General features: G+C 47.5%; 3 protein-coding genes across 3 annotated transcripts; 1 reads left to right on the top strand and 2 right to left on the bottom strand.

Annotated features, from left to right (window-relative positions):
- Nucleotides 1-24,822: 24,822 nt before the first annotated feature.
- Nucleotides 24,823-26,786, top strand: LOC127348926 (uncharacterized). The gene is made up of 2 exons (XM_051374779.2): nucleotides 24,823-26,390; nucleotides 26,500-26,786. Exons 1-2 carry the CDS (start codon nucleotides 24,880-24,882, stop codon nucleotides 26,528-26,530), a joined length of 1,542 nt encoding a protein of 513 aa, XP_051230739.1. The 5' UTR covers nucleotides 24,823-24,879; the 3' UTR covers nucleotides 26,531-26,786.
- A 672-nt stretch (nucleotides 26,787-27,458) lies between these two features.
- Nucleotides 27,459-34,652, bottom strand: LOC127295388 (uncharacterized). The gene is made up of 8 exons (XM_051325326.2): nucleotides 34,130-34,652; nucleotides 30,584-31,303; nucleotides 30,278-30,373; nucleotides 30,114-30,197; nucleotides 29,146-29,380; nucleotides 28,909-29,069; nucleotides 28,372-28,653; nucleotides 27,459-27,996 (listed from the first exon to the last, which is right to left on the bottom strand). The coding sequence occupies exons 1-8, from the start codon at nucleotides 34,565-34,567 to the stop codon at nucleotides 27,964-27,966; spliced, it is 2,049 nt and encodes a 682-aa protein (XP_051181286.1). The 5' UTR covers nucleotides 34,568-34,652; the 3' UTR covers nucleotides 27,459-27,963.
- An 811-nt stretch (nucleotides 34,653-35,463) lies between these two features.
- LOC127295389 (guanylate kinase 1) lies at nucleotides 35,464-39,752 on the bottom strand. The gene is made up of 11 exons (XM_051325327.2): nucleotides 39,414-39,752; nucleotides 38,815-38,852; nucleotides 38,650-38,736; nucleotides 38,201-38,277; nucleotides 37,980-38,112; nucleotides 36,796-37,158; nucleotides 36,596-36,717; nucleotides 36,349-36,484; nucleotides 36,198-36,246; nucleotides 35,993-36,101; nucleotides 35,464-35,887 (listed from the first exon to the last, which is right to left on the bottom strand). The coding sequence occupies exons 2-11, from the start codon at nucleotides 38,815-38,817 to the stop codon at nucleotides 35,803-35,805; spliced, it is 1,164 nt and encodes a 387-aa protein (XP_051181287.1). The 5' UTR covers nucleotides 38,818-38,852; nucleotides 39,414-39,752; the 3' UTR covers nucleotides 35,464-35,802.
- Nucleotides 39,753-71,512: the final 31,760 nt, after the last annotated feature.

Genomic DNA, 71,512 nt, shown 5'->3' with positions numbered 1-71,512 from the left:
CATCCCGCCGCCATCAACCTTCAACGTGCTTCTTGACTCCTACTGGTTTGATTAAACCTTGGTTTCTTACTGAGGGAAACTTGCCGCTGTGCGCATCACACCTTCCTCTTGGGGTTCCCAACGGACGTGTCAACCACACGCATCAAGCAAATTTCTGGCGCCGTTGCCGGGGAACTGAAGAAAAGTTACACCACAGAGATCTCTAACTCCCACGTCAACTTTGCGCCAGCATAGAACGATAATCAACTTGACATAGTATTCCGTATTCATCGGATCCCAACAAACACAACATGTAGCATTACAAATAGATGATATTGATCATGATAGGCAGCTCACAAGATCTAAACATGATAGCACAAGAGGAGAAAACAACCATCTAGCTACTGCTATGGACCCATAGTCCAAGGATAAACTACTCACGCATCAGTCCGGAGGCGGGCATGGTGATGTAGAGTCCTCCGGGTGATGATTCCCCTCTCCGGCAGGATGCCGGAGGCGATCTCCTGAATCCCCCGAGATGGGATTGGCGGCGGCGGCGTCTCTCGAACTTTTCTCGTATCGTGGCTCTCGGTAATAGGATTTTCGCGACGGAGAGAATAAATAGGCGAAGGGGCAGAGTCGGGGGACGCTCGAGGGGCCCACCCAATAGGGCGGCGCCCCCCCCCCCCCCCTCTTGGCTGTGCTGCCAAGTGGTGTGGGGCCCCTCGGCTCCTCTTCGTTTCCTCTTCGGACTTCTGGAAGGCTCCGTGGAAAATAAGACGCTGGGCTTTTGTTTCGTCCAATTCCGAGAATATTTCCTATGTAGGATTTCTGAAACCAAAAACAGCAGAAAACAGGAACTGGCGCTTCGGCATCTTGTTAAGAGGTTAGTGCCGGAAAATGCATAAAAATGATATAAAGTGTATATAAAACATGTGAGTATTGTCATAAAGCTAGCATGGAAAATAAGAAATTATAGATACGTTTGAGACGTATCAAGCATCCCCAAGCTTAGTTCCTACTCGCCCTCGAGTAGGTAAATGATAACAAGGATAATTTCTGAAGTGACATGCTACTATCATAATCTTGATCAATACTATTGTAAAGCATATGAGATGAATGAAGTGATTCAAAGCAATGGTAAAGATGATGATTAAACAACTGAATCATATAGCAAAGACATTTCATGAATAGTCTTGATAGCCGCAAGTATACCTGCATGCCTGTCATGGAGCACACACACATTTTCGTGATCTTTCACTACCGATTTTTTTAACTGCCTGAAGAACCATAACCAGCTAGCAGTGTTCTCGCTCTCAACAAATGCAAATGCGAGAGGCACAATTCGATTGTTGCCATCCACTCCAATTGCTGTCAGAATCTATCCCTTGTACCTCCCAGTCAGAAAAGTTCCATCTACACACATCACCGGACGACAGTGCATGAAAGCCTCGATGCATATGCTGAATGCGAAAAACACCCTGTGCAGAACCCTGACATTAGGGAACTCTGGTATCATAAAGTCTTGTATGTCCACATGGGTGCCCGGATTCCGGTCCTTCAATGTCTGTAGGTGACATAGGCATCCCCAATGGGCCTGCCGAAGATAGTACCCGGGGTTTACTGAAGGCCCACTACCCGAAGAATAAGAAGATTCGGAAGCCCAAAATATTGTTAAGGAAAGCTAGAGTTGTAATAGGAAACATTATTTGTAATCTTGCGGGATGAGTTAGAAACCTTCCCGGACTCTGTAACTTGTACAATACGAATCCCTCGGCTCCGCCTCCTATATAAGGGGGAGTCGAGGGACAAAGAAGGCATCGAATCATTGTCTCTCAAACCCTAGTTTTCATAATCGTCGAGTACTTTTCGGCTGAAACCTTTGAGATCTACTTGCCCTCTACTTCCAACTAAACCCTAGTCTACAACCCGTAGGCATTGACAAGTTAATACCTTGGCGCCGTCTGTGGGAATTAGAGGCATCAAGGCTCTGATCTCGATGGCACGTTCAAGATCGTCGACTTCATTAACTGCAAGCAACGCGATGGATCAAGGTAAATAGATCGCAACTGGTCCTGTCGATTTTGTTCCTCACCCGCCCTCCCGTTTGGATGCATATGCGTATCTGGAGGAGCCTATGGAGATGACGTTCGGAAGATTTCACTTTCGCGTCGAGAAAGAGGGATCGTATCGTGTCGAAATTCCGATCTCGTCGGGATTTTCGGCGGTCGATTCCGATTTTTCAAGCTATACAACGTCAATCGAATCAGGAGAGGAAGAAACTTCGTCGTCACGCTTCATCAGCACCAGGGCAAGAGAAAAACTCGCCAAGATCTTCAGCGACATGTCGCTTGAGTCATCTGCGGACTCCTATATAAGCGATGATTCAAGCAGTGTCGACAGCTTCAACTTCATCGACAAATCCACTACAGTGGGCAAGGTCTTCGCCAATCTTCATGATGGTGTCACCAAACCTAACATAGATCCAAATACAAAGTATCATCAGATCTATGTCATCGGAGAGCCAAGTCGTGACCAGGAAGAAACATCCGAGGCTTTCGAGAATTTGGGAAATCCATATGTCGATCCCTCTGACTTGCGACGAGGCTTAGGCAACAAATACATCGGGTCACAGCCGCGAGATAGAGTTCAGCTTCGACAAGCAGTATGGGATAGAGCCGCAAGAGCTATGGATGGCTCAGAACCAATGGCCACCACAGCCATGCCAGAAGAGCTACAAGCATATCAATATAGGCTCGCACGAGCTGCAAGGGAATTGGAAAAACAGACAATTGCTCTAAACAGAAGAAGGGAGGCAGCCTCCGCATCAAGTAGGCGAAAGGCAGAGCTGAGTCGACAATCTAGAACTTCGGGTGATAGCCACAGGGAAGCTCGGAACAGAGCAAGATCAAGGTTACAAAACGTACCTGAAGGAGAAATAGAGCACTTGGTTCAAAACCTCGACATGTCTTTTATGTCGATAGACACGAGAGGGAACATCATCCCCAAGACACCAGAAGCTGGGTATATGGCGACACAGGCTTTCATCCTTGCATCCAGGCCACCCCCAGGAGATCCAAGGGAGGCACTGTATAACATGGCAATGGCAGGAGTTGGAGCCATGGGAACGGCATTTGCGTCAACACCTCCCGAAGGAGCAGCAAGGCAAAATAGTCCACGACCTGCGACAGCAACAGCAGCAGCTCCCGAAGGACCAAGTGGAGCAAGGGACACGGCAGCACAAGCAAGGGTCGACAGAGTGCGACAAAGCAGAAGGGAACATCGGCAGTCCCCAGAGCTAAACGACGAGGATATGTGTGGTTTGCCATGCTTCACAAGGAGAGTTCGAAAAACTCGAGTCACTTCGGGATTCAAGTTGCCTGATAACTTCAAGAAATTCGACGGCCTTCAAGATCCAGAGGATTGGCTAGTCGATTATCTCGAGACGGTGAAGCTCACAGGAGGAACCAGAGCAACAGCTATGCAAAGCATACAGGTGCATTTGAGTGGAGCCGCATGATCTTGGATAAAGAAACTTCCTCCAGGATCTATCGACAGCTGGGATAGCTTCGAGGACGTGTTCGTCAAGAACTTCCGGTCCACATGCAAAAAACCTGCATCATTAGAGGAACTGAGAGCGTGCCGACAAAAGCCAGACGAGCCAATGAGAAAGTATATCCAAAGGTGGAATATCATCAAAAATTCGGCAGAAAATATATCTGATGAGAGAGCAATAGATGCGTTTGTCGCAGGAATCAGACGTGGAGATATTGTCGAGGATTTGGGGAGGACCAATCCAAAGACAGTATCTGCATTAATGGAAATAGCAAACAGATGGGAAGATGGCGAAGATGTTGTTCACAACAAATGGCACAGGTCGCCAGAGGAAGACCGCGGTCGAAATTATCAACCAAGGCGACGATTTCCTCGGCAGTACTCGAGCTATGATGTTCCAGGACAAATCTCGGCTGGCTTCCGAGCAAACGCCGGAGGAAATAACAGAGATGATTACCAGAGAGGCAACGAGCAACGAGGTGACAATAGAGATGACTCTCGAAACAATAGGCAAAATAGCGGGCCACGGTTCCAGAGGCCTTTCGTGTCTCCTGAAGAGATGATGAACGGGCCGTGTCAGATGCATTTTTTCCTCGACAGCAACGGAAAAAGACAACAGACATCTGCAGAAGGATTGTCGAAATTTCCAGGCAATGCTAAGGTGGGCAGGGCATGCTAATGCTCAGGCAGCACAGAGAAATCCTCGAGAACCCAGGAGTGAGATTCACTTGCCACCTCCTCCCGCGATTACGGACGAAAATCGACATCAGCTCAGAATAGCGGCAGCACCTGCACCACCACCTTATGTTGATCCTAACTCTAATGGAGCGGTCTCAATGATTCAGAAAGGAAGGCCATCCAATAGAGCTCAGAAAGTAATCTCGCGACAGGTGTTCATGGCAGAAAAAATGCCTCCACCAACAGTCGAGTATCTTAATTGGTCAGGGCAAGACATCGGCTTCACCATAGCAGATCATCCACAGCAAGTTCCTCGACCAGGGCAGTCAGCACTCATACTACCGGCAGTCATCGCAGGGTTCGACGTATCTCGCGTGTTCATAGATGGCGGCAGCAGCTTAAACCTTATGTATGCAGATACATTAAGGAAGATGAACATATCCCTGGCAAACCTGAAACCAACAGACACGAGATTCCACGGTATCACACCGGAGAAGCCAAGCTATCCGCCGGGGAAGATTAATCTCGACGTTCAGTTTGGGACCCGAGAAAATTACAGAATCGAGAGGCTGGAGTTTGAAGTCGTAGATTTCCCGTCACAGTACCACGCTTTATTGGGACGACCAGCATACGCTAGGTTTATGGCGGTACCACACTACACGTACCTGTTGTGGAGGATGCCTGGACCTAAGGGACCAATTACGGTCAAAGGAAGCTTTGCCTTAGCCGATAAATGTGACAAGGATTTTCATCGAATATCAGAAACTTTCGGGATGCAAGCTGAGTATTTGGCGTCAAGTCTTATGACTGACTATGACGTGCTACCAGACGTTGGAAGGCCAAATAAAGAATCAACTTTCAATACTGAGAAAAATTCTAAGGAGGTCAGATTCACCCGACAGACCCGAAAAAGACGACGTCCATCGCAAACGACATGGACCTCGCATAGGAAAGCGCGCTCATCGAGTTCCTCCGTGAGAACTGGAAAATCTTCGCATGGTGTCCAGCTGACATGCCAGGAGTACCCAGGGAATTTGCCGAGCACCACCTAAACTTGGACCCACTAGCGAGACCAATCAAACAACCTTTGCGACGTTTTTCGGAACCAAACCGCAAGGCTATGCTGTCAGAAATTGATCGACTAAGAGAAGCTGGTTTTATCAAGGAGCTGCACACAGAGGCCACATGGGTAGCAAATCCAGTGTTGGTGCCGAAGAAAAACACTAAGGTCCTTCGCATGTGCGTCGACTTTACGTGTCTCAATAAACATTGTCCAAACGATCACTTTCCCCTCCCGAGGATCGACCAAATTATCGACTCCACGGCAGGATGTGAACATCTTTCCTTCTTGGACGCATATTCTGGTTATAACCAGATCAGATTAAAAGAAGAAGATGAAGTAAAAAACAGCGTTCATCACACCTTACGGCGTGTTTTGCTATAGAACGATGCCCTTTGGTCTGAAAAACGCGGGAGCAACATATCAGAGGATGATGCAGAAGTGTTTGGCGACACAGATTGGAAAAAATGTGCAAGTATACATCGACGATGTCGTCATAACGTCAAAAAAGGGGACGACGCTGATCGAGGATCTCAAGGAAACCTTCGACAACCTTGACAAATTCTACCTCAAGCTGAACCCGACGAAGTGCTCCTTCGGCGTCCCAGCAGGAGAACTTCTTGGGTTCCTAGTTTCAGCAAGAGAGATTGAAGCAAATCCCGACAAAATACAAGCCATCGTAACAATGAGGAAGCCAACAAAGTTGAAAGAAATACAGCAACTAACTGGGAGAATCGCAGCTTTAAGCAGATTCGTCGCCAGGCTGGGAGAAAAAGCGTTACCATTCTACGCTTTAATAAAGCAAGGGGAGAAATTCCAGTGGAACGAAGAAGCCGATAGAGCTTTCGAGGATCTGAAACGCACAATCTCGACACCACCAATCTTGGTGGCGCCGAAGGAAAAGGAACCTCTCCTGATGTACATCGCAGCCACACCCCAGGTGGTTAGCATGGTGCTAGTCGTCGAAAGAGAAGAAGAGGGAAAACTCCATGGAGTGCAAAGGCCGGTATATTTCATCAGTGAATTTTTATCGCCTTCCAAACAGCGGTACCCGCAGTACCAGAAACTAGCATATGGAGTGATTATAACGGCAAGAAAGTTGCGCCACTATTTTTCGGCACACCCGATAATAGTAGTCAATGAAGCACCTCTTTCAAATATACTGAACAATCCAGAAGCTACAGGGCGTGTCTCCCTTTGGGGAATAGAACTTTCCCCTCGGGACATCACGTATGAAAAAAAGAAAGGCAATCAAGTCGCAAGTTTTGCTAGATTTCATTGCAGAGTGGATGGAGCTGCAAAACACGGGACCCCCAGATTTGTCGAGAACTTGGACTATGAACTTTGATGGATCCAAGAGAGTAGAAGGAGCTGGCGCAGGAGTGATACTTATATCACCCGAAGGCGACAAGTTAAAGTATGTCCTACGGATGACATTCCCAAACGCATCCAACAATGAAGCAGAATACGAAGCCCTCATACACGGGATGAAGATGGCAAAAGCTTGCGGAGCAACTCGACTAAAAATCTTTGGCGACTCGCAATTGGTGGCTCAGCAAGTTATGAACCAATGTGATGCAGTCAATGATAGCATGATAGCATATAAGGAGGTGTACAATGAGCTTGAGAAGCTGTTTGATGGATGCGAGGTAAATCACATCAGTAGGTTAAGCAATGATGAAGCCGACGTTCTCGCAAACATCGGGTCGCAGTGTCTTCCAATCCCGCCAGGTGTATTTTGGGAAGAAATAGCGGAAAGATCCACAAAGCCGAAGAAGGCGCAGAAAAAAGCAAAGGAGGAAAAAACTTCGGCGCCCCTCAAAGAAGCCGTGGATGATGAGGAGGACCAAGAGCTTGTGATGATGGTAGAAGTTCCTTGGATGCAAGCGTACATATCGTATATCCTTAGGAAAGAAATACACGACGATCCAGTTGTGGCAAGGCGAATTATTCGACGATCCAAAGCTTTCACAGTGGTCAAAGGGGAGTTATACAAGCGAAGTATTTCAGGCGTCCTGCAAAGATGCGTCACACCCGAAGAAGGAAGGATAATCTTAAAAGATGTGCATGAAGGAATATGTGGTCACCACGCAAGTAGTCGAGCTATTGCGGCCAAGGTTTTTCGGGCAGGATTTTACTGGTTGACAGCAATCGAGGATGCAAAAGAGATAGTACGAACCTGCGATGCGTGCCAGAGATTCGCCGCAAAACCTCACTCTCCGGCGGCAGAGCTGATGCCAATACCATTGTCGTGGCCCTTTGCCCAATGGGGACTTGATATGGTGGGCAAGTTGCACAAAGCTTCGTCAGGAGGATATGAGTACCTGTTGGTTGTTGTCGACAAATTCACCAAGTGGGTAGAAGCGAAGCCAATAAACTCACCAGATGCAGCGTCGGCAATAAAGTTTGTGAAGGGCCTCGTTTTTCGGTTTGGAGTACCTCATAGCATTGTCACAGACAACGGTACTTACTTTACAGCTAAGGAGTTCAAGGCATACTGCGCAGAAGTAGGCATCAAATTGCACTTTGCGTCAGTTGGACACCCGCAAACCAATGACCAAGTCAAAAAAGCCAATGGTATCATCTGCAACGGCATTAAAAAGCGCCTACTAGGACCGCTTGAAAAGGCTCGACATACTTGGCCAGAAGAATTGCCAAGTGTTCTGTGGAGCATCCGAACAACACCAAATACGGCGACACAGGAAACTCCGTTTTTTCTCGTCCACAGGGCCGAAGCAGTACTACCAATTGAAATAGAGCACGATTCACCAAGAGTGACAGAGTACGACGAGGAAACATCACGAAAAGCTTGGGAGGACGATGTGGATGCACTCGATGAAGCTCGAGATGAAGTACTATCACGAGTTACCAAGTACCAGCAGGACCTGAAAAACTACCACAGTCGACGATTGCGGCCCAGATCTTTCTAGGTCGGCGATTTGGTCCTACGGCTCAACCAGCAAAGTACTGAAAAGCTCGAGTCACCATGGTTGGGACCTTACATCGTCACGGAAGTCATCGACGGAGGAGCATACAGGATCAAGGACAAGAAGACAGGGGTTCCTGAGAAAAACCCCTGGAACGTGGTGCAGCTCAGGCGGTTCTACGCTTAGAGTCGAAATATAGTCCTCCTTTGTAAAAATACAATGTACTGAAATGCCTGCGAGTTTTCAGACGCACTCTTTTCCTTTTCGGGGCACCGAGTGGGGCCGGAAAGGTTTTTAATGAGGCGGGCTCGCGGTGCTGCAATATAATAAAGATAGTGGAGATATACTTCTTATTCTTCGACACGCTCGGGGGCTCAATGCCTTCAAATTACGAAATATAAACAATACAGATGAACTAGACTTACCGAAATATTTCGCTTTGGTACAAAAATACCTCGCAAAATAGAACATCGGGGGCTAACAACTATAAATATAGTGTACTCGTCAAAATTTTATTGCTTTGGTCTCGAAACCTCGCAACAAAAATATCGCCACCAAGACACTCGGGGGCTTGGCGATCAAATAGAAACAATATATATTTACAGAGCTGACAACTTTACAATATAGATCATGTTTACAAATAGACAAAGACGAACCAATAAAAATACAGCAAAGGCAAAACCATCAGTGGATACCTAACACTTGGTCTATGGTTATTCGTTCATTGGAAGCGCGAGTACTATGCTCGGCATAGCTACCCTTCACGAAGAACTCAGCATCCATCCGAAGAAGTTCATCCATCATATCTTCGGCTACAGGAGTCACAAGATCATCAATTTTGCCCATGTTTCTCTTCCTTTTTGACATCTTGGCCAGGCACTTGGAAACAATTTGATTCATGGGCAATTTTGGATAACAAATCTTTATCATCATCATCGCAAATCTTGCGCCGGCAAAGAGTTGGGCTCGCACGAAACCATGGATTCGAGGAGCATCTCGAAACTTCTCCATCAAAGCAGGAAGAGTTTTCGGCATCTTGTTGCGCGGAAACATGGTTCCATAAACTAAAAACAAGGTCTTCGTACAGAAGTCAAGGAAATCACGGACCTGAGCCGCGCGATCTTGGAATCTGACAATTTGGCGGGTACGTTCAGGAGTAACCCAAAAGTTAGAACCATGTTGTGCAGCAAGTCTGAGTAGTACACTAGCTCGAGCTTCTACGCGTTGATCTTCGGCAGCAGTATCCAAAAATGAGCCTGTTCCAGTGAAGAAATTATTAAGGGAAACATCAAGAATTACATCAAATGTGGTTTTGCACAGGAAGCATACCCGTCATGTCCAGGCTGGCGTCATTCATTAGTTGAAGCATATAATTTTCTCGAGAAGAAGCTTCGGTAGCCTCAGCAACCGCGGCATCCTTTGCAGCAATGGCATCTTGAGCCTGTTGAAGAGCAATTTTTCCCTCTCCGAAGATCTTCGAGACTGTTCTATTAGTACAAGCATTTGTTTTTTCATGGATTGAAGTTGTTGCCGAAGTTCTTGCAAATCTTGCGACAAGTGTTTACTTGAAGAACCTTCGATAAGGCTATTGTCGACAAGGGTTTTCTTCGAGAAGGAAGAAGCAGGCGAAGTATCGGGAGAATAAGGACTGGCGGAGTAGTTATCAAATATCAACTGGAAAAGAAAGTCTCGGTATCAATGATAAGGCAAAATAGAATTTCATTAAGCTTCAGGAAATTTACAAGGATATTACAGGACGAGTTCTTCAAAAGGATTACTACGACTATTGTCGCCCAAACTGCTGTGGCGACAAGATCTAAAGAAACAGAAAATAAAAAAAAGGGGGCATTCAACTAGACCTCCGGCTTCGACGAGCTAGGAGTCGAAGTTGGCTTGATCCCGAGATAGGCCAAGATCTTCTTCGTGTTGGGCTTTGCCGCCCTGATCAGTGCTCGCCACTTCGTGGTCTCCATCTGTTCGGTGTCGCCTACTTTCGTCCAGTCGATAGTTTGCTGGCTGTCAGCGACCAAGGCGACAGTGCTTTCGAAAGCAATCTTCATATTTTCTTGGCGCATCTTCAGTCCAAGATATTCTGGTGGATTGAAGTCCTTGGCAAGCGCAAGAAAAGTCTTGGGTTCCGTTTTCTTTGGGAAGAAGTAAGGGAACAGCCGTGACAATCCTGCGTCAGCCTGGTCAATGCCTTCGCGAGCTTCGGTTCCATGAAACTCAAGGACAGAGAGTGCGTCGAGAAGAGGATCGTTGTCAGGATCTTCAAGTTCAAATTCTTGGTTTGTTTTACCTGTCGCAGAAAATATATGTTGGTCGATAGGCAAGTCAAGAAAAGCAAGTCTAAAAAGATAGAATGGATCGACAAACTTACCGACAAAGCGTCGATTCTGCGAGTTCAAGCGCTTGATGATCGCCTTTTCACGAGTAGCCTGTGCGGCTTTATGCTCGTTCAAAGAAGTTTCGGCATCATGAAGTCTTCTCTGCAGATCTTCGACACCAGCGGCTTCTGCCTTGGCCTTATCAGCTTCCGCTTTAGCTTGGCCAGCATCAAGTTCAGCCTTCTTGCGAGTCGTTTCACTTTGCTCTAGTTTTTGAGCAAGCGTGTCGACAAGTTTGTTGGCTTCCGCAAGTTTTTCTGCCAAAATAGTTAAGAATCATCAAAATTGCGACAAAACAGGAGCAAGAAGTTATAAACAAGGGCAAGCAAAGAGTTATTACCTTCAGTCTTGCTAGCATACTCGCGGTACCCAATGAATTGGGCACCGATGCGAATAAGCTCTTTGATCATAGGCTGTCAAAGAAGGATAAAAAAGAAAAAATGTCGGTATGGGAAAAAATATGAAGGCACAGCGAGGCAAAACAGAGAAAGGATAGACAATAACAGAAAAATTAAGGACTTACATCATCCAAAAGAGGACTAGAGGAGCTACCCAACTGGAGGGCAGGCTCCGTGATTGTTTCAACTCTTGTCCTTTTTGGTGAAGGGACAAGAGGGCTTGAAGGAGGAGTAGGAGCGTCAAGGTTTTGTTGAGGAGGCGAAGATTCTTCTCCTTCAACTGGCGTCTCAGACACAACTAGAGTATGCGACGTACTCGTTCGAGCAGCCACATCAAAAGCTGGTACTTCTTCCTCATCGCCACTGCGATTAAATGTCGGCAGCATAAAAAGCAAGATAGACAAAAAAATCGAGTACAAAAATAAAGGGAAATAAAAGGTGACTTACGAGCTGATGAGGGCCTCAAGGTATGGATCATAAGCTGCCTTCTGATGTGAAGGAGCAGTTTCTTCGGCTTTGGAGGTGCCGGAATCTTCGAAATCAGCCCTTTTCCTTTTGTTCCTTGGAGAAACAGCAGGAGGAGGAGACTGTGCCGATGTAGTAGCTTCAGAGGCAGCCTCCTTTTCAGAAGATCCCGCAGGTTTTTGAGATTCTACGGGTTCATTCTCAAGAGAAGGGGCATCTTGGTTGTCGTCAGTGACAACAGCCCGTTCATCGACTTCTCCACCTTCAGGAAGGGGAGGAAGCGAGACAAGATTTGGATGGTTCTATACAAAAAAACAGGGGGACGTGTCAATAAAAGAGTTATGAAAAAGATGGCAAGGCAGTAGCAAATCAATTGACAAAGGTTACCTTGGGAAGCGCATTGGTGGCGCTGTATGGTTTTACGCAGCAAGAAGAAGGGACAGGATCTTTTTTGCTGAGGGAGGAGATTTTTTGGACAAGTTTCTCTAAGTCCTTGACCTCTAAATCCGCCGACAACCGATCTGCGTCCTTGTCGCCAGCATACTTCCAGAGAGGGTATTTGCGAGCCTGAAGAGGCTGCACTCTGGTTCTAAGAAAGTACGCCGTGATTTGGATACCTGACAGCTCTTTGCCGCGAGTATTCTGCAACTCATGGATGCGAGTCATCAGGGCTTCTGTCGATAATTTTTCTTCCTCGGTAGCCTCTGCATCCCAGGAGCGACGGCGAAAGATTTTCTCGACACCATCGAAAGGAGGGATGTTGTCTTCAGCACATCCATGGTTTTCCTCCTGAATGTACAGCCACTTCTTGCGCCACCCTTGATCTGAGTCAGGGAGTTTGACGTCGAAGTAATCGACTGTGGGGCGAACGGAGATAACAACGCCGCCTATATTATAGGCGACATTGGGAGAGCCATTGCGGCGACAAAAGAAAATGCGCTTCCATAGCGCCCAGTTAGGCTGGACGCAAAGGAAGGCCTCGCAGAGGGTGATGAAAATGGAAATGTGGAGGATAGAATTGGGCGTGAGGTGGTGAAGTTGCAGACCATAAACAAAAAGCAATCCGCGGAGGAAAGGATGAATAGGGGCGGAAAGACCGCGGATGAGATGGTCGACGAAACTTACCCGATACCCCATTGGAGGGGTTGGGTAGCTTTCTTCACTAGGGAAGCACGGCGCTTTGGGCTTCTTGCTGATCCCCAGCTTCTTCAAGAGGTTGATGTCCTGGGTGGAAATTTTGGACCTTTCCCACTCCGCGCTTCCCAGATCTACGGCAGCCATTGATGATTCCGGCGTGCTGTGTTTGATCAACCTACGCGGTGGCATCAACAATGGCGCAGGAATGCAGCTTGGAGAAGATGAGCTCAGGGAGTTGTGGGGCGCAGGAGGAAGTTTTGCAGAGGAGAGCAGGAGAACGGCGCGAGCGGAAGTGCTCGAGGAAGAAGAAGGAGATCTTGTATAGAGGTGCGGTGAAGCGGCGGACCGTTGGATGGAAAAACTGTGCGGCAGATGATAACTACGTGGAATAGGGGTAAAAAAAGTATTTTAACCCTGGAGAAGTTACGGTACGAGCGCTAGGAAAAGCGGAGGACGTGTGTCCCCCACCTGCACGACGTGTCAAGATAATGGATAATTTGGGCCCGCAAGGCAGTGGGAGAAGACTTCTCGCGATTTTCGGACTTGCAATCGTGGCTATCGTCAGCAATAACGTCACTTTGGTAGGAGAAAAATTCGACTCAACAGCTTCATGAAAAAGGCGACATGGAAAAGTATTGGAGAGCCTTTGATCAAATACAAGTTTTTGATCAAATGCTCGGGGGATACTTCGAAAAAATGAAAAGATTAAGAAAGACAAAATAGAAATGGCGTGAGCCTATGATCAAATACAAATATTTGTTCATAGCCTCGGGGGCTACTCCCATCAGGAGCGCTGTTCGCGCACCCGAGAGATTTGAAAACTTCGGGAAAGAAACAAAATACAGCAGCATAAGGTGTGGAGCCTACACCCAAGCACAAGTCCTTGGCTGTAGCCTCGGGGGCTACTCCCATCGGGAACGCTGCTCGCGTACCCGATGACATTATAAAAAAAAGAGAGAAAAGAGAAGAAAGAAAGATGGAGAAAAAGAAGAAGAAAAAAGTGAGCATATTTCGAGTTATATGCATAACTCTACATATACTCCCATCGGGAGAGCAATATAAGTCATCCGTTGACTCAATAAAATGTGCCATTCCAACAGCCGAATAAGCACTCGACAATATATTCTCAGAACGCCAAAGTTGCGATCAATTTCTGAATGCCGCAAATTTGCGAAGGTAAGACCCCAGATCCGTTCTGTGTGGCGTGGAGCCGTCTCTGACGTCGGTTTGCTACTTTTATCCGTATCAACAGATACGAAGAAAAATCCTAACGGACGCGTTAGGTACCCGATAAATATGACTGGGACTCGACAGAATGGTAAGACCTTAAGCGGCACCTGTCGAAGTTTACACCAGTATCCCGAGATCATGTCCAGGGACGTGATCTTGAAGTAGGTTTTTGCGGATTGCCACTAGAGCAGTTAACTAGTACCTGATCCGTCAGATGAACTAGCCCCAACTACCATTATCCCTGTACAATATAGAAATTTATGTGAAGAAATATAGAGAAGTTTTAAGTTGTCGAGTAAAAATAAACAGTGGAGATTTTCCCTGACTCTACAATTCAAGCAAAATCTCGGGGGCTACTGACATAGGCATCCCCAATGGGCCTGCCGAAGATAGTACCCGGGGTTTACTGAAGGCCCACTACTCGAAGAATAAGAAGATTCGGAAGCCCAAAATATTGTTAAGGAAAGCTAGAGTTGTAATAGGAAGCATTATTTGTAATCTTGCGGGATGAGTTAGAAACCTTCCCGGACTCTGTAACTTGTACAATACGAATCCCTCGGCTCCGCCTCCTATATAAGGGGGAGTCGAGGGACAAAGAATGCATCGAATCATTGTCTCTCAAACCCTAGTTTTCATAATCGTCGAGTACTTTTCGGCTGAAACCTTCGAGATCTACTTGCCCTCTACTTCCAACTAAACCCTACTCTACAACCCGTAGGCATTGACAAGTTAATACCTTGTCAGCAGGAGACGGACGACACCATAGAAGGTCCCGAATCTGTTCTCCAGTGTCGTCTGTTTAGCCCTCCATGCCCTGCCATATCCAATTGTATACTTATATTGAAGGTGAACTCTTTTCTGGATGGCTTTAACGCCCATCGCTGTATTCTCTACAATCTCCTTGTAGAACAGGCGAGCAAGCAGAGTGGATGTAAGGTTTCGGTGATCCTTCAACATAATCTTAAGGACACATGTGTGCGGCACGAAGTCGCTCACCACCCATGTTGTGTCATACTTCGGACAGTACCCATGCACCCTTGATGGACATCTAGCATCGCTGCAGACCACTGTCAAGAATTTCTGACTTGAAACGGTGGTTCTGAATACCCTTTGCATGTTCATTGCCCACTGAGTGATTGCTTCCTGCGGATGTCTCTTGTCAGAATATCTAGCACCAACTGAGATGGTGTTCATGTTGTACTCCCAGGCAGAATCGTGTCGATCATCGACTATCATTGCCTCCGACAAATCATGGTTCCAAGAAGAGGGGATCGGATCCTCCTCTTCGTTATCATCTGAAGTATCGGATCCACCGGATTCATCTGAGTCAAGCTCATAGTCCACTCCATCCTCGTCTTCCTCGTCCATCATGTTCTGCATCTGGTCTTCTTCTTCGTCCTCGCTTTCAAGCTCAACAATACCGTCATGACCACCTGCTGCATGGCTACTCTGCCCGGATTGGAAACTGCTGCCGCCAGCATCAGAACTTTGACTGCTCTGGCCTGGATGGAACTCACCCTCGCCTTCTTGGGAATTCACCACCTTCGCCTCGGGAAGCATTAAGGCGATGGGGTGAGTTCCCCTGCGCTCGCACGCTTCCAACCAGTGCACCCACTGAGAGGTCCGCTCAATCGGCTTCAACCGCCAGAAAATCTGGGTACTGGAGCTGCTCCACAAAGCATGCACACCAACAGTGTATGCTTCGGGATTAAGCCCGAAATTCACGGTCAACCACTCCTTCAACTGACTAACTCGCCATGTTTTTGGGTTTGTCAGATGCAACTCCTCGTACTGAAACTCGCTCAGATCAGCTCCCATCGGAGTTGTTCGGACCGTGCCATGATCGAAGTAAACAACGAATTTTACTCTATCTGACATATCTGCTCACCTATACAAATTACAGACTCGTCAAAAAAATCTAGCACATACACTCTAAAATAAATAAAAATCTAGCACCTACAGTCCTAAATAAATACTTTCTACCGGTACATATTTCAGTAACTAATCTGTGAAGCTAACGAACGCAACATGCATTATGATTACACCATCTAATATCAGGAATTAGGGTTTACCTTGAAGCGTGTCAAACACCTCGGTCAGCAGGTCCGCTCCTCCACCTCGCAGCAGCTGCACCACCAAGCAGCAGCTGCAGCAGCACCACCACCAGCTCCACCACCATCACCACCACCACCACCACCACCAAAAACACCACCACCACCAAAACGCTCCCAAATCTAACCCATCTATAGATCAGGTGATTCTAAAACACTTGGTGGTGAAATAACAACAAAATGTAGGATAAATCGCAGCTAAATGGGAGAAAACGAAGGTGGAAGAGCTGAGAGAATGAGAGAGTGAGAGGAGTTGTTGTGAGGAAGAACTGAGGAGGAAGAAGAGCAGCGTCGCGCCGGTCGATTTTATGCTGCGGAATTTCGGGGTGGAGAAACCCGAACTGCCCATGTCGGGTTCAACGACGCCGATTCCTCCACCTCGGGATTCTGCGACCCGACAACACTGCCGGTGGCAGGCCGACCGATCGACACTGCTTTCCTCGGGATTCCGTCGCCCGACTAAAGCGTTTCGGGTTCGCTGACTCCGACACAGCCTGGCACGGCCTGGCAGGGATAAGATTCCCCTCGTTTCGGGGTCCTGTGCCCCGATTTTCGAATTTCGGGTTCTACAAACCCGACGGTGTATTATTTCTGAAATTGGCTGAAAATGAATATTATTTCTAGATTAAATAATAAAAAAGTGTATTATTTAAAAAAAATCGCCCTTGATGTGGAGGGTAGGAGGGGGTGGTCTCGGGCTTCTGCTCTACAAGCACTCCAGGTTGGTGCTGCCCACGCATGGTTTTGCTCCTATCGATTGGACTATGATCCCGCGCTGGTTCGTCGTTGAGCTGTAGCGGAGCCCGATGCCACAATCTGAGCTGAGTTGGTCCAATGCGGACAGACTAAAATTGAGATGGGCAGAGCTAACTAATGCGAATGGAACATAGGAATAGTGTGTGTAATTAGTTAGTCTTGTTGCTAGACAAAACTGAGTGGATAGAAGATTTCATATACTTTCTGTGGACATGTACGTGACAAATTTGTGTAATTTTTGTGCATATAAATAGGAGAAGTTATGTTTTTTTTAATTTGTATATGCATATGTACATAAAAACTTGAATTCAAATTTAAAATATGTATTTGAAGCACTTTAGTATTTAATTTTGAATTAATGTGGTTTAAGCTGAGGATTTCGTTGAGCTATTTTCTTTTAAGAAATCAAACAAATAGAGATGTGCACGAATAAATTGGTGTGTGTGTGTGTGGGGGGGTGCCCGATGAGTCAGGGTGGGCATTCGGTTTTAACCGAAATTTCGGTTCGGTTTTTGCGGTTTTTGAATAAATTCGGTTTTCAAAAATGGTAACCGAAATTGGCATGAAAATTTAGGAAACCGAAGATTCGGTTAACGACAAATTCGGTTCGGTTTTTGGTTAAAACCAAATGAACCTACTCACTTGAACAAATAGTAGGCATCACCGAAGAAAGCAAATAGTGATTGACATATCAACACAAAAAGCATCAACTGCGCAAGAAATCGACAAATGAGCACCAATCGTGGAGGGATGCTATTTGGTAGGCTGCGGCACTCGTGGTACAGGTGCATCACTCGTGAGCAATTAAAAGGGGTAGCTAAGACTTCGAGCGACGTGTTCTATTATGCAGGCTTCATGCTATATTCAGAAAAAGCTAGTACATCAAAGACCAAAGTCATACATTGAATGAACATTTTTTGGAACACCAAACGCAATTGGGCTTCTATGGAATGATCGGTTTATGCACAAATTGATGGTAGATTACTCTATTCGGTCTATTCGATCTTGTTCGGTTGGTGGGGCTAAACACCGAATTCTACCAAATTTAATTCGGTTAGTATAAACGGAAACCGAAAAAATAGCGGTTAATGGAAAAAACCGAGATTTCGGTTAGTTCGGTTTCGGCTTCGGTTCGGTTTTCGGTTTCACGGTTTTTATGCCCACCCTGACCGATGAGTACCATGGTAAAACAAACACCCCCATTTTTTTGGCTGGACAAAGGGCAATCTCTTGTTAGGTTTACACGGACAAGGGTGGCAGGTAGGTCTCGTTAGGTGTCCCACGAGGCAAGGAATTCTACAACTAATGATATCATGGCATAAGAGTCGCCGATTGAGATCTCTCATGGCTACTCATTATTTTAGCTTGAAAGACCTTCACATGTAGGCGGAGCCATCCCTTTTTATAAGTGGATGTTTATTCTAAGACTTGGAGTCTCCCCGAGCCGAGCTTTAAGAAGATGCTCGAGTTCGATTCAAAATGCCCGCGAGCTCCAAGACAGGTTTGAGTTCAGCTTGTTTAACTTTCGAGACATTTTTAAGTTGGTTCCTCGAGGAAGGGGTCACATGGTGCAGCCCACTCCTTCCCAACTAGGCGGAGCTTCAGGCCGGACACAAAATTGTTCGGTTAATTGATCTGTTTTTTTTTTACCGATAGTCGATGTAAGACCAATAAACTAATTGATATATATTTATGTCGTTGTTTGTACCCGGAGTTAATACTCTTCTGAACGTCCAGATACCTCATTATTAATGTGATATGGTATTTGAGCAACCATATTAACAAGAGTAACAATAAAATATCCAGTAGTAGTTGATCTCTTCAATCCTAATTACTACTACTATAACCTTGGTGACCAATTGATGAATCCTTCAAAAACATTAAGTAAGCCACGACATGATTATGCTTTTGTTAAAATATAAATATAAATAAACCATATAGCAAAATATAATTAAATTGAGGATTTCGTTGAGCTATTTTCTTTTAAGAAATCAAACAAATAGAGATGTGCACGAATAAATTGGTGTGTGTGTGGGGGGAGGGTGCCCGATGAGTACCATGGTAAAACAAACACCCCCATTTTTTTGGCTGGACAAAGGGCAATCTCTTGTTAGGTTTACACGGACAAGGGTGGCAGGTAGGTCTCGTTAGGTGTTCCACGAGGCAAGGAATTCTACAACTAATGATATCATGGCATCAGAGTCGCCGATCGAGATCTCTCATGGCTACCCATTATTTTAGCTTGAAAGATCTTCACATGTAGGCGGAGCCGTCCCTTTTTATAAGTGGATCTTTAGTCCATTCTAAGATTTGGAGTCTCCCCGAGCCGAGCTTTAAGAAGATGCTCGAGTTCGATTCAAAATGCCCGCGAGCTCCAAGACAGGTTTGAGTTCAGCTTGTGTAACTTTCGAGACATTTTTAAGTTGGTTCCTTGAGGAAGGGGTCACATGGTGCAGCCCACTCCTTCCCAACTAGGGGGAGCTTCAGGCCGGACACAAAATTGTTCGGTTAATTGATCTTTTTTTTTACCGATAGTCGATGTAAGACCAATAAACTAATTGATATATATTTATGTCGTTGTTTGTACCCAGAGTTAATACTCTTCTGAACGTCCAGATACCTCATTATTAATGTGATATGGTATTTGAGCAACCATATTAACAAGAGTAACAATAAAATATCCAGTAGTAGTTGATCTCTTCAATCCTAATTACTACTACTATAATCTTGGTGACCAATTGATGAATCCTTCAAAAACATTAAGTAAGCCACGACATGATTATGCTTTTGTTAAAATATAAATATAAATAAACCATATAGCAAAATATAATTAAATTCTTCATGGCTGATATTTTTTAATAAGAATCGACTGGAGAAACGACCTCGTCGGGCGCTTTTACTAGTTCAAAATTAATTTTTACTCAGATTAGGAATTTTAAAATATTGCTCAGATTCGAAATTTGGTTAAATTTAAATTTTGCTCAGATTCAAAAAATCTGACAAATGTTGTCCATGCTGGGATTCGACCCTGGGTCTTTGCGGAAAGAGTCAGAGGTTAGAGCCATTGGACTACATATCGAATTTAATGCGTGTTGAAGAAAATAAGGTACTACTTCTTTTCGGGGCGATTTGCACAAAAATAACCCAAAAGTGAAAGAAAAGCACAGACTGACCCTCCGGCGAAACTATTTCACTCATCTAACCCTTTTGTGTGGCGCCCCTCCCATGGGCGCCACACATGCCCATGTGGCGCCCCTGGTGCTGGCGCCACAAACCCATCCGACGTGGCCCGTCGACGCTGAGCTGGTGATCCCGATCCGACGTGGCAGCATGTGTGGCGCCGCTCTCGCCGGCGCCACACTTTGAAAGTGTGGCGCCCGTGGTAGGGGCGCCACACATGCACTTAAGTTTGGCCGCGCGTGCCCAGCCCAGCCCGACCATCTTCTTTCTTTCTCCCTCTCTTCTTCTTCTCTCACGGGGAGGCGGCCGGCTCTCTCTCTCCCCCCCTCTCCCCCCACCAAATCCACCACCAAATCACCAGATCTGTCCGTGGAGATCGTTCCCCATCCATTTCTCAAGGTAATCCCCTTCGAATCTTCTCCATTCATCCACTAATTTCATAGATCTTGCTAGATTTGGACATGAACCCTAGACATGGATTTTTTGTGCACTCTATATTGTATTGTTTGTGTTGGAGATGGTAGCCTCATGTATGCATGTGTTTGAACCATAGATTTGTTGAAACCTAGATATGAAATTTCACATGTATGTGTATGAACCCTATGTATGTATGTGTATGAACCCACATGTATGCCTAGTATTTGTGATGGAGTAACTCATATTTGTTAGTGGAATGGGTCATAATATGGTTCAAACATGTAAACATGTAGGATGGCCGGTCCCGGTGGCCGGCGAGGCGGTCGAGGCCGCGGTCCTGGGCGCCCCCGGGGCCGGGGAAGGGGCCTCCGCGGTGGAGCAGCAACGGCCCCACGGTCACCGTCACCTGCACCTCTCCTCGTCTTCGCATGAGGAACGCTGCTTCGAGTTCCTCCTCCGCATCGACGACGACCCACTTGGCATCAAGCGGCTACCGAAAAAGTTCGCCGAGTTCGTCGATGGCGTCGAGCCGGCGCAGTTGCAGCTACGGGAGGCTAGCTGCAACTTCTGCCGCTGGCCCGTGGAGGTCCTGTTCGACGGGCAGGGCAAGATGTACCTGCACACGGGGTGGGACAAGTTCGCCCGTGACCTCGACCTCGAGCCCGGCTGCCAGCTCACCTTCCTGTACGAGGGGGACGGCGAGATGATCGTCAAGGTGTTCGACGACACAGCCTGCCGCGAGCACTACCACACCGGTTTGTTGGCTTGGGGTTTGTTGGCTTCGAGATTGATTTGAAGCTTGTTGGCTACTTGATGCTTGACTTGTGCTAGCATCGTTGCCCTTTGATTTTTTGCCGGATGTGCACTTCCTTTTATTGTGGCCCTTACTATTGCATGATCCACAATTAGTTGGCTCGCGAGCCTCTTGGAATAACTTGTTTCCCGAATGATCCCATCTATCCATATCTCCGTGATACCTCTTTGTCTTTCTTCTTCCACGTTTCACAACCTTCCATTCCGGATCTGGCTAAACTTGCACTCCATGATATTCCGGCCATTGTGATTGATCCAAGTAAGGAGAAAACCTTGGAGCCCATGTCCTCTTTGTGGCTTCGATTGAGAACTCGGACTCCCGAACGGTGAGCGGGTTATTGTAGTCGACACGTCTAGTGCGTGCCGCTGTTAGCAAGTGGGAGCAAGCAAAATGAAGCAAAGAGGGCCTCCTACATGTGCATTCACATGTCTTTAGGGACACACGGAAAGCCCGGCCTCCGTGTTGGACACCACCTTGTGTGGTGCCTCCCGGCTCATTCACTTGGTAAACCCATTCAACATTTTCATAACATGTAGCCGTTTGGGAGTCCGCCTTCCTCGCCTGAAATTCCATGAACTCTTCAACCTTCGTAGGGAACTTGCAATTCCTAGCAATTTCCTTTTCCGTTTCATCGGTGTAGTTCTGGAAATAGACATTCAACTTCTCGAATGTGTATTGAATGATTGCCGTCACGGGCAATGTACGGACACCCTTCAATACATTGTTGAAGCACTCGGCCATGTTGCTTGTCATTTATCCATATCTCCTCCCATCCTCATCATAAGCTCTTGCCCACTTTGAGTTAAATATGAGGTGTCTATGAAGAAACTCTTGACCACCCGCGTTGAGGTCTTTGTGCTTCAGCAAGCCGTTGTATAGGTTTGCGAAGCGGCGCTCAGAGTAAGCGAGGCAACAATCTTGAAGAAGGTCAGACAACTCTTTGCTCTTGCATGCCCGGTAAAAGTTTGCACAAAAATGCCTCATGCACCATCGTTGATGCAAGGGAGCATGCCCGGGAATTGCAAGCTCCACCGCATTGAGAATTCTTTGATGACGATCGGAGATGACACACACTTCCTTTGAGGGTGGTATGACCATCGTCCTCAATATATGGAAAAACCATTCCCAGTTATCATTGTTCTCAATCTCTACCAATGCAAAAGCCAGTGGTACTAAACGGTTGCTAGCATCATTCGCTATTGCCACCAATAGTGTGCCCTTGTACTGCCCGGTCAAGAAGGTACCATCCACGGCTATGACGGGCCTACAATGTTCGAATGACCTCGTGCATTGCTCGAATGACCAAAATGCATGGTGAAATACCCTCACTCTTTTACCATCATGCAATGTCATTTTGGTTGCGGAAGGCTCCACCACATGCACCATGCCCGGGTTAGTTGCGGCCATCGCTAACAACAACCTAGGGACACGGTTGTATGCTTCCTCCCAATCACCGTACAACATCTTGAATGCGGCTTGTTTGGCCTTCCATGCCTTCCCGTACTTGACGTCGTAGGCAAACCGGGATTTGACCGTATCTTGCACGGACCTAATGCTCATGATAGGAAGTGATGAGATCTCCGCCGAGAGCTTGTATGCAATGAACTCCGATGTGAGTTGACGGTGGTCCGGCTGCGCATCCTTGCCATCAAGCTTCGGCCCCCGACACATGTGAGTGGCTACACAACTTGTTATGTGCCAAGAGGGACCTTTTTTGAAAGGTCTTGCACGGACAACCCATGGGCACCTTTTATCCACACATTTTAGCGTGTACCGCTTCTTCAAGTCCGAGTGAACAACGAGGTAAGGGCGATGATGCTTAATGGAGAACTCCTTCAACCATATCTTCAATTCCAAGAAGGTATCAAACGTGAGCCCTTTAGAGATCATAGCCGCCTACCATCCACATCTCTCTTGGATAGTGGCCTAGCTCCAAGAAGTAAACTTTTGCCACCATCAACCACGGCTCCATCCGCAAGACTAACATCACGGAACAATGGTACCCGGATATCCCGTCCGGTTACCTTCTTGAAGATCTCGGCTCTTTCGGCTTCCTTAGCCGTCAAGCCATCCTCGTCAACCTCCTCTTCGGGTCCATCATCATCCGAGTCCGACGCATAGCATCGGGAATAAGGAATGGAGTGGTCCATCTCCTCTTGCGTCCAATATTTATCCAAATCACCGATATTGTTGCAATTCATCTCGAAACCATCATCACCATCGTCATGCTCGTCATACTCATTATCCAACGGAGGTTGTTGGGCAATGGGAGATTGGACAATGGGAGATTGGGTGGCCTCTTCTTGGCTCATGGGGGGAGGACTCCTCTCTCGAACGGGGGAGGAGGGCCGGTTAAGGTCAAGCTCGATACGAGCATCAACCGTCTTGGTTGCAAACAACTCCAAAGCCTTATCTTGTGACCCGGCCACCGTCTCCTTGTAAACGAACCAACGTTGCTCGGAGTTGATACGCATTGTCTTCCAACGGGTGTGCATTCCAAACCCCACATTATGCCTTCCCTCTAGGTCAACGCCATCATTTGGCTCATTCCAATTCAACTCAACCCTCACTTGTGCTACCACCTCCGCAAAGCTAGGGCTAAGGTCAAACACCAAGTCAACCTCTTCCGGGTCCGGCTCTATGTTTCCCTTCAAGAAAGCATCCTTGTCCACATGATGAACATGAACAATTCTTTACATCCCCCTAGCATAATGGGAACAACACATACACACATGTGTTCATTAGTTACCATAATCAACATAATCTACCCATACAAACTAGCACACTACCATTTCTCCTACTTCAACAACCCTAACATCCAACCAAATCCATCTCCACCCTCAAATCAACCAAATCCACATCTAGGGTTTCACATATAGATTGGAGCAAATACACAAAATCAATGGATGAAAAGAGGGGGAACGGAGGAGATTACCTCAAGCAACGACTTGGGAACGATCTCCACGGACAGATCTGATGATTTGGTGGTGGATTTGGTGGGGGGGGAGGGGGGAGAGAGAGAGAACCGGGCGCCTCCCTGTGAGAGAAGAAGAAGAGAGGGAGAAAGAAAGAAGATGGTCGGGCTGGGCTGGGCGCGCGCGGCCAAACTTAAGTGCATGTGTGGCGCCCCTGCCACGGGCGCCACACTTTCAAAGTGTGGCGCCGGCGAGAGCGGCGCCTCACATGCTGCCACGTCGGATCGGGATCACCAGCTCAGCGTCGACGGGCCACGTCGGATGGGTTTGTGACGCTAGCACCAGGGGCGCCACATGGGCATGTGTGGCGCCCATGGGAGGAGCGCCACACAAAAGGGTTAGATGAGTGAAATAGTTTCGCCGGAGGGTCAGTCTGTGCTTTTCTTTCACTTTTGGGTTATTTTTGTGCAAATAGCCTCTTTTCGGCAAGCGAATAGTTTAATGGGCCGGCCCACGCGGGATTGCCTTCAGGCGATGCTTACAAACACACGCTGGACGTGGAGGGAGGCGTATCAACTGGACGCCTGCATTTTGAAAAGATGGCCGAAACGGAAGGCGTATCAATTGGGGCGCGTGAATTTGGAAAAATGGCAGAAACGGAAGGCGTATTAAGCGGATAGGAGGATCATGGGAAGGTGATCGTGGATCTTCCGGCCGGAATTGCGCGCCTGCCCAACGTACGTGCATCAACGGCCATCTCCTCCTCCTTAATTACCCCATATTTTCTCCATCGGGGACGCACCGCAACAAACGCGCCCTTCTCCTTCAACCACCACGCCGCCGTCCACCACCATTCGCGGCCAGATCAAGATGAGACCACCTCGCCGTCACTCTTCCCGGCACAACAATACTACCACGCCGCCGCCTACTACCTCCGCTCCACGTCGTAGCCCTCGCCTGCATCGCCAGGACGCCACCACGCAGCCACCCACCGTCGCATTGCCTCCACGCCGTAGCCCTCGCCTTGCTGCCGCTACGCCTCCTCCACGCGCAGCGCCTCGCCTGGCAACGGCGCCTGCCCGCGAGAACTCGCCGAAGATGCTGGCCAAGTACCCGTACCTGCCGGATGACCTCGTCGACAACATTCTAGTTCGCATCCGGCCGGATGATGCCGCCGGCCTTGCCAAGGCTTGCCTTGGGAGCAAATACTGGTGCCGGCACATCTGCAGCGACAAGTTCCTACGCCGCAACCGCACGTTGCACCCGGCGGCTGCATCGCTTGGCTTCCTGGTAGCCACGGAGGCGCGACGCAAATCCACCGTCTTCGTCCCCACCTCCACCTTCCATCTGGAGCCGAGTTTCATCCCCCGCCGGTACAGAGCCCTCGATGCACGCCACGGCCGCGCCCTCTTCCACGCCATCCCCAAGGACGGCAAGCCCTCCCTCGTCATCTGGGACCTGGTGACCAAGAAGAAGCACGTCGCACCCATGCCAAATGGAGATCCGACGGTGGAACACTGGAACGCAGTTCTCCTATGTGGTGATGACCGCTGCAAGGAGTTCAGGTGCCATGACCACGAGTCTGTCATCGTCTTCTTCGGCACCAACGACAACATGATAACCTTTGCAGGCAAATACTCAAGGGAGCTTAAAAGATGGGACGATGGGATGCACGAATACGATGAGTACATGGAGGAGGACGATGAGGACGTGGCGGAGGACGATGAGGACGTGCATGAAGATGATGAGGAACAGGATGAGGACGTGCACGAAGGCAATGAGGACGTGGAGGAGGATGTGGAGGAAGACGTTGAGGAGGATGATGAGGACGTGCACGAAGACGATGAGGAGGACGATGAGGAAGAAGATGAGGATGATGAGGAGGACAGAGAAGGCCCAGCATATATTTCGCATCCAGATGCCGTCGTTGGCACGGGGCCAACCGTCGTCGTGGGACGTAAGGTCTATGTTCCTTGCACTCTCAGCACTAGGATCATCGAGTATGACTATCGTGCCGACGAAATCGACGTGGTTGATGCCCCTGCATTCCCGTACCAGCGGATTCGGACTACCCTTCTCATGACGGCTAGAGACGGCGTTCTCGGATTCGCATGTGTGGCCGGGTCTAATCTCAATCTCTGGTCGAGGGAGGCCACCGGTCCCGGTGGAGCTTGGGCATGGGTGTGGTACAGATTCTTGGACATCGCCAAGATGTCCGGGATTCCTCGCCTTGTCGGGTCAAACGATGGTTTCATTTTGGCCAAGACGGGTACAGGGGTATACACTGTTAACCTTGAGTCGGGCAACGTTGAAATGGTGCCCAAAATTACTAAGATCATTAAAGCCATTCCCTACACGGCCTTCTGGACTCCATCTTGCAGGTACTATAAAGCTCGTGCCTATCTACAATCGTTGTACCGGTTGTGGAGTTATGCTTAGCATGTATCTCCTTTATAGTTACCAATTGTATCTTACCTTGACATGTTACAGGAGCATCGGTCCGATGGTGGCACCGCCATGAGGAGGACACCATCATCAATCAATTTAACACTGGCTGATGCTGCTTCGAGCGCAAAACTTGGCTGGTGCTTCCGACTGTGATCTGCTTAATTACTCGTTCTTCTGTCTATGCAACAAATAGCCGTTTGTCTCAAGCCAGGTTCTATAATAATAGACTAAAGCTGTTCTGTTTCAGTCATGTTACTTTCTAGTTTCTTCTACGAGTGAAACAATCGTTCCCAAGTTCAGTGACATCGATATCCTGTCTTTCATTTTTAAGAGGCATGTGGCCGCAGATTTGTGTGTTTGAATTACATCATTTCTGTGTCTTTCTTTGTCTAGATGCTTTATTTCGTGTTTGGAGAACCGGTTTGGAATACTGATGATGGTGTATGTCTTTCCCATACTAGGTGTAGGACAGTTTTTTTTTTTATTTCAAAAAAGGTGTAGGACAGTTAAACTATGGTCAGAACAGCAATGAAAGGCATGATCATGCATAGTCCATGGTCATAGTCCAGCATGTACTGTTTGAATCGTTATCCTGCCGGAATCGGCAAAGGTGGTGTGCTCGTACTTTGTAGATCGGCGGTCCTCGAAAAAATTCAATACAGCCATATTTTCCTTATTCAAAATCGAGGTGTGTGCCTTTTGGAACAAAATACATCTATTCTTCTCCAGAAAAAGAAAGCGGCAACGCCGATCATCAATGTCCAGTATAGATCGGCTGAGGACCTGAGGTGCAGACTTAGCCTTGCTATAAGAGTTGCTCATTTCCTGCCAGGTTTTGGTGCGGAAGGTGCTCAAGGCTACCATCAGGTGTGGCTTGAGAATGCGCCTGATGCTGTAAACATGGCCATGCATGCAAAGCTAATGTAATGCCAGAGTTCCTTAAAAAAAGACATCAGATAAACAAACGATGTAACATTACTCAACTGGAAAAAAGATGGATATCAGGTGATAAAACAGCCTTATTAATGCGAGAGAAAAAAATGCAATTTACAAAAGCAACAGGTGGCTCGATTTTACACTCTTCGTCACAAGTCACAACACAGCCCAAAGGTTCTGGTGGCACTGAAAAAATGGGATTCTCCGAAGCTGGTGCCTCCGACCTTCAGGCTGCAATCAAGCAGCAAAGGTTCTCAAGGTGGCATGCTTACAAACTCAGGGTTCTTGGGGTGTCATTCTTTTACAAACACAAGCTTACAACAAGGGAATTGCCAGCCTTCCGCAACAGAAACCGGCTGTCATCGAGTTCTCATGGGAAGAAATTACAGCGATAGGCTCGACGCAACGAGGATAGATCAGCAAGGGCTTCTTACTCATGCTATTGGTTCACGGTTCTCGGTGGGCATGGCGGTGCAAACTACGCTCAGCTTCCTTGCTCATTTGTATGGTGTGTCATGTAAGCTTCAATGGCTTGCTGGCTCATCACATGAAACCGGCACCAGCATTGTCTCAGCAGTGGTCAAGCACCGTACTTACTCTAAGCTGCATAAGAAAGAGGCACCTTGAGTCGTTAGATGGAACGCTAAATAACATTCCAGGGTTAGCTTCAAGACAATCATAGCCAACAAATATTTAGCAGCCACCAGTCTCTAGCACTTTTCCTTTTGGCATTTTGTTGGTCCAGTTAGATTCTTATAGCTGACCCGTTCAGCAAGATTGCAGGTGTAGCTTTCAGCAAAGCATTTTTCTCACCAAATACTACTGTACTAGTAACAACAATGAATTAAGATAAGGCTCCCAACCAAGCCAACAATAGCAAACACAAATGAAATTAACAGCTAACGAGACGTTTATTGAAAAATAAAAAATATGGCTTATCTCAAGATCACTTTATTTAAGAAGAGAAGGTAGTAGTACCTTGCAATCCAAGCAGGGGTCATTTCTCATGCTTTTTACTTGTGAAATTACCCCAGCATTTTGCAGTCTGGCTACTCGAGTAGATGAAGCATCACTTTTTGGGTAAGCTAAGTTCAGAATACACCACAAAGATGCAACTCTCAATTGTTTGTCCTTGCTCTGCAGAAAGTTGACCACAAAAGATGGCTTGATGCGATCTGATCTGTGAGGAACAATAACATCCATTACAGCTTCCTTGCTTAATTCGTCCCCAGCTGCCATATTTGTAAGCACCAACATGCCCTGAATAGAAGGAAATTGACTCGGATCAATAACTTATCGTATAATGATATTTGTGTACTACTATTAAACCACAGAAGCAAATATTTCAAAAAGAAAATGTGTTAAATATTATACAGTCCTGTCAGATAAGATGCTAAAGTTCCACGCATGCACGTGGAAAAATACATATAGCAAATCCAGATAAAGTAACTAACAAATACATATAGCAAATCCAGATAAAATAACTAACTATTCGGCAGTTTAAGGAAAACTGACCTGGATGCAAACTCCTGGGGTAGATGCATTGTTCAGCTGTCTTGATAAAGCATTTATAACCATGCCATCTTCACCAATGACGTAATTAACAGCATCCACATATCCATCAAGAAGATTGTGTACCAGTGCCAATGTCTGTTCCTGAACAAAATGCTCAGAATCTGCAGAACATTTTGCAATTAGCAGTGAAACTAATTCAGCAGTTGCCTGATGTCATATCTGGGCATTTATACATACCACATATGAGGCTTGAGAGAGTAGATATGGTTAGCTCCTTCATAATGAAGTCTTTGTCCTTTGGATTCAGAAGGAACATACTATTCCTAAGAGCCAATACGGATTTTAGCCTCAATGTTGGATCCATCGACTTGGATAAATTAACCAGCTGGGAGACGACCCCAGAATGAAGAAGAACAGATTTCCTTGGTGTTAAGTTCACTGCAATATTGCAAATAGCACCCAGGGCAGCAACCTGTGACAAAGATAGTGAGTATTCCCTCCGTTCTGATTTATTCTACATTCGAGACTAAATTTTTGTTCTATATTAATCTACCTTCTAGGTTTTAGTCAACAAAATCACAGAAAACGAAGCGATCTTGCTCTCGCTATTGGATGTCACTACTTTCAATGTAACTTGGATTGGTTGAAGTAGTACTAATGAATGCAGTACTAATTTGTCTGATTTTGTCTAGCATGTAGACTAAATCAAAACAGAGAGAGTAGGTGAGAAAGTAGACACCATCAACTCCTGATGTCTTGAGAACCTTTTCACGGTTACCACATGGCTAGTTGATACAAAATTTAGTGTGGCTCCAGTGACCAAAGCAATGCTCCATCAGTGAAGCCAGGAAGTGGTAGGGCAGTACAAATTAGCAAATTTACCCTGCTGGCCTTAAAAGTCGTTCTTACAGAATTGACTAGTTATATTGTTGTTTCGTTTTACAACATAATGATTACAAGTATAACTTCTTTATTTAATGGGTGCAAATACAGTTGTGCAGCAACAACATCAAAGGGGGCAAAATTTGTGTGCAAATAGATAAGTCAACACCCCATTCATCAAATATCATATTTCTTTTAGAAAACTCACACACTCCAAAGTCCCTCTGGAAGAAACAAGGAAGACTGCCCGATTCATATTTGCGTGCAGTCATGTTAAATTCCATTTCATAAAATGGCATTGAAGACTGCCCGATTCAGTTTACCTGAACTGAAGTAGATGAGTCACACAAAAGCTGGACTAAGGGAGCGACAATTGTATCGCAGGATAAGCGACCCGCACTAAGTACCTGCAAATTCACCACATCAACTGAATCATTTGGGTGAACACAAAAGGTTGAGATATATATAGAAGAAGCATGCACCTTACCTTCGATGACCTAGAGATGTTCTTCAGACATGAACATGCTGCAATACGGATATCAGCACAATCATGCTTCAACGCATCAAGTATCAAGGTTGACACCTGTTAAGAAAATTCTGTTATTAGTCACAAATATTGGTTCTGTGGTTAATCATATTCATACATGGTGTCATGTCAAATGTGAAGAATCAGAGTACTGCCTCATCAGGAGTTAACACTAACAACAGAAAGTCTCTGCAGAACCTCAACAAAAGACTCAAAAGGTAACCACAACAATCATCAAAAGTACTATACTATAGAAACTTCTCATACCTGGCCTGACATAAGTTGAGATCTTGACTCTTCCTCTTTTGAGCAAAGTTCAGCTAAAGCAAGCAATATAGTCACTGCCCGCCTTGTCTCCAATGAATTTGCTACCAGATGGTTGCTAAGCTTTGCAACTGCATTTGTTGAAAAAGCTTGTTTTTGCAGTTCCACACTATCCTTTATAAGGGTGGTTAACGCCAAGGGAGCCTCATCTCCTACATGACCAGGTTCTTCGATGAGCTCTAGTAAGACCAGAATCAACTTTGTTTTAATTTGCCTGTCTGGAAAATGACAAGGAGAAGCATGCCCAATTGCAATCAAGCACAGACAAGCAAGTAGTCTTGTGCGCGGGGTTCGGTCATGTATTAACCCAACTATTGAACGGAAAGCTTTTCCGTGGTCCATTGATGCAAATCTTGAAGCAACTTCCCAATTATTTCTTACGATTGCAGTCATAGAATCTAAACAAGCATCCCGCAGATTCACAGAACCTCCAAAAAGACTAACAAGTTTCTGCGGAACTCCAGCACCACATAGTGCTAATTGTTCTGTATTGCTATCACAAGAGTGTGATATAATATTAGCAGCCAGCTCAGTGACATTTTCGTTGTTGCTGTCCAGAAGGGAAAGAAGGAAGTCCATATTTTTCTCATTATTGACATCAAAATTCGGAGCTTGTTTTGATTGATATATCATTCTGAGAGCACGGGCGCATGCATCGACAACCTGCAATCAGGATGAAAACTTCAGAACAAACCAAATTATTAACCACCACGCATCAGTTGCTACAAACTACGGATCGGAGGGAGTAGCATGAAACAATCAGATGGAGCACCTAACCACTATATGCTTAACCTGCATTCAAGAAACAGGGAGCTTGCACTGAACCCTTATGCACCCATGTATTGGTAAAGTGTAGGTCTCTAGTAAAGTGCAAGAATACAAATACAAGGTTTTTTTTTTGCGGGTAAAATACAAGATTGTTACGGTGACGTTAAGCGAGCACATATCAAGAGAATGTTAACGTGAAAACTCAAATTCAAGTGGCATATCAAGAGAACGTTGAAGTGAAAAACTCAGATGCAAGCTAGTCGGTCAAAACTAAAAAGTAGCAACTATACCATTATTAGCTGAATTGGATATTGTTGCCTAACAAAATATTTATATCCTCACTACGGTCTGAAGCTATTTTAAATTATAAATTTCAGAATAAAATAAGTTTCCTATAGACTGGACTAGAAAAGGAGCAACAAAGCAAATGCTAAAATACAATTTTTTTTCCGGGTGAAATACAAGATTGTTAGACGTTTAGCGACCACATATCAAGAGAATGTTAAAGTGAAAACTCAGATTCAAGTGGCATATCAAGAGAACGTTGAAGTGAAAAACTCAGATGCAAGCTAGTCAGCCAATACTTAAAAGTAGCAACTACACCATTATTAGCTGAATTGGATATTGTGGCCTAACACAATATTTATATCCCCACTATGCTCCAGAGCTATTTCAAAGTATAAATTTCAGAATAAAATTAGTTTCCTATATACTGGACTAGAAAAGGAGCAACAAAACAAATGCTAAAATACAAGTTTTTTTGCAGGTAAAATACAAGATTGTTACGGTGAGGTTTAGTGACCACATATCAAGAGAACATTAAAGTGAAAACTCAGATTCAAGTGGCATATCAAGAGAACGTTGAAGTGAAAAACTCAGATGCAAGCTAGTCGGTCAATACTCAGAAGTAGCAACTATACCATTATTAGCTGAATTGGATATTGTGGCCTAACACAATATTTATATTCTCACTATCCTCCGGAGCCATTTCAAATATCTTACGTTCTATTCAATTCCAATTTCATTAAATATTTTTTTATGTGAGTAAAAGATGTGTAATTCTTTCTAGGTTTCTTAGAAAAAGAAGTTAGATAATTTTGCATGCCATAATAAGTCCTGAAATGATTAATGCACTGACCGAGTGCTTAGAGAAGTTGAGATGTGACAATAAAGAGTTACCAAAGCAGTCGAGAGTGGATTTTGTACACCCATGCATGGGTGTGGGTGTTTCCGTCACCGTCCATTGTGCCTTGAGATTCGGATAAAAAGAGGAGCGAGAAAGGAATCTTTCCATCTACCATGGTGGGCACGAATCTCGAGGGATAAATGAACGGTGACGGAATCACCCACACCCATGCGTGGGTGTACAAAAGTATTTCCGCAAAGTAGTCATCTGTTTTGCTTTTCTTTTGTAACCCAATTAGCATGGTGTGATCCCACTTTAATAGTCATGTAGTACGAGGCACAAAAGCTAAGTTAGGCAAGCCATATATTAAAATAGTTGCACGTACAGTAACACCTCTAAAATCATTTACCCTCTGGATGTTCATGGATTATGCGATCAATTTAGGCTTGGATTTCGACCCATTCCATGTGGAAGAACTATAGTCTGACGCATTCAAACGAGGCTCACGTTATTAGGACCATTCAGTATTACAGAGAGATAGGAAGTTTAAGTGCACTCATAGTTTTGTATATTCTCAGGCTTTCTTCCCTAAAGGTGCCTCCAAATGTTAAGTTTAAATTTCAACAAAGGGCATCGAAATCCTACTCTGTAAAACAAGAAATTCTGGCTTCACAACAAAACAATAGGATCTCCAACACAAATCTTTACATCCCTAGAAAACAGTAGGAAATCATCATGCTGCTACCAAATTCTTAGCTCAATCATAAAAATGAGCTAGTACTAGGAAATCAGCAAGAAAGCCAATCCTGATTAGTACTAGCTCAGATAAATTCATGATGAACCCAACACAAAAGACAACTTTCCAGCACATTTATTCCCACCACTGCACCAAACCATTGACCCACTACCAAACTATGCACATATGAAGCACAAATGAACAATATCTTAACTATTTCAACCGAAAGACGAAAAATGAAAAGGACATTTGGAAAGAAAAAGAAATAACAACTACCACCAGTACCTCTCGCCCTAACTGAACTGACATATTCTGCAAAACAAATAGGGTCAGATGATAATTCTCCTAATTCCAAGCATAAACCTTCAATACTTATCCCCTGCTACAAAGTAACCATCATTTTAGCATGGTTTTCTTACTCAGCTCGAAACATTAGCTAGTACTTGCCCAGCACTCTTCTGGGCACGCTTAGAAAGTAGTCGCCGCTCACGCTTCACCACCACGAGCCACAAATTGTTTTTCTCATCACAACTACATTTACCATCCAGCAATGTGCGTACTAGTAATTCTCACAGAAACAATTAAGCTAGCACTGGCTCTTTCCATCTCCAGCTCCGGGACAAGCACAATTGCTCCCAAATTTACGCAACAATAACAAGGAGCAAGCAGTAGTTGGCTTCTAGTTTCATTCCACCAGCTCTTGTCCACACAGCAGATATTTTCCCAATTGAGCCGCAAATCCAGGACAAGAATAAAATTCTCTACCCAAAACAGTTTTGTGCGCCCCGAAACCGAGCAGGCATGCAAGGGATGAGGGAAACAAGCAACAAACTAGTGAACGGGAGCAGAAAGAGGCTACCTTGTCGTCGGCGTGGGCGAGGAGCCGCGTGAGGTGCCCCACCGCGCCAGCAGCGAGCACGGCCCGCGCGCCATCGTCCACGCCGCACGCGAAGCTCCCTGCGGCGGCCGCCGCCTGCACGAGCGCGGCCGGCGACGCGGCGGGCTCGGCCAGCGCGGCGACGACCGCTGGCACGGCGCCGAGGCGGAGGTAGAGGAGCTTCTTGGTCCGGTTCCCGATGATCTGGTTCTTGATCTCGCGCAGCGCGAGCACCCGCTCCTGCTCCCCCTCCAATCCCTCGCCGGCTGCGACGACGCCGGGGCCCCCGGCCGCCAGCCTCGCGGCGAGCTCCTCCGGCCTGGTCCCCATGCAGGAGGGCGCGGAGGAGGACCCCGAAAGCGCGGCTGCGGCTGCTGCTGCCTCCTCCACCCGCGCGCCGCCGGTCGCCGTGGCCGGCATCTGGGGGTGGGAGGGAGGTCGGCGAGAGGTGCTTGCGTTATTGGCTTATTGCCACCCTTTTTATTTATTTTTTTCCAGTTTATTTTTTGTTTGGTTGGTGTTTTATAGAGAGTGACGGCGAGAGAATAATGGGTTGGTCGGGACACCATAGCCAATGGGCTCGCGCCACGTGGAAATTAAGTACTTTCATCAAGTGTTTATTTATTTAGCTGGTAACTATGTGACGTGTGACAGGTGGTGAAATGATTAGGGGAGATTTTTCTATTTTGCAGAAAAACATTTGTATATCTACTTTTTAGAAGATCTTTTTTCCTTGGAGGCGGCTGGATTTGGGCCTTGTTTGATAAGACGTGTTGACGTGTGTGATTTATTCTAGTCTATCGCATTTCAGTTTTGTTGGTGTATGTATAATGTATGGTTGTCGCAGAAACCTCTAGGGATCCAATTATTCTGACAGGAAGACAAGTGTATTTTAGGTGTGGTTTTCAGCGCTGAATTATCAAGCTCCCCACTTGCTGGTATCCCCAATCATTGCAACCCTGAATCAACCATGAAGTGCCCAGGGAATTCTATTTCTAGGTGATGTGATCCTACATTATGAAGAGGGCAACAATTTGTGAGATTATAGAGGATACTTCAAATATTCAGATATACAGACAATGAATGTGTCCACTCATCTACCAAGGTTGCAGTTTCATTATTCATTTTAGCATCTTACCATGATGAAATCTCCATCTACTCCAAGAGAAGTACTATTGATTTGTTTAGGAAACACATCCAAGGGAATCAATACCCCATGTGTAGCAAGCATGACTCATGGATGGGTAGGATTTGTTTCTGACAGTGCTCCACATCACATGTGTAGCATCCATATTTCCCAGTAGCAAACTACTAAAAAAATCAGACTGAATGACTTATCCATGGGGCAAAGAAGGTTATTAGCTAGGCACAAATACACCCGCAAATTCACATTATTTTCTCCACATAAGTTTCTTAACGACGAGCACCTGTCTCGATCCGACTGATTATGGTACAAAGAACAAAGGAACTGGAAGCTCCAGTGAGCAAACAACAAATGGAACTATGTGAATTCTTGCAAACGAACAAATGAAACTATATTTCCATGTTTTTGTCTAACTATGATCGAAACTGTCACCTCGCACAAATCGAGCCGAAAATTTAGCTGTGGGTATGCTGGAGTATCCTTCGTAGCACCTCTCGAGGAATTGACCCAGTCAGTCTTTGTTGACAGACTTTACCTTGAGGCCCCGTGTACATCCAGGAGCACCGCCCGAAAGGGATGACAGGTCAAGTGCAAGCCTAAGAAAGGAAATGATCCATATACTCCAAACTGTAAGCTTGGAATTCATCAAATGCTGAAATTGTTGCATCATATTCTATAAAAGCAAAGGCAAGATGGCTTACATGCTTGCAATTCCTTTTTCTACTTCACGAATCTCAAGTTGCAACAAAACTTCTGAATCTTGTTTGGATAGAACTGTATAAGATGGCGTGGCTTTGCTATCCATGGTTGCTGTTTCGTGTAACACAAAAACAATCCTTAGAGATCGCCAAACTGGTGGAGAAGTAGGGATTCATGAAAAGTTTATATGACAAGTTGACAACTCACAGTAGTAATCGTCTGAAACAGCACTTCCATCATCCAAAGGAACTAACCTCTGCAGGTTGCCACGATTCATTAAGAACAACAGATGATTTGCGATGGTGATTCATATCAGAATAAACAATGAGTGAAAATTCTCATGTAGTTGCTTAATTACCTTCAAGTTCTCATAGCACGTTTCAAGGTCACCATTCACCAAAAAATGATCGAAAAGACCAGGTGTGTTGGACTGATCAAGCTCTTCCCTGGCATTTCTCAGTCGTTTCTGGATTTGTTCTTCAGTTTCTGTTCCCCTGTATATCCAGAGTATGAATCAAACATACATCGTGCTATAACCATAAGGTCTTGTAGCCAACAGGCTGCATGAGCATACTGTCATAGCGTCTTAGAAACTACAATTATACCGTGCCCGAAGGCGCTTCTCTAGTTCCTCAAATGACGGAGGGCATACAAAGATGAATAGTGCTTCGAGAGAAGAAGCCCTCACAGAACGAGCCCCTTGGACGTCAATGTCAAGAATACACCTCTTGAGTGCAAAAGCAACAAAAGGATGAAAAAAAGTCACCTTTCAGAAACATCCATACAAAGAATGTAGTTATTTTACCTTCCCCTCATCTGTAACAGCTTCAACTGCTTCAATACTGGTCCCATATAGATTTCCATGAACATGAGCAAACTCAAGAAATTTTCCATCGTTTATCTCTTTTTCCATCTTGCTTCGCTCCGCGAAGTGGTAGTGGGTTCCATCTATTTCCTTTTCTCTTGGGGCCCTTGTGGTGTGGCTAACAGAAAATCCAAATCTTGATGGGGAATCTTGCATTAGTTTAGCGATTAATGTACCTTTACCAACACCAGAAGGCCCGCTAATCACAACTGGCTTTTGACCCTTGCCTAGCACTCCCTTGCTCCAGGCAACAACTTCTGTACCTGTTATCTTGCTTTGCTGCTTAACAAAGGAGGTGTTGACCTAAGATGGTGGAAAAGGCATGCTATCAGATTAATCAGCTGGGATCATGAAAAGGGGATAAAATTTAGAGACCGGACAAATGGAGGCGGAGCTCCAGGGAGCCCTTTATTTTTAAAAAAATCGAAATCATATTTATAAATTTGAAAATAATCTCAAAACAATTGAAATATCCTACAAGACCGCATTGAAAAATCCAAAAATCTCAATGCTGACTTCTTTGTAATCTGGGCTACACAAAAATGAAAAAAATTGAAAAAAAATTGCAGCTCTGAAATGTATACTATTCACTATACTAAGATCCCCACTTTTTTCATTTTTGTGTAGCCTAGAATACAAAGTATTTCACATTGAGATTTTACCCACTTTTAGTATAAATCATTGACTACATCCAGATTTTTTTCAGATTTTCTCGAAACTTTGTAATATGATTTTTGAATTTTTAAAAATAAAGGGCTACTTGGAGGTCAGCCTCTATTTGGAGTTTCCGTAATATTTATGCCTACAAAAGATGGTGCACTGCAGCCAATCTATTATAATCAAATAAAAATATGCTAAGCTTCTAAAACATGAGATAGACTTGCAACCTAAAGGGGTAGGAAGTTTAACAATCTAAATACGAACTTGAACAAATTAAATAATCAGTACGGGTTTAATAGAATGGCCAGGGCATTACCTACTCGTATAGACAAACTATTTGGAAGGATACAATAAAATAAGAAAAAAGAATTGTTATCCCACCAGATCAATGTATGATAAAGTTTTAATGTTTTACTTAGCAGCTCAACTGACCCAAGAGAATTTGAGAATTTGCTTCTGCTCACCTCAAGAAACCAGATTGAGTCAACTAACGGGGCACCTTTGCTGACAATTACTAGTATCATATTCTCATTAACCAGAATAGCAGTGTGTGCCTCAAAATGAATTGGTTGGGTGCCGAGTACTGTGGGCACAGCCCTGCCACAAGACCAAGAAAATAAGGGGGCTGGCTTATCAAAGAAAAGGTAAAAGAATAGAGTAAAAATCGAGATGATAGGATATATACCAGGTTTTATTTGATTTATCCAAAATTCTAATGCTAACCGTTGACTTGGACTCATCATCCGATCTGCTGATCAGATACTGCACAAGCAAGAGTATATTACAAGGAGTTAGATTTACGCTGATAACATTGCAAAGAATAGATTTACAATATCCCATGGAATATGCAAGCAATGGTCACAGTAACCAACATCAGCCATGCCATTATATGAGCCTGGTCGTGCTATTTTTAACTACTAAGAGAATATATCCATAAGACAGCTAGAGCTAATATGTAGTTTTACATAAAAGTAAGTGACAGCAGCACATAGCGCTACGGATCAACTGTAGGGAAGCTAAAGTTATTCTTTCAGATGCAACCTAACATATTTAACACACACAATAATTGTAGGTAAGCAGGAACAAGTACGGGATTGGCCTACATAGGGCAAGTTCAGAAATTGGCCAACTTACAGTCTTATGACCAACAGTTGTGGCTGTCCTGAAATCCTCGCCTTCCAAGATAATTTCCCCATTAACAAACTCTGGTGCCTCTTCACCCTGTTTAATGGATTGGAATTAGAGACGCCAATCACCTACAGTACTAACGTGTGAATACTGCCGAAACTACGAGCTCACCATGAAAGGCTTAATCTAGCAAGCTGTTAGTCTTCAACCTGGAGACGCAAAACAGTTATCATCAGTACATACAAATCAAGCATTTCATCAGCTAACTATTTTTTCAAAAAGGAGGATAACCCCAGGCTCTGCATCCCCACACAAACCATAGGTGCTCAGCTAACTAACATGAGCCTTTACTAGAGAGAGAGAGAGAGAGAGAGAGAGAGAGAGAGAGAGAGATGGTGTTTGGTTAGTACACTTTGTTGTCTATTGCTGCAACAGTAACTCAGTTAGCATTTAGTAAAATGAGAAACAGAGGGGGATTGTGTTTTGGGTACCCTATTCCACCAAGCATCGAGCAGGAACAAAGGTAAATCATATCATCCTACATGTGAATAACAAGAAGAATCTGTAGTTTTGTACTGCAAGTGAACTGTTGTATTGACAAAACAAAACATCCGGCCATTCGCACCACCCGCAAACAAATTCAGGCAGCGAAATAACAGAGACCGCATCGCATTGCATTTGAATTTCCAGTCAACTTCAGGAACAAGAGAGAAACAGAAACCAAGGACGGAAACCGCCCAATCGAACCGAACAGAGGCCCCAAGACCCACCTTGATTCACCCACACAGGATCCCGCGGATCTTTACGGCCCAGGAGGCGAGCTCGGGGGAGCCTGGACGAATGAGCAAGGAGGCCAATCACGGAGAAATTGGCCTGGAGCAGGCAAGAACAGCAATGGGGGCGCAACTTCGCGGCAACTTTCGCTGGGCTTGGTCAGCGTCAGATGGATAAAATAAAGAGGGATCTCGGGGATATGCGGGAGAAGAATCGAGACGAATTGGAGTACGGAGTGGGAGGCTGCGACCTCGACTCTTTTATACATTTTTCTTTTCTTCATTCATTCATTCATTCACTTTCCGTGCAACCTAGTTCTTCCTAGGATTTTCCTTTTATTTTGTTTGGATGCATTTTTGCGCCTGGATTCTCTGATGGTGACAAGAAGAGGCTCAAAACATTTTTTCCCAGTTTGCACCTTGGACTTGTGTGTTATTATACTATAGTAAGAGCTTCATTATTCTTATATATTTGAAAATAATGCTAACTTGGATGAGGATGAGATGAATTGTTCTAGACTTACAAGTTGTACTGTGCTATCGATGCTCCAAATTGTTGTCTGGGAAAGTGTCATGTCTGACTCAAGGGCGTTACAAGATAAGAATTTAGTAATTTCTCCATTCATAAAAAAGAATTGAAGACTTGTCTAAATTTAGAGAGTGAATAGCATAAAACCACCACTTTGATGGTGAAATTTACCGAACACCATCACTTTACGTTTGTGGGACAAAAAAATCACCACATTTTGCTCAGTTTTTTGCGGAATGCGCTAAACCCGAATTAAACGTGAATTAACAGGAAATCTGACAAATAGGGCCCGCTGTAAGTGATGATGTGGACACAGGGCCCATTTGTCAGTCCAGTTTAAGAAATAAAGAAAACCCAAAAATCATAAAATGGGGAGGCTCTCCCGTGACCAGGCGCCGCCGCCCCCAGCCTCCGGCGTCGGCCATCCCATGACCAGGCGCCGCTGCCCCAGCCTCCGGCGCTGGCCACCCCGTGACCAGGCGCCGCCTCCCCCGACCTCCGGCGCAAGCTCCGGCCGCAGCATTTCCGCGCCGCCATGCTCCGGCCAAGCGCCGCCGCCATGCATGGCCCACGACGCCGCCCACTGCGGCACCGCGCCGCATCCCCAAGCGTCGCCGCCGCGCGGCCCGTGCTCACCGACGGGGCTGGGGAGGGCAACGGGGACGGCCAGGGGTCGGCCGCATCCGCGCGCTGCCGGCCCCTACTCCGCTCGCGCCGACGGCCCTGCTCCGCGCGCGTCGCTGGAGTTGGGCAGCGGGGGCCTTCCTTCTTTTAATTTCTTCTCATATTTGTTTTTTTAGGATTTTAAGATTTTTTTAATTGAGCTGATATGTGGGACCCGGTAATTACAGCAGACCCCACCGGTCATAATCCCTGTCAATTCGCGTTCAATTCGGGTTTAGACCATTCGGCAAAAACTGAGCAAAATGTGGTGGTTTTTTGTCCCGCAAACATAATGTGGTGGTGTTCGGTAAATTTCACCATCAAAGTGGTGGTTTTATGCTATTCACTCAAATTTAGATGTACCTATACACTAAAGAGTGTCTAGATACATGTAATTTTAGACAAACTCATGATATTTTTCATGGACAGAGGTAGTAGAATGGAGCCTCTTTCTTGGGATAATCCAAGACATCCTTTTCTTGTCAAACCCTGCCAATTGGAATGACATGCAATGTGTAGCTACTATATATGGGTGACATGACGCATTCCCTGTCTAGCCTCTCCATATGTACATGTTTACACTACAAAGTATGAAACATTTTCCGCCGCGGGCGGAGGAAGGGAGCCCGTGCGTGATGCGGGCCGGCTTCTACAACATCTGTGGGTTCAGTCGGTCGGGACGACGGACTCAGATTATGGAGTTTATTTTCCGAGAGAGGCTTGACTTTGTGGGCTTGCAAGAGACCATCAAGGCCTCTTTCACCCCTGCGGAGCTTCTCAGCATTGACCCGCAACGCAGATTTGCCTGGAAGTCCACCCTAGCGTTGGGACGCTCGGGAGGCATGCTCCTCGGGGTTAACGAGGACGCGTTCGAGGTCTTAGAGTGGCATTGGGGTGCTTTCTTTATCCAGGCAGATGTGCTGCAACTGGATAACACTTCTCAGTGGTCGATCTTCGTGGTGTATGGCCCTGCTGACCACCGCAGATCCCCAGACTTCTTGGAGGAACTCGCGACGGCGGTGACCGTGTGTCCCTGTCCGCTGGTGGTGGGGGGACTTTAACCTGATTAGGGGATCAAAGGACAAAAATAACGACAACATCGATTGGCCTCGGGTCCAGAGGTTCAATGATTGCATTGCGTCCCTCGCTCTACGGGAGATACACAGGACGGGGGCGAGGTTTACGTGGACCAACAAACAGCTCTCTCCCGTGCGTTGTGTCCTGGATAGGGTGTTGTTATCTTCCGAGTGGGAAGCCTTGTTCCCCTTATGTTCCATGTTGGCGGACACCATCATAGGGTCGGACCACTCCCCTCTTGTCCTTAGCTCCGGGGAGGAGCTAGGCAAAAGGAGCTCTGGTTTCTTCTTCCAGAAGGGTTGGCTGGAGAAACCGGATTTCCACGACTTGGTGGCGCACCGATGGCGGCGGCTGGCGAGCGACGCTGCCCGTGTCAGGATCTGGTTGAGGTATGGCACCGGGTGGCCGCGGGCCTTAGACAGTTTCTGAGAGGCTAGGGAGCCAACCTCGGGAAGGAGGAACGGGACCTCAAGGCCGACATCTTAGCGCACATCCGCGATCTTGACGGGTTGGCGGACCGTGCGGGCCTAGACGATGAAGGTTGGGCGCTGTGCTACTGATACGTCCAAAACGTATCTACTTTTCCGAACACTTTTGCTATTGTTTTGCCTCTAATTTGTGTATTTTGGATACAACTAACACGGACTAACGCTGTTTTCAGCAGAATTGCTCTGGTGTCTCGTTTTTGTGCAGAAATCCAACTTTCAGGAAAATCCCCGGAATTTATGTCGAAGGTCTTATTTTTCCAGAATAATTACGGAGCCAGAAGGGCAAGCCAGGTGGAGGCCCGAGGCCCCCACACACCAGGCCGGCGCGGCCTGTAGGGGGCGCGCGGCCCTAGCGTGTGGCCCCCTCGGCTGGCCTCTGACGCGCTCCTCTGGACTACTTAAGGGTTTCGATCTAAAAACGCGAGACGAGAAGTCGAAGTCGCCAGAAACCATCCAGTACGCCGCCACCATCGCGAAACTCCGTCTCGGGACCAGAAACTCCGTTCTGGCACCTCGCCGGGACGGGGAATTGGAGGAGATCATCACCATCATCACCACCGACGCCTCTCCATCGACCAGCCATGTTTCCCCCATCCATGTGTGAGTAATTCCCCCGCTGTAGGCTGAAGGGGATGGTAGGGATTGGATGAGATTGGTCATGTAATAGTATAAGATTGTTAGGGCATAGTGCCTAGTATCCGTAATTGGTACTTTTATGATATTGTTGCAACTTGTTATGCTTAATGCTTGTCACTAGGGCCCGAGTGCCATGATCTCAGATCTGAACATGTTATTGTTTCATGATGATATTCATTGCTTTATGATCTTACCTGCAAGTTGTATACACGTATTGTTGTCCGGAACCCGAGGCCCCAAAGTGACAGAAATTGGGACAACCGAAGGGGAAGGCGGTGATATGAGGATCACATGTGTTCATGGAGTGTTAATGCTTTGCTCCGGTGCTCTATTAAAAGGAGTACCTTAATTTCCAGTAGATTTCCTAGAGGCCCGGCTGCCACCGGCTGGTAGGACAAAAGATGTTGTGCAAGTTTCTCATTGTGAGCACGTACGACTATATATGGAACACATGCCTATTGATTGATTAGTACTTGGATACCGTTTTATTATTATCTGCAAATGCCCTGCTTTGATTGTTACATGAGTTTCTCTCATCCATGCAACGCCCGTCATCCATCCATGTGCCTACAGTATTTTAATCTTGTTGTTTACTATAATCACTACTGCTGTCTTTGTTAATCTGCTGCTGTTATTTCACTACTGCTACTGCTATAAAACTGTTACTACTGATAAACTCTTGCGAGCATGTCTGTTTCCAGGTGCAGCTGAATTGACAACTCCGCTGTTAAGGCTTTCAAGTATTCTTTGTCTCCCCTTGTGTCGAATCAATAAATTGGGTTTTACTTCCCTTGAAGACTGTTGCGATCCCCTATACTTGTGGGTCATCAGCTACCACCTTGAGGGCCAACTCCTTCACATCTCTAGGATGGAGGAAGAGTACTGGCGGCAGCGTAGCAGGGCCAATTGGCACATCCAGGGCGATGCGAACACGGCCTTCTTCCATGCGTTTGCCAATGGCCGATGGAGAAAGTGTGCTATTTCAAGCCTCAACAGTGATTCGGGGATCATTACTGGAGAGAGGGATTTACAGGCACACATCTATGACTTCTACAGAGGTCTTATGGGCGCTCAGGGTGAGCCGAGCCTCCTGGACGCTCTCCTCCTCCATCTGGCATGTCATTCGGCGAGTGTCGGATGGCGAGAACGACAGCCTTACGCTCACCTTCTCTGGGGAGGAGATGGACATGGTTTTGGCGAGTATGAAGACGGATACAGCGCCGGGGCCGGATGGGTTCCCAGTGTTCTTCTTCAAAGCGTTCTGGCAACTGGCTAAGCCTCTCATTTTGGCAATCGCCAATGGTTTTGCTCTGGGGAGAGTAGACATTGCCAGACTCAATATGGGTGTTCTATCACTCATTCCCAAGGTCCCTGGGGCGTATGATATTAGACAGTTCAGGCATATTGCGCTTATAAACGTGATCTTCAAGTTTGTTGCCAAAGCGTACGTGATTAGGTTATCTCTGATTGCTCACAGGACGATTAGCTTGACCCAATCGGCTTTTATCCAGGGACGACATATCCATGAAGGGGTCCTGGCTCTGCAGGAGATCATTCATGAGACCAAGTCCAAGAAACCTAGGGGAGTTTTCTTGAAACTGGACTTTGAGAAGGCGTATGATCAGGTGAATTGGGCTTTCCTGCGGGAAGTTCTTCTTCGCAAAGGCTTTGAACCAGGGTGGGTTCACAAAGTGTTAGGCCTGGTCTCGGGTGGCCAGACGGCGATCACGATCAATGGGGAAGTGGGAAACTTCTTTCGCAATGGACGCGGGGTGCGTCAGGGAGACCCGTTGTCCCCCTCCTCTTTGACTTTGTGGTGGAAGCCCTGGCGTCTATCCTTGACAAGGCCAGAGAGGCGGGTCACATTGATGGGTTAATCCCACACTTGATACCTGGAGGGTATCTCACTTGCAGTATGCGGATGATACCATCATCATGTTCCAGCCAGATGATCTGCCCATCGCCAACCTCAAATACATACTTCTCTGCTACGAGAATATGTCGGGCCTCAGGATTAATTTCCATAAGAGTGACGTGATGTTGATGGGTGGGGAAGTGGCTGAGGGGATCAGGATTGCCAACATGCTCAACTTCAAAAGAGGCACCTTCCCTTTCACTTATCTGGGTTTGCCGGTAAGTGACCGCACACTGCTAGCCTCGGATTGGGGTCCGCTGACTAACAAGATTGCCAAACGGGCGGATCCCTGGATGGGAAAACTGATGTCCTCGGCCGCGAGGATGACGCTCATCAACGCCTTCCTGTCGAACCTGTCGCTTCATGCGATGGCGGTTAGCCTCTTGGGGAGGGCACGCACGGCCTGTTTGACAAGGACAGGTCCCATTCCTACTGGGAAGCAAACGGGACAAAATGCAAGTACCATTGGGTCAGATGGTCTGGGATGTGCAACCCTAAATGTCTGGGGGGACTAGGTATTGTAGACGATAATTATGAATGTTTGTCTCCTGTCCAAGTGGATCTGGAGGCTGTATGTTGGGGAGCAAGGCCTCTGGGCAGAGATTCTCATGGCCAAGTATCTGGGGGACAAAGACCTCCTCGCAGATAAGCACATGCCCGGATCCCAATTCTGGAACGCTATCCAGAAGATCAAGCATGTCTTCTGCATGGCGGCAAGACATGCTATTCATAACGGCTGTGCCACTAGATTTTGGGTGGATTGGTGGCATGAGAGGGGACCTCTCAAGGACCAGTTCCCGGGGCTTTTTGCCTTTGCGACGGAGCCCCTGGCCAATGTAGCTATGCTCTTCCGGGATAATAAGTGTAGAATCACGTTCCGCCGTGAACTCAGCTTTGGGAAGCGAGTCGAATGGGACAGTATCTCCCGACTGGTGTGAAGGAGATATGCCCTAGAGGCAATAATAAAGTGGTTATTATTTATATCTTTATGTTTATGATAAATGTTTATATATCATGCTATAACTGTATTAACCGAAACATTAGTACATGTGTGATATGTAAACAACAAAGAGTCCCTAGTATGCCTCTTAACTAGCTTGTTGATTAATGGATGATTAGTTTCATAATCATGAACATTGGATGTTATTAATAACAAGGTTATATCATTATATGAATGATGTAATGGACACACCCAATTAAGCGTAGCATAAGATCTCGTCATTAAGTTATTTGCTATAAGCTTTCGATACATAGTTATCTAGTCCTTATGACCATGAGATCATATAAATCACTTATACCGGAAAGGTACTTTGATTACACCAAACACCACTGCGTAAATGGGTGGCTATAAAGGTGGGATTAAGTATCCGGAAAGTATGAGTTGAGGCATATGGATCAACAGTGGGATTTGTCCATCCCGATGACGGATAGATATACTCTGGGCCCTCTCGGTGGAATGTCGTCTAATGTCTTGCAAGCATATGAATGAGTTCATAAGAGACCACATACCACGGTACGAGTAAAGAGTACTTGTCAGGAGACGAGGTTGAACAAGGTATAGAGTGATACCGAAGATCAAACCTCGGACAAGTAAAATATCGCGAGACAAAGGGAATAGGTATTGTATGTGAATGGTTCATTCGATCACTAAAGTCATCGTTGAATATGTGGGAGCCATTATGGATCTCCAGATCCCGCTATTGGTTATTGGTCGGAGTGAGTACTCAACCATGTCCGCATAGTTCACGAACCGTAGGGTGACACACTTAAAGTTGGATGTTGAAATGGTAGTACTTGAATATGGAATGGAGTTCGAATATTTGTTCGGAGTCCGGATGAGATCCCGGACATCACGAGGAGTTCCGGAATGGTCCGGAGAATAAGATTCATATATAGGATGTCATTTTATGTGAATTAAAATGTCGCGGAAGGTTCTATGGAAGGTTCTAGAAGGTTCTAGAAAAGTCCGGAAGAAACCACCAAGGAAGGTGGAGTCCACATGGGACTCCACCTCCATGGCCGGCCAACCCTAGTGGGGGAGGAGTCCCAAGTGGACTCCCCCTTAGGGGGCCGGCCACCCCCCATATGGGAGGTGGAAACCCCACCTTTGGTGGGAGTCCTAGTTGGGCTAGGTTTCCCCCTCTTATGGAAGGTTTTTGGTTCGGGTCTTATTCGAAGACTTGGACACCAACACTTGGGGATCCACCTATATAATGAGGGGCCAAGGGAGGGGGCCGGCCACCCCAAGACCACAAGCTGGCCGCCCCCCTTGAAGTGGCCGGCCACCCCCTCCCAAACCCTAGCCGCCCCCTTCTCCTCCATATCTCCCGCGTAGCTTAGCGAAGCTCCGCCGGACTTCTCCACCGCCACCGACACCACGCCGTCGTGCTGTCGGATTCAAGAGGAGCTACTACTTCCGCTGCCCGCTGGAACGGGAGGTGGACGTCGTCTTCATCAACAACCGAACGTGTGACCGAGTACGGAGGTGCTGCCCGTTCGTGGCGCCGGAAGCGATCGTGATCAAGATCTTCTACGCGCTTTTGCAAGCGGCAAGTGAACGTCTACCGCAGCAACAAGAGCCTCCTCTTGTAGGCTTTGGAATCTCTTCAAGGGTGAGACTCGATAAACCCCACGTTGCTACCGTCTTCTAGATTGCATCTTGGCTTGGATTGCGTGTTCGCGGTAGGAAAATTTTTGTTTTCTATGCAACGTTATCCTACATGGTGGAGGCCATTCACCTGTCGGAGCCACAGGATCTGATATCTTGGTCCTTGGAACCGAACAGGAAGTTCTCCGTGCGGTCTTTGACAAGAGCCTATGCCAGGGCATTCCCCACAAACACTTTGGGATAGTGTGGGAGATCAAGGCTCCTCTGAAAGTCTGTATCTTTTTGTGGCAGTTATCGAAACGAAGACTCCCATCCAATGATAACATCCGGAAGCGCAGGGGCCCTTCCAATGGTGTTTGCGCTCTTTGTAGGAAGGTGGAAGACAACAACCACATCTTCTTTAGTTGCCCGCTAGCGCGCTTCATGTGGAGCGCGGTCAGAGATCTACTGGATTGTTCTTGGAACCCCTCGTGCTTTGCCGACATTTTTTGGTTTATGCGCGTCCACGTTGGCCAAACTCGGCGAGTTCTTTGGTTGGCGTGGGCCGCCCTTCTTTGGACGCTTTGGAATCTTAGGAATAAATTCACCATTGAGGGTGTGTTCCCGGCTCACCCGTCTGACGGTCTGTACAAAATGACTGTGTACCTGCAGGTATGGAAGCTTCTGGCTAGGAGAGAAGATCGACAGGTGGTGGAGCTGGTGATTGGCAAGATTTGAGCTCTTCATGCTTCTATCAGAGATAGTGACTAGTGCTCCCTTGTCCGGGGCAGTGTGGTGTTCTCTGGAACTAGGCGCACTACGGGAGAGCTGCAGTCTGCCGACGGCTGCCAGCCGTCGGCACAGCAAGGAAGGCCGTCGGCACAGGCTGTGCCGACGGTGACCGTCGGCGTAGCATCGTCGGCATAGTTCTGGTCGGGGACTGCCCGATCACCGTCGGCACAGACTGGCCGTCGGTATAGATTGCTGTGCCGACGGTTTAACCGTCGGCATAGTATTTCCAAATTTTCAAATTTATTTTCCAAAAAAAATTAAAATTATGTTTTTTTTAATTTTTTTTCTAATTTTCTTCTTATTCTTTTTTACTTGTTAATCTTTCACAATCACACTTAGTACACCTAATCTTAGGTCAAATTGCACTTGTAGTTAAACTTCCCAGTTGGTCACCCATCCTCACACTACTCCTACCCAGCACGCTTAACTTCTTGGTTCTCTCCGGATGAGCTTCCATGAATGAAATGACAGCTTGTTGTTAATACTACCATATCAATCATATTAACCCTTTGACCGTGATGTCACACCTCTATATTTTTAAATTCTAAACAATCACTTAAGTAAACAACAATGAATATATAAAAATAATAATAATATAGAATTTGGTACACAATTAAATAATTTTATTTTTGTCTTTTTTATTTAATATGAAATAATTAATAGTATCAGTAAATGCGAATTTGGCAAATAATATGTCTAAATTGATCAGAAAAATGAGAGGAATACAAATAGGGCATCCATATCATATTTTGAACCTACAAACTTAATTTACCCAAAAATCATGAGCATTAGATCAAGTACCTCTAGTTTAAATCTGATTGACTTTATCGGAAATGAGGTGGGAAACGGCCTCGGCATGACATAGTTTGCCACAATAAGGTCATATTTGGCACATGTGTGGGCCCTATGATGGGAAGCAAGACCCGAACGCGGATTTCTAATCCGACCCACGGGCGACCATCTTTTCATTTTTAGCATGCCCAAACGGCATTTATTTGTGAAGCAGCTACATGGGGCGCATTTTAGTATGACATGAAACCTCCGTGTGATGATAGTAGACCACCTACACACCAACTATCACATGACATGTGCACGCGTTAGATTTTTGGAAACACATGCGGCTTCCGGCGGTGTCCTGCCGAATCCGCTGGAAACTGACCGGATTTGAACTAGGGGTCAACTATCCATCGCTCCAGAAATTCCGGAAAAAATATTTTTAGTTCTACGACACATCATTATATGTGCTAATTTTTTCCCGTTTAGTTTTTTCGTGAATGAGTGCACCCGCACAACCGGTACGGCGATACCGCATGTCCCGGGGGGGCCTGTTTTGGCCAGATGGCAATTTGAACGAAGTCAAAAAATCCCACGGAGCAGCGTGGTGTCATTTTACATGTCATAGTAACTATTTTTTTTGTCAAAACTGGGATACAGTAATTATTTTGAAAAACCCTTCACGAAAAGGGCTATCACGTCGGGAGTTATATGGATTTTAGGTGAAATGAGGTGGGAAACGTCCTCAGCATGGCATAGTTTGCCGAAACGAGATCATATTTGGTACGTGTGTGGTCTCTAGGATGGGAAGAAAGTCCCCAGGTGCGGATTTCTAATCCGAACCACGGGCGACCATCTTTTCATTTTTAGTGTGCCCAAACGGTTTTTATTTGTGAAGCAGTAACATGGGGCGTATTTTAGTATGACGTGAAACCTCCGTGCGATGATAGTAGACCACCTACGCACCACCTATCACATGATATGTGCACGCGTTAGCTTTTTTGGAAACCATGTGGCTTCCGGCGGTGTCCCGCCGAATCCGCTGGAAACTGACCGGATTTGAACTAGGGCTCAACTATCCGTCGCTCCAGAAATTATGGAAAAAATATTTTTAGTTCTACAACACATCATTATATGTGCTAATTTTTGCCCATTTAGTTTGTTCACAAATGGGTGCACCCGCACACCCGGTACGGCGATACCGCGTGTCCCGGGGCCATGTTTTGGCCAGATGGCAATTTGAAAGAAGTCAAAAAATCCCACGGAGCCGCGCGGCGTCATTTTATATGTCATAGTAACTATTCTGTTTGTCAAAACTAGGATCTAGCAATTATTTTGAAAAAACCCTCCGCGAAAAGGGCTATCACGTCCGGAGTTATATGGATTTCAGGGGAAATGGGTTGGGAAACAGCCTCGGTAGGGCATAGTTTACCGAAACGAGATCATATTTGGCACGTGTGTGGGCTCTAGGATGGTAAGCAATACCCCATACGCGGATTTCTAATCCGACCCACGGACGACCATGTTTTCATTTTTGGCGTGTGTGAAAGCCATGAAACCTCGAACATTATAACTCATTTCTAAGAAGATTTGTTTAGGTATTTGAAATATTCCATTTTTGATATTTTTCTATGATAGATCTTGTTTTGCATAATTTGATATATTATACTTATTTTTCTCAATTAGAATGATTTAGTTATGCTTTTTTTAAGACTGCCGTGGAGAAATAGAAAAAAGCTATGCCGACGGTATAACCGTCGGCACAGATCTATAGTGAAAAAAAAATGTTGTGCCGACGGCCAGGCTGGTCCTGTGCCGACGGCCAGAAGTGTGCCGACGGTGACCGTCGGCACCTCCAGCCTGTACCGACGGCCAATTTAACGCCGACGGTCGTCCTTGTCGCCGCGTTCCGGAGGCTCCTGTGCCGACGGCCCCGATATTTGGCCGTCGGCACATCGCTTGGCCGTCGGCGTACAGCAATTCTCCCGTAGTGGCGGTAGGCTATGGCGTTGGGGCGTCGCCTCTCCGTGTGTTGTGCTGTGTCGAGCATCTTGTATCTTGTTTCGTGTTGTACTTTGTCTCTCGTTCGTATGGTCGGGTGGAGCTTCCCTCCATCTCAACTTGTGTGTTATCGTGTGTGTTGTTGTTTGAATGCTGCCGTTGGGGCTTTATTAATTTAAAGCCGGACTCTGCTCGAGCCTTATGTTTAAAAATAAGTATGAAACATAGAACTGGGTGAAACGGAATACTTGGAAGTACATGAAGTCTAAAACATACTACATGACTAGAACTGAAAGCTCAAATCCTCACACCACTGAACAACAAGTACGTACGTATGAGAGAAAAAAAAATACACAATCAACAATTGTTGCTTTATCCAAAACAATTATGCACACCGATCAAATCTAATACCATGGGTTATTTCAGCAACAATTAACGTAGTAATGGTAGCCATTTTTTGACAAAATTACCCGGGCATAAAAATAGTGTGCAAAAGGAGCCCATAATATTGTCAACAGTAATCTTTGGTGCTTCAATAATCTAAGTACATAGCATCCAGTTTTGTAATCCTAGATATCTAGCGAAGTCCGCCCTTTGCTTAATCTTCGTGAGTGCTCCATTCTATCTACCTCTCAAGCTTTGATGTGACGACTCATCATGGAAGCAACCTAAAGAAGTTCTCTTTACACACAAAGTGCCTAATGTGGATTCACAAAAAGCTACGCCATGAATAGTCTGATTCTTAATCAAAGCTGTTGTAGACTTGTAGTATCCTTCTTCTTTTCTCCTTCTACTCCATTCACTTTCAACGAAAAGGCACCTGAAAATCTATCAATTGCCAGATACCAACATGATGTGAAAGCTCCTTGGAGGAAGTGACGTGTCACATGATTTGTTTGATTTGTTCCCAATCTAATCGGTTAGCAACAGGTGTCTGATGATGTGGGCTCATTTGGGTGTATAGTAATATATGTTGTTTACTTATATTTATTTATTTGTAGTTAATTAAAGCTTCTCTGATTACCTAACATGAAATGAAAATCCAGACTTGATGTGTCTCATGTTTTTTTCAGAGGTTGATGTGTCGCTTCTGCCACTTCATTTTTTCTGCGAGGATATACTTTGCTCCTTGATAGTGCCAATGTCAAATGTTACCTCTGAAGCTAGTTACACTTTCAGATAAACATCACGTTTAACCTTTGCTTCTTGAGCAAAAGAATCTCATGATCTCGTCTCTCATCTTCACATGTTGTCATGCTAAGTGACTAGTTAACATACCAATCAAATCCTCTTTACTAGTGGGAACTATGCGTGCATATATAATTGTTAGATACGTACTCCCTCTGTTCCATTGTTGATTATAATAACATATTATATTTATGGGACAGAGGGAGTTCAATATAACATATGTGTATGGTCTCCTTTTTATTAAATAAGCATTCATTCATTGATTTCCAAATACACCACATAAAGGTAAGAATGTTTTCCATAGAACCATGAGGGTGATTTATGCTAAAAAAAATGCTGAGAATTTGAGAGAGAGAGAGAGAGAGAGAGAGTCTGAAGGAGAAGCAGTTTCATCAATTCTTATGTACCAGGGAGCCATGAACCAAGCTGCTCTAGCAAATCCACAAAGAAAGAAGAGATGGTGGTCCGATTCTTCCAAATTACACCTGCAACACAACTTACTAATATGCTTGCTCTACTTACGGACTTACCTGCTCTAGATCCTGTAGGAATAGCTCTTCTAAAATTCTCCACCCGAATGTTTTTACCCTGTGAGTAATGTTTTTTTCCAAATCGATTTTAGGAGTTGTTTAATGTAAGTACTAACCCGTCTTGTTCTTGGTTCTCCTTGCACGTGCAACCTTTCTAGACATGCTCTATAAGCGCTTTTAGAGTAGTATTTGTGTGTTGATGTGAGCTTCTAGCATAAGAAATCTTCATCCTTTGTATAAATTATTGGAGTCCTTTTAATTGCTTATGCCATTTGTTCCTGAAACAAAGTGTCAATAAGCTGAATATTTCAAGTTTTTTTTGCTCAAGGAACCATAAGTCCTTGACTTGGCCTGGATAGGTGTAGTTGCTAGGCTGAATGATTAGAGATCGAGTAGTAGATTTGAGGCTAGTCCTCACACCGGGGTATGCTCCAGATAGAGATGATGAGGTCTAAGACCTAGATTGTGGCCCAATCTTGCGAATTCGACCCGAAATCGAAAGGGGAAAAGAGGGGAAACGAAGAACGCGATGAACACGAAGAACACACACACACACCACAACCCAATACAAACCAATTATACTCCCTTGGTTGGTTAGACCAAGCCAATAAAATCAATCCTTGGAGAGACCCTTAGGTTGAATCCAAGAAGAGAGAGATTGGAGGAGGAGATCTACCCTAGAACTTGGATGAGAGAGGTGTTGCCCTTGAATCATCCATGGAGAGAGTAAGATTTCACTAGAGTGCCTTGGATACAAAGAACAAGAGTTCTAGGGAGACAAAGCTCAAATCATGTCTAAGCCAAATCTTGTCTAGCCCTAACAAATGGGGAGTACGGGGATACATATAGCTCAGATTTGAGTCAAGGGTAGTTTGGGCAAAGGCTAATTAAGTTACAGCAGCTGGATGGCGAATGGACGGTTCAGATCGGGGTCACTTCGCGCGCGGGCGGTACCTCGGGCGGTACCTCCGGTGGAGGTACCGGAAAATGCCTCCAATTCGAGCAAAGTATCCAGGGTACCTGGACGCGCGAGCGGTACCTCGGCCGGAGGATCCACCCGAGGTACCGGGGAGCAAGTTCTTCATGTACTGGGGAGCGGGTACCCCCAGCGGTACCACGGCCAGAGCCTCCGGCTGGAGGTACCGGCCTTCCCCCTCTGCCCGCGCACCAAATGGTGCCGCCCAGCACCCCACCGATAGTACCGGCCAGGGGTGGCCGGTAGTACCGGCCTGGCCCTTCCCTCGTGGGCGCCCCTCCAGGGAGTGGTACCGGCCAGGTAGACCTGGAGGCTCCGGCCTCCCCATGTGTAGAGGCTCCGGCCTCCTTCTCTCTTCCTCTCTTCTCTTCTTCTCCTTCTTCTTTCTTCTTCTTTTTTTCTTCTTCTTCTCTTCCTTGCACCATGGGGGTTCCTCCTCTATTGGTCCTTGTCGGCGTTTGCACCTAATGACACAACGAATATAGGCATGAGGTAGCATACCATCCACGGTTGTATCGAGGTCGACCATAGAGAGGATAGGGTTCACCTTGACATATATGGGGGTTTTGTGTTGTTGGTCCACTTGGGGGACTCCTTGGCCATGGTGTAGCGTCGACGATAGGCGGGGCTGCATCATCTCCCCCCTTGGAGAAGAGTCGTCCTCGACTCTTGTTCCTCCTCATCTCCATGATGTGGTGAGAGGCCCGAGATGGTGAACGTCTCGCTCACCAAGTATTTGGAATATTGTGTGTCGATGATGTAGTCATTGATCCTTTTAGCTTGGTGAAGTACTTGTATAGTTGCCCTTGTATCCTTAGGGATGTTCGTCGTGGTGCGGGCGTCCTTGTTGTAGTCCATGACGGTTCTCCCATGAAGTGGTGGAGGGAAAAAGTCGTGGTCGAAGAAAAACTTGGGGAAAAGCAACTTGCGAATAGAGAGCTTGTGTATGCCAATTTTGTTATCGGTGGAAAATAAGCTCTCATGCAAATATGAAGCATCAAGTCGTTTCTCCAAGAGGCATTTGGCAAAAATGGGAACCAAAAGAGTGTCGATGTATCCAAAATGTGGTAGGGCAAAAATTTGTGCATGTAAAAGTTTGTTTTGAAAGGTGTCAAAAATGTGTTGTGAAGTGTTGTGGGTATACTTCATGGGTGTACCATCGACAGTGCCTAGATCCGGCAAGCCCGGGTGGCCCACAGATGGTGATGAGGCATGTGGCCCATCGGGCGGCCCAGTTGCTGTTGATCTTGATGGAAGATGTCCGGCCCAGGAGCAGGGAGCCGGATCCGACCGACCTTTGGAGGAACCCGGATCCATGAAGGCCCAGTAGGGACCCGGATCCGGTACGACATAGATGGAAGGGTGGATCCTTGACGTACACGGCAAGACATTGTACCGTAGTTAGGCAAACTTGTAATCCGGCTAGGACTCTCCATGTAAACCCTAGATCCATGCGTCTTTATAAGCCGGATCCTGGGAGCCCTAGAGGCACAACCACAACTCATTGTAACAACGCGAAAGCGCCCAGATAATTCCAGACAAGCAGCAGTAGGCCCTGTCCTCGTGCAGGTGTTCCGAAGCTGGGTAAATCGCATACCACCGTCCCGAGTGCACTCCGCCCTATGGCCCCTACTTCTTCTCCCCCTCGTGAGGATCCCTCCACTGAGGTATCGTCGAATAGGCAACGACAGTTGGCGCCCACCGTGGGGCCTGCGGCGTCTGGAGGCCGGAACCGGGAGGGTTCCGCCATGGGAAGCTTCGACGACACCATCACTGTGGGGCATGTCCTTTACGCCGGAAATCTGCCGATCGTCGCTCCGGATGAGTGCTGGATTCCGGCTAAAACCGACCCCGTCAAGCTCTCCATCGTCCCAGTTGGCGGCATTCACATCTTCATCGGAGAAACCGTCGATTCCGACGGAAACCCACTGGTAAGTAACGCCGACGCGACCGCCGCAGAGCTGGACGCTGTCGCAAAGATCCGATCTGAGATGCTGGAACTTCCTAGCGAAGATTCCGCCTTAGATCTGAAAAAATCAAAACCCACCCAATCCGCCCCTGAGCAGGAAGTAAAGGTGGAAAACCAATGCAGATCCGCCTGGGTCTCCCAGGTGTTAGAGAAGCAAAGATGTCACTTCGTGCACTTCTTGGCCCATACCGCCGGAACCGCCCCTCAAGAAGCCGGAGCTGGTCCCGAGCAGGTCGAGGCCCCGGAAAACAACGCTGCTTCGGATCAGCAGGAGGCTGTCGGAGAAAGCGGAGCCCCGGTGGAAGAGTCGATTTTGGGCAACCTAAGCCCAATTTCCGGAGATACCCAATCCATGGACACTGAAGAGTTCGACCGCAAGGTGAAGGAGTATGGATACGGTGATCAGTCTGAAGTTGACTCCGCCCAGCCAAAGCAGGTACTTGCGACCGTAGCGGCGCTGGGAGAATATGGATCAGAAGGGGCAGCCACCCAATCCGACCCCCAGCCATCCCGTCAGGGATCTCCAATGTCGCGGGAGCGACCCCGCAAGGATTCTTCCTCGGAGGACCTCCTGTCGCCTGAAGAGATGGTTGCACAAGCAGGCATGGATGCGGTTTATCGCTCGGATATTCTTAACAAACCCATCACTCCCGAAGACATAGAAGCATTAGAAGCTAAGAGACTGGAGCTGCTGGCCACAGCCAAGAAGTTTAAGGACACTGCAGCCGCCATGCTGGAGGAAAGGAAGCACGCCGCAGTTTTTGTGGAAGACTTCATCCAGCGCGAGCAGGAGGTGGACGAAGGACTGGCAAAGGTCAAGGAACTCCGAAAGCATTGGGAGGACAAGATCGTTGAAGCTCATCATGAGGTCGAAAGGGTCCGGCGTGAGTTGATAGCTCCCCGCAGGATCTCCTTCGCAACTCCAACGGAGCAGCAGCCGTTCGCAACCCCAAAGGACAATATGACGAAGGCTGCAGAGATCTTGAAGAAAAAGAACGAGGAGATCGATATCGACTACGTTCGCACGCTCGTCGCTTCAGCAATGATGCAGCAGAGCAAGGCAGACACCTCGCGCAAGTTGGAATCTAACCCGGAGCATTGCGTCTCCACTGCGCAGAAGGACGCCCAGGACAATCGCCATCGAGATGACGAATCGCGAACCGGCTCTTCGGAACGCATAAGGAAAGCCAGAGAACACCCAAATCCAATCCCCGTCCCATCAAGGACGCCTCCGTCAGATCTAAGAAAGGGAAAGGATGCAATGTACTCTGGACGGGACAAGTACCGCAACCCCTCTCCTCCGCCTAATGGTTACCCGCGTCCCCCTCGCCGCCGCAGTCCAGCCGGAAACACCAGGCCCCAGGGGCATGGTGGAATTGTTATCCGCGACAACGTGCTGCCCTCAAGAAACAGAAACAGGGAGCGCACGCCGGAACCTCGCCGGAACCAGAACAACGATTGTGAGCCCGAGCCTAGGAGGAGTCGGAATGAGACCGCGGAGAATCTGAAGGCGGAAGCAAGAAGTCAGATCGACCCCCTCGCAGGTCTCCCTCACCACCACCTAGCGGTGGCGGCGGAGGTGGAGGCGGAGGCGGCGGCCGGAGATCTCGCTCTCGTTCACAGTCTCCTCGCCACGGTTCGCGCGACGCGCGGGAACGCCTCAACGAATACAGAACTGACTACATCGGTCCGAAGTGCTTTGGCAGGATGATTCGAGAGGAACCAAAGCCAAGGATGAACCTCAAACTACCCGGAAACCTGAAGCATTATGATGGCACCGAAAGGCCGGATACCTGGATTGAGGATTACTATAATGCAGTAACCTTTGCCGGAGGAACCCCTAATATCGCCTGCCGCATGCTCCAGTTATACCTTGTAGGTCCGGCCCGGATCTGGCTCAGCGACCTCGAGAAGAACTCCATCTTTTGCTGGTTTGACCTGAAGACCGCTTTCGAGAAACACTTCAGAGGCACCTACAAAAGACCCGCCACGGCAAGCGACTTACAAGCTTGTATCCAGAAGAAGGGAGAATCCTCAAGACACTTCCTCACACGATGGTTGGCATGCAGGAACGAGTGCGAAAACGTCGACCACACCACTGCCATGTACGCCTTCATTGGAGGACTGCAGAGAGGAGGATTGCTGAGGCATAAGCTCACTTGTTTGGCTAATGCAAATAAACTGACTTTGGATGAAATGATCTCCATTGCCAGTGACCATACTGCCGCCGATGATGACGCAGGCGGTGATCTTGCAGCTACAGCAATCCCCCTACACCAACAAAAGAAGAACCGTGATAACGGCAGCAGCAGCAGCCATAAACGCAAGAACCCTGATGACCAGAAGAGTGGCGGATCCGAGATGGTCGCCATGGCGTTTCAACGCGGAGGTTCAGGAGGCGGAAGAGGACGCAGCCGTGGAGGCGGAGCCGGCAGGGGTCAGCAGCATGGCACTGAGGTCACAGCTGGCGGATCCCGCGCCCCGCAAACCTACGAGGAGTACAGAGACATGCCCTGCCTGGCCCACCTGGATCCGGTTACAGGGAAGTCCACTCACACAAACCGCAACTGCAAGTGGGTCAATGATCTAAAGAGCGACCCGGAGGCAGGATACAAGCGAGCCCGGAAGCACCGCCCACGCAGCAAAGGAGGCAAGGGCAAGAACAAAGACAAGGAGGAGGACAGTTCCGAGGCGATGGATGAAGATGATAACTCGCCGGATCCCAAGGCAGGGTCCGCAGGTAAATCCAACCCATTCGAGAAAAAGAGCGTGGGGGCTTACCACACTTTCCTCGGAACCCCAACAGTCCACGCTACCAAGTTAGCTACCCGGATCCTGAACGCCACAGTTCCGGCTGTGTCGCAGTATGTCAGGTGGTCGAAAGTCCCGTGCACATTTGACAGGAAGGATCACCCTGTCATTGTGCCAAAAGAATGCTACGCCTTGGTTGTAAGTCCCCGCATAGACGGGTATGACTTCTCCAAGTGCCTCATGGATGGTGGAGCCAGCTTGAACATCATGTACCTGGAGACTCTAGAGCGGATGAACCTCACCAAGGAACAGCTCAAGCACAGCAACACTGAGTTTCATGGCGTAGTTCCGGGTAAGAAGGCAAATTCCCTCGGTAGCATCACACTTCCCGTGGCCTTCGGCGATGTTCACAATTTCCACGAAGAGAAGATCACGTTCGAAGTTGTGCCCTTCAAGAGCTCCTACCACGTCATTTTCGGCAGGCCCACCTACCACAAGTTCCACGCGAGAGCGTGCTACATCTACAACAAGCTCAAGATTCCGGGTCCTAAGGGTATGATTACCGTATCCGGAGACTACAAAAAGGCTCATGAGTGCGAGTTGGGCGAAGCCACCTTCGCAGAGTCTGTGATATCTGGAGAAGAGCTGAAAGGCTACAGAGCCGCGGTGGATCCGGCTGAAATGCAGACCACCAAGAAGCAGATCTCCGAACAGAAAAACTCCTTCAAGGCCGCGATGGAGACCAAGAAAGTCAACTTCAAGGAAGACGACGATTCCAAGCAAGTCTCAGTCGGAGCCAACATGGACCCCAAATAGGAAGACGCGCTCGTCGAGTTCCTCCGCGCTAACATGGATATCTTCGCATGGCAACCTTCTGACATGTCCGGAGTACCTAGGGAACTCGCCGAGCACTACCTCAACATAAATCCGGGGGCTAAACCGGTGAAGCAAGCTATGCGACGCTTTGGAGATAAGAAGCGCCGCGCCATAGGAATGGAACTAGCTAAGTTACTAGAGGCAGGTTTTGTAATAGAAGTTATCCATACTGATTGGGTCGCAAATCCAGTCCTTGTACCCAAAAAGAACACTGAAATACTAAGAATGTGCATCGATTACTCTAGCGTGAACAAGCATTGCCCGAAGGATCCGTTCCCCTTGCCGCGCATTGACCAAGTCATTGATTCGACGGCGGGGGCGGAACTTCTGTGTTTTCTTGACGCATACTCCGGGTATCATCAGATCCTGATGAAGGAGTCTGACCAAAAGGCGACCTCATTCATCACCCCATTTGGCACTTACTGCTATGTTACTATGCTCTTTGGCTTGAAAAACGCAGGTGCCACCTACCAACGTACGATGCAGCGGTGCTTGAAGGACCAGATTGGCTGGAACGTACACGCCTACGTCGACGACATCGCGGTCATGACTCGGAAAGGATCCGACTTGATCAGCGATCTCACAGAAACCTTTGAGAATCTCCATCGATACAAGATGATGTTGAATCCGCTGAAGTGCGTCTTTGGCGTACCAGCTGGAAAACTCCTTGGCTTCATTGTCTCTAACAGGGGCATTGAAGTGAACCCGGAAAAAATAAAGGCAACTTTGTGCATAAAAAGGCCAACTTGTCTCAAAGATGTGCAACGGCTCACTGGTTGTGTCGCAGCAATCAGCAGGTTTGTTAGCCGTCTTGGCGAGAAGGCACTTCCCCTGTACAAGCTATTGAAGAAAACAGACAAGTTTGTCTGGGACGAGGCAGCAGATGCAGCTCTTCAAGGGTTGAAGGACATACTCACCTCCCCACCTATCCTAGCAGCTCCAGGAGAGTCAGAGCCTATGCTCCTTTACCTGGCAGCTACCAACAGGGTCATCAGCCTCGTCATCGTGGTGGAACGACAGGAAGAAGGTCACGAGTATGGAGTCCAAAGGCCAGTGTACTATATTAGCGAAGTCCTTACGGAGTCCAAACAGCGCTACCCTCACTTTCAGAAGTTGGCCTACGGAGTTTTCCTAGGCAGCAGGAAGCTGAGACACTACTTCCAAGAGCATCCAGTAACAGTCGTGAGCAGGGCTCCGCTGTCAACGATTCTCAACAACGCTGACGCAACAGGACGCATAGCAAAATGGGGCATTGAATTATCCGCCTTTGACATCAACTACAAAGTCAGGACCGCGGTCAAATGCCAGGTCTTGGCAGATTTCGTCGCAGATTGGACAAAAGCTCCGGATGCAAACCTGGAGCCGGAACCAGAAACATGGGTTATGCACTTCGATGGATCCAAACAGCATCAAGGCTCGGGAGCCGGAGTCACCCTGAAGTCCCCTACCGGAGAAGAACTGCAGTATGTCCTGCAGATACACTTCGAAGCTACAAACAATATGGCGGAATACGAGGCTCTACTACACGGATTGCGCATCGCCAAGGAAATAGGGATCAAGCACATTATATGTTGCGGAGATTTAGACCTGGTGGCACAGCAAGTAGCCGGAACACAGAACGCCGAAACTCGATCATGGCGGCCTACAGAGACGAGGTTGACGAGATCGCCAAACATTTCCTCGGATACGAAGTCAAGTATGTCAGACGAGATGACAACACAGCGGCAGATATGCTATCCAAGCTCGGATCCGGCAGGAAGCCAATTCCGCCTGGAATTTTCTTGGAGCATCTCCGGATACCCTCGGTGAAGGGTGCTAACCCGGAAAACCCAGAGGTGGCAGTATCTCCGGCTAGAGAAGTGATGATCATCATTCCGGCTTGGACACAGCCTTTCCTGGACTACCTCATCGATCAGAAGTTGCCAAAGGACGAGGTCCTCGCGCGACAGATCATCAGGTGAGCACGATCCTACACAATTGTTGATGGACAGCTCTACAAACGAAGCGCAACAGGGGTATTTCTCAAATGCGTCTCTAATCAAGATGGCATTGAAATCCTCAGAGAGATCCATGCGAGGGATTTGCGGGCATCATGCCGCTCCCAGTCACTCGTTGCAAAAGCTTTTCGGCTAGGCTTTTATTGGCTCACAACTAAAGAAGATGCCGATAAGATAGTCAAGACCTGTCGAGGTTGTCGATTTACGCTACTCAACCAAACGCTCCATCCCAAGAGCTGAAGACCATACCTATCACCTGGCCGTTTGCGGTCTGGGGGCTCGATATGGTTGGTAAGTTAAAAAGATCATCTCCTGGCGGTTTTGAATACCTCCTGGTCGCTGTTGACAAGTTCAGCAAATGGATCGAGGCTAAGCCAGTGAGAAAAGCCGACGGTGCTACGGCACTAAAATTCGTCTGCAGCCTCGTGATGAGATTCGACATCCCACACAGCATAATCACAGATAATGGCACAAACTTCGCACAGGGAGAATTGAAGGATTATTGTGAGACAGTAGGGATTCGACTGGACCTTGCATCTGTGGCTCACCCACAATCCAATGGTCAAGTTGAAAGGGCTAACGGCATAATATTATCAGGAATTAAGCCACGCCTTGAAGAACCGCTGCGACGAGCAGCTGGAGCTTGGGCTGACGAGTTGGAAGCTGTCTTGTGGAGTTTGCGAACTACCCCTAACAGGTCAACAGGGTTTACCCCATTTTTCCTGGTATACGGATCCGAAGCCGTGCTTCCCTCCGACATCATCCACGATTCGCCGCGAGTTTCCGCCTTCAATGAAGAAACAGCTGATGAGGCCAGACAGCTATCCGTGGACCTGATCGAGGAAGCTCGGAATTTAGCTGACCAGCGCTCCGCCATTTACCAGCAGAAGCTCCGACGTTATCACAGTCGTCGAGTTCGGAAACGCTCTTTCATGACAGGAGACCTGGTCCTCCGCCTTCAGCAGGTGAAAGACCATAAGCTGCAGTCTCCATGGGAAGGACCCTTCGTCGTTAGCAAAGTGCTTCGTAACGGATCGTACTACCTTGTTGATTTCCGAGAGCTGAAGGACAGACCTGCTAATTAGCACCGAAAACGCAAGCGTGAGGATCCGGATGACATCTACGATGAGACAGATCGCCCCTGGAACATCGCACAGCTACATCATTTCTACACTTAGCGTATTTTTTCCGAGTTACAAACTCTGTAATAATTATACATGATCAATGAAATAAAGCTTATGGTTCACTCTTTGAGTCTTTTGCCTCCTTTACTTGTTCATTTTAGATCGTGTATGCTTTTTCCGACTAAAACCGCAGAGCTGGATGTTTCCGCCTAGGCGTGTATAAAAGTCGTGATTTTCAAAAATCGTCCTTTAGGACGTAAGCTTAAGTTTTCTGATTAAATTGTTATTTGTTGCGAACTCGTGGATTCCTAGCAGCGATTTCCGGCACCTATGCTTGGGGGCTTGTTTCCGCGGTTATTGACGGATTGCCATTGGGCTTCGTCGCCGCTGGCGAGTGTTTCCGGCTAAAGGCTCCCGGCTCGCGGAAGGTCAAACGGGCAAGCCGGAAAACAACGAAGTCAGCACTTGCTTTCCAACACAAAAACGAAACATGCATATAATATTAAACAGATAGCAGGATAAGTGTTCTCCGCCCGCGCATAACATGTTTTTGTCCCTAGCTACTTAAAAATTTAAGTTATTCATTACAAACCCACTCCGGGGTCAAAAGTGATGCATCAATTCTCATTGTTTCACAGGTTCTTGGAGGACTGCTCTTCGTCAGAAGCTATGTAGGCGGAGCCATCATCCGAGCCACCGCCTGAGGCACCGTCGTCGAAGTCGGAGCCTTCCTCGTCGTGGTCAGCACTTGACCCGGAGCCTTCCTCATCGCCCTCCTCGGCAGCTTCCTCTTCCTCCTCCTCCGGGTCGGAGAAGCCCTTGGGAAGATCATATTTGTTGTACCAGAACGAGTGGTTAACTCGTCCAGCAAAAAGGCGATCAAATCCCATGGCTTCCGCGAGGAGATGTCTCATGACGGTATCCTTGGGGACTCCGCGTGCGACATCTGCAAATCTCATGGTGGGGAAGTGCGCCTTGCAGGTGGCTAGCACGAGGGCAGCGACTCCGCGAGATGAAGATTCCTGCCAATCTTTGATAAGCTCTGGCACGTTCCGCATGAGTTTCGTCATGCGGTCAATCACCGTTGTCTTGGCTCTCTTCAGGTTAAGGGACTTGGCGATTCCGCGACATGCTTCGACGAGGTCCTCGATTGAGCTCCGCGCTTCATCATATGCCTCAGTCCTTTTGAGGGTTGAATCTTTGGTCCACTCAAAGCCAAGGCTCGCTGCAAAGTAAAAAAGACCAGTTTCTTCCGTGGACAGAGAAAATTTTGAGGAAGCCGGAGTCAAGACAATAACAAAAAGGGCCCTTACGGAAGATCAACTTGTCAACTGCTTCCGCCTCTGCCTCCTGGCTCTTGTTCTTGGCCGCCAGGGTGGTCACCCTTTGCTGGCTCTTCTTGAGTTTGTCAGCCAGTTCCGCCATCTCGCGGGAATGTTTCTCGGAGAGCTCCTTCTTTTCTTTAGTTTCCTTCTCGGAGGACTCTTTCAAGAAGTTCTTCAGAGTTTCATTCTCCGCCTCCAATACTTGGACCTTGGCGGATAAGGCATCGATGGTGGGGCGCTTGTCAGTTTCTTCTGAAAGCAGAACATCACACAAGTTATACACTATGGTTGCTCACACAGTACGAATTTAAGCAATTCGGATTTCTCACCCTTCAATCGGGTCTCGGGCGTGAGCACAGCCTGACGACTATTCTCAGCAGTCTGGCGCAGCCCTTCTATTTCCGTCATCTGCTCCAGCACATGGACGCGCAGATCTTCGTGCAGCTTCCGCGTGCTCTGAGATGCAGAAAGGATTTAGCCGGAAATTCAAAATTCTGGGGGCTGGTGAGGAATTCAAAGTTTTGGATCGAGAAAATTTCAAATTTCCGTCTAAGATTTATGTTGAGTGAAGCATCGGCTAACACATGTTACACGGAAAAAATGTCTGAACCAATGCTTGGGGGCTAGTGTTACCTGGCGCACCTCCTTATGCTTAGCAAAGAAGACCTTGAGTTCGCTCTCGAGGTTGGAGAGTTCCTTCATCTCTGTATCCGCAGGTCCCCATACTTTCTCCATCATGGCTGAAATTTCCGCGTGACGTTGAGAAAGGGGGAGCTTCTGCAGCGACGAAGTTTGGGACGCGCCAGTGACATGGATCAGCTGCACTTTCTGCTCGTATTGTTCGGCCGTTGGCTCGGCGGAAGTAGCGGTGGGTTGTTCAGGCGGAGGAGCAGATGAGGAGGCACCCTTGCCGGAATCGCCTTGCGCAGTCTCGGCGGCCGGATCTTCAGGGATGTCATCAACGTTGATGACGTCCTTAGGATCTGGCTTGGCGGCTGAAGCAGCCTTGGGTGGAATTCCGACTTCTGGTGTGACTGGTATGGAAGCCGGAGACGGCTTAGTCTTCTTCTTGGGGGCTTTAGGGGCCTTGGGGGGCTGGTTTTCGGAACTTCTGTTGCGAAAAGAAAAGAGCATTACGATTAAGTATGTGCTGATTCACGATAGCGGAAGAATTTTCCTTCGAAGACTTTGCACTTACCCGGAAGGTCTGAAGAACTGCTGGATGTCCGTTTGGGATCGGTTGCTGGTATCGATGAGCTTGAGGCGCTTTTTCTCCGCCTCTGCCTTGCGAGTTGCCGCGATGCTAAGCACGTCGCGGGCACGTTTGGCCGAAGGGCTGGAGGGGGCAGCCCTTTTCCTCTTAGAAGGGCGCGGAGCCTCGTGAGCTTCCGCCTCTGATGCAGCTTCCGGATCTGTGTTGCCAGTGGAAGGAATCTGGAGGAGAGTTCCGAGTTCACTTTCTTCAAGCGCCTCGAGCTAATGCATAGAGTTAAACACTTAGACAAAAAAATTGAATGCGAAGAAACACAATGGGCTAAAGTCAAGGCGACGTACCGCGGTTCCGGAACCATTCATGTGAATGTCTTTGTTGCACACGTGAACGTGAAGTTCACGCGGAATCTTGATGAGGACCCGGATCCTCTTGTCGATGGCGTCGGCGGAAAGATTGTCTTTTGTGGCGCGCATTGGGTCGTCGCACCCTGTGTACTGGAACATTAGGTGGTCCCTGTGTTGGAGCGGCTGGATCCGCTTGGTGAACCAGGAAAGGGTCAAGTCCTTCCCTGTCAGCCCCTCCTCCGTTAGCTTGCAGATCCGCCTGACGGCGCGTGTGAGCTGGGGCGACTCGGAGAGGTGGGGGCAGTGTGACCATGCCGGAAGCTCGGTGGCGGGGCAGTTCTTGAACGGCGGCAACTTCCTTGTGCTCGCTGGGTCAGAGACGTCCTTCAAGTAGAAGAAGCCCCCTGACCAGTACCGCGCGGATTCGTGGCTGTCGGTGTGGGGGTAGACGCGGCCTGGGCGGATCATGAAGGTGATGGATCTGCATGTTGCTAGCTCGGTGGACTGCCGGATCCTCTCCTTCTTGACAGTAAAGTAATATTGGAACAGGGAGAGCTCGGGAGTTACCCGGAGATGGCCCTCACAGAGGGTGACGTGATTGCTGATCGCAAGCACGCTGTTCGGAGAAATGTTATGGGGCTGGAGCCCATAGACCTTCAGGATCTCCAGGAAGAAGTCCGAAGGCGGAAATGAAAAGCCCCGCTCCACCAGTGCTTTCATCAGCACCATCTCGTTGTCCTCCGGAGCTGGAGCTAAAGCGCATGGGACTGACCTCCAGCTTCCGGGTTGCAGAAAGCCCTCCGCCTCGAGGTTCTCCAGCTCCATCTCAGTGGTGGTGCAGGGCCACCATTTTCCCTTGGCTTCAGAGTCTCGTTGACGAGCCTTCGATTTTTTGGCGATGATCTCTTCCGCCTTGTGCTCCGCCTGATCCGCCCCGGAGGTTTTCTCTGGGTTAGCAGAAGTCCCTTCAGCCTCCTTGCCGGAATCCTTTGAAGGATCCAGCCTGACTGGGACGAAGGGTGGAGGGGCGGAGGAGATTGGGGTTGCCAGCATTGGTTCAGAGGTTGGAGGCGGAGTCGTTGAAGACATCTGAAGAAGAGACATTGGCGGAAATATTCCTTAGTCGGATCCAGCGTCGTCAACCTAACGTTCATCCCTACCGACTACGGCGCGAGAGTAAAGCTCGAAAACTCACCGTGATGGAGTCCGTGGTGGCCGGAGTCGCCGGCGACGAGGTTTCTGCGCGGTGGCTCGCCGAGGTTAAGAACAGGACGAACTCCGTGCGGCAGCGAAGCAGCTCCCGCGAGACTCCCGCGAGATTCCGGCACGGCGGAGAGAAAGCTCGAGGCGGCGCTACGCAGAGAGGTAGAAAGGGGGGTGAATGAGGATTAAGGGGTCGACGGCAGATATTTATAGGCCGGAGGGACGAGATTCGTGCTTCGCATCCTGTGGTCGAAACGCAAGCGTCGCACCGTTGGATGCGTGACACGTGTCCCAAACCCTAAACGGTAAAAATGGCTAGAGATAAGTTACCGCACAAATCGCGCGAAAATGGCGCCAGAATTGGCGGAACCGTTTTGAGTCTTTTAAGATTCCGGGTAATTGCGTGAAAATAAGTTGGTTTTCATTCGCAAACAGGGGGTAACCCGAAAACGTATTTCAAATCGTCGATGGATGAAGTCCCGCAGAATGGGAGCATTTTCCGACTAAAAGTTGGGAAAAGAAGAAAATGTAAAGTTGGAATTCTTCAAGTTTCTCCGCGTTACTAGTATAGCCGGAGACCATGATGGACTAGCGAGTCGGAAACAGCAGGCGAAACTCGGAGAACTCTGGGGGCTACTGTTGTGGGTATACTTCATGGGTGTACCATCGACAGTGCCTAGATCCGGCAAGCCCGGGTGGCCCACAGATGGTGATGAGGCATGTGGCCCATCGGGCGGCCCAGTTGCTGTTGATCTTGATGGAAGATGTCCGGCCCAGGAGCAGGGAGCCGGATCCGACCGACCTTTGGAGGAACCCGGATCCATGAAGGCCCAGTAGGGACCCGAATCCGGTACGACATAGATGGAAGGGTGGATCCTTGACGTACACGGCAAGACATTGTACCGTAGTTAGGCAAACTTGTAATCCGGCTAGGACTCTCCATGTAAACCCTAGATCTGTGCGTCTTTATAAGCCGGATCCTGGGAGCCCTAGAGGCACAACCACAACTCATTGTAACAACGCGAAAGCGCCCAGATAATTCCAGACAAGCAGCAGTAGGCCCTGTCCACGTGCAGGTGTTCCGAAGCTGGGTAAATCGCGTACCACCGTCCCGAGTGCACTACGCCCTATGGCCCCTACTTCTTCTCCCCCTCGTGAGGATCCCTCCTCTGAGGTATCGTCGAATAGGCAACGACATGAAGTATTGTCCCACACAAATGGAACAAGCAAAAGGCAAGTAACAGCGGCAAAATTTTGGGCAAAATTGTTATGTGCAATGGCAAAGAGATGGAAACTTGTAGCTTGGGAAAGTATGGTTGGCGTGAGCCGAGTATGAGTATCCTCAAGTTTCAAAGAATCCATTTCAATTGCCATAGATGAAAGGGGAAATCCAAAGAAGAGCAACTTTTTGTGTGACATGTGGCACAAGATGTATAAGGTGTCTCTCTCATGTATGACATGGTCCTTGAGATTCTCGGAGTGTATGATGATATCATTAATACATACAATAACCATTGTGCCAACAAGATGTTTCAAGATATGTTGCATAAGAGGCAAAAGAGGTGACGAGGAATTGGACCAAATCGGAAGCTCGACAAGAAAAGTCGGAAACACACGAGGGCGAAGGCTTTTGGGAACATACCCTTTGGTGTGAATCTCACGGGTTGGATCATGTATCTCGTCCTTGTTGGGGTAGCTCTCAATTGCGCGTTTCGTGAGCTCATGCTCTGTAGCGGTGGAAGTTGTCATTCGTGTACCTATACACACCATAGAGAAAACAAAAAGCGTGTGTGCATGGTAGAGGAACACATCATCCATCATGATGTTCCATGTCTTGTGCACATCACCATTAGTGTCAAGCAAGATAGTATGAAATGCATGGCGATGGTGCATATGGCAAGAAGGTGCATTCATGGCATGTGGTAACTTAGGATCATCAAAAATTGAGAAGGCTATGGGGGCCATCTCGTGGACAATGAAATAAGCATTCTTGCATACCAAGCATAAGAAAGAGCCATTGTTCATAATATTGGATGCAAGGAACATGGAATAGTGCAAACATCTTGGGCAAAGCATGTTCAAAATTTTATCATTGTTGTCGACAACCCTATGGAAAGAGCAAATGTTCATCAAGGGTGGCACAACACAAGCGTTATCATAATCATTATCATTGATAGCAAGCGTGGAAAAAGTGAAACTCTCATAGCATGGCATGGTCATGGTATCACAATCAATCAATTCCACATGATCAACAATGTTATCAAGCAAAGCATCACATGGAAAAATGAAAGAATCATGTGACGTAGCAATTGTATCCTCAAGATCATGCATGCACTCATAAGTCATCATGTCCACTAGTGGGATCATGGCATCATCAACACCTATGTTGTTACCTTTGTAGGCCCACTCATTTGAAATAGGTGTTGTGGAAGTAGGAGGATCCATGTGGTCGACATGTTCATCGTGAAGCAAGCATTGTGTGATATTGTCATTTTCATGCACCATGTACATCTTCTCCATGATCGGGAACTTGTCCTCCATGGAACCTATTGCAACATAAGAAGACACCAAAGAGGTAGAGGTTAATGTGTTAGCAAATGTGATGTCCTCCATGGACCTATCAACTACCTCTCTCAACTCACTTGGTGTATCACTCATGTCCTCCAAATGGAAGCACTCAAACTCACATATGGGGTGGGAGGCACTCAACTCACTATCACTCTCACTCAAGTGGGCTAAGTGGCTCTCATGCTCACATGGGATTGGTACCAACTCATCAATCAAGCATATAGGAGTAGGTTCGACTTTCTCATCTCCATGCGCCTCCTTGGTTGAAGGGAAATTCCCATGCTCAACCATCTCAACTCCATCGTCTCCCAAGTGGTCCTCAAGCGGTGGCGCCGTAGTGTCGTAGAGAGTTAGGCGCGGATCCACATCATCCTTGAGGTGACCTTGTTGATCTTCATCTTGAAGTGTGGGCGCTATAGGCATCTTGAGGACTTGTGCATTTAGCTCGTTGAACTAGAGCGTCTTGGCGCTTGGCGTTGTGCATTGCCATGCCACGTGACCCTTGGCCTTGCACACCTCACATAAGAGGTTGGGACATTCCCGTGGAGGGTGGCCTTGTTGCTTGCACTTGTAGCATCGGAGTCCATAGGCATGTGACGAGGTAGGGGCCATTGTGGTGGTGGCACAAGATGTGGGAGTCGCCTTATGAGGAAGGTATGCGCTATGTGCGCTTGCCATCCTTGGAGTGGTAGACACCGAATGATGGTGTTTGTCGTCTTCATGTCGAGGCTCTCGTCGTCGTGCATCATCACCATGGCTTGAGTGGTATCGTCGAAGATCCGTGGAAGATGTTGGTCGATGGCGCTCATGGGGTGGCTTGTGTCGGCGGTGCTCATGTGGTGGCATATGTCGATGGGATCCATGCGATGGTGGTGGTCAACGACGATCATGAGAAGGTGTGCGTCGATGACGATCCTCGACATGCCTAGATGATAGCTCATGTGGCTTGGCATGTTGCTTGTGGCGCCTTGCGGAGCTTGGAGAAGAGTGTCGATGACGATCATGTTGGGGACGCTCTTGATGCTCCATATGATGTACTTGAGGTCGACGATCTTGTGCATAAGCACTCTCATGGTGGCGCCTTGTGGAGCTCGGAGATGAGTGTTGATGACGATCATGTTGGGGACGCTCTTGATGATCCATATGATGGTGCCATCGTGGAGGTCCTCTATCTTCATATGTAGCTCCATTGGCCAAGTAGGGGTACGTGGGAGCATCGTCTTTGTTCATTGTGTAGTCTAGGTGAGGCTCCGCCATGGTGTCGATGTCGTAGGCATGGCGTTGCTCCACCATGTCGTCAATGTCGTACTCGTGGTGTTGCTCCACCATGTCGTCCATGCTTGGTGAGTCATTGTCGATGTAGAGCTCCTCGACGTCGGTTGTCGTCGTGGTGAACAGACAGATGCCATAGGATGGCTTAAGTTGGGGCTGAATGGGCGCTAGAGGATTCGGGTGAGGGTTTTTGGTAAGGACGGGATGGATCTCCTAAGAACTTGGCCTTGGCCAGAGGTAGAAGAAGAAGAACACAAGAGCTTTCCTCCCTTCATATCTCTTTTTTCATTGATCACAAGAGGTTACAGGTTTGTGCATACAAGATTGGACACAAGAGCTCATGCCCGCGATGGGGTGTGCCCCCTCTCCTTATATAGGGGAGAGGGTGGCTTACAGGGGAAGAAACCCTAGGAAACCCTAATGGCATCTTTGAACAGACAAACTACTTTATAAAGCTACTTTAACCACTGGTGACGCCGGTATCTCTTTAATCAGGGAGGCTGACGTCCTCCGGATGCTTTGAGCGTCGCCTCCCTCTTTGGCGCCAGGGCTTCGTTTAAAGCTACTTTGCTTAGCTCATCTTTGTCCTCTAGCTCTTGAGGGAATCTTTGACCAGGCTTGCCGACGTGCTACAGTACACATCTTACCGGTGACCCGGTGTCTTCTTAGCTCATTCTGGCATACCCCTCTAGGGGATACCGGTAAAGATTTCCTTAGCCTAAAGCTTAACTTCACATCCCGGAATAAACCTTAAACCGGTATCTTGATAGCTCAAACCTTCCGGTTTGCCTGGCCTTTGGCCTACCGGGGGTCATCCCCCCAACATTAGTCCCCGAAGCTGGTATAGTCCGGTGGATCTTATCCGACGGACCATGCCAGGTTCCCATTTCACAAGGTACCGGTTTGATCCTTCCGGTAACTAGTTTGAATCTTCCGGCATCTCTGCTAGACTTTCTCTTTCTTCCTTTCCGGATCGTTCCGGTATCTATGACATTAAACTCTTCCTCGGTGAAGTCGAGAATTTCTCGGGTACGGTGCCTGTCAGAGACATGCGCACTGTTTCTGACGCGCCAGTGCCAGGGGTCACTTCCCTTCGGCTTCTGCGCTAGCATTTATTGCGCCGCACCGGATCCTCGCTGCCATTCTGGATCCGTGCGGCCTCCCTGTGGCACTCTGTTTTCCGCGCGTGTATCATCGTGCCACGTGGCGGCCCACGAACCGAACCGCCGCGGCCCAGCGGTTGCCAGCCCACTACCTCTTCTTCCTATTTAAGGGGGTGCAGTTCCTTCTTCTCCCTT

The sequence above is a fragment of the Lolium perenne genome, chromosome 4 (genome assembly GCF_019359855.2).
Source record: "Lolium perenne isolate Kyuss_39 chromosome 4, Kyuss_2.0, whole genome shotgun sequence".
NCBI lineage: Eukaryota > Viridiplantae > Streptophyta > Magnoliopsida > Poales > Poaceae > Lolium > Lolium perenne.
Note: the sequence above shows the minus strand (reverse complement) of the source record. Positions and strands in the feature narration are given on the sequence as shown.

Excerpts from the sequence above, each read along its gene's own strand:
- LOC127348926 (XM_051374779.2), top strand. The coding sequence starts at position 24,880 with ATGAGACCACCTCGCCGTCACTCTTCCCGGCACAACAATACTACCACG. Across the intron at positions 26,391-26,499 it reads TTCTGGACTCCATCTTGCAG|GAGCATCGGTCCGATGGTGG; the intron begins GTACTATAAAGC and ends GACATGTTACAG.
- LOC127295388 (XM_051325326.2), bottom strand. The coding sequence starts at position 34,567 with ATGCCGGCCACGGCGACCGGCGGCGCGCGGGTGGAGGAGGCAGCAGCA. Across the intron at positions 30,374-30,583 it reads CTCAACTTATGTCAGGCCAG|GTGTCAACCTTGATACTTGA; the intron begins GTATGAGAAGTT and ends TTTTCTTAACAG. Across the intron at positions 30,198-30,277 it reads ACATCTCTAGGTCATCGAAG|GTACTTAGTGCGGGTCGCTT; the intron begins GTAAGGTGCATG and ends GTGAATTTGCAG.
- LOC127295389 (XM_051325327.2), bottom strand. Across the intron at positions 36,247-36,348 it reads CGTGCTATGAGAACTTGAAG|AGGTTAGTTCCTTTGGATGA; the intron begins GTAATTAAGCAA and ends GGCAACCTGCAG. Across the intron at positions 35,888-35,992 it reads GAAAAAGGAATTGCAAGCAT|GCTTGCACTTGACCTGTCAT; the intron begins GTAAGCCATCTT and ends TTCCTTTCTTAG.